Raw genomic sequence first — 72,089 nt, 5'->3', positions numbered from 1 at the left:
CTGGTTTTTAGTTTTTAAAAATTTAATTATAGTGTAGTTAACACACAGTGTTATGTCAGTTTCAGGCATACAATACAGTGATTCAACAGTTCCATGTATACCTTAGTGCTCCTCATGAAAGTGTAGTCGTAATTCCCTTCACTTATTTCCCCCAGTCCCCCACCCACCTCCCCTCTGGTGACCATCTGTTTCTTCTCTACAGTTAAGAGTCTATATTTTGTTTTCTTTCTCTCTCTTTTTTTTCCCTTTGTTCGATTGTTGTGTTTCTTAAATTCCACATATGAGTGAAATCATATGGTATTTATCTTTCTCGGACAGGTTTATTTCACTTAGCATTATACTCTAGCTCTATCCATGTTGTTGCAAGTGGCAAGATTTCATTCTTTTTTATGGCTGCATTATACACACACACACACACACACACACACACACACTTACATACCACATCTCTTTATTAATCAGTGGACATTTGGACTGTTTCCATAATTTAGCTATTATAAATAATGCTGCAATAAACATAGAGGTGCATATATCCCTTCAAATTAGTGTTTTTGTATTCTTTGGGCAAATATCCTGTAGTGAAATTCCTGGATTGTAGTGTAGTCTATTTTTGAGGGACCTTTATACTGTTTTCCACAGTGGCTGCACCAGTTTGCATTCCCACCAACAGTGCACAAGGGTTCCTTTCTTTCCACATCCTCACCAACATTTTCTGTTTACTGAGTTTTTGATTTTAGCCCTTCTGACCGGTGTGCGGTGATATCTCATTGTGGTTTCGATTTGCATTTGATTTGCCTGGTAAGTGATAATGAACATCTTCTCATATGTCTGTTGGCCATCTAGATGTCTTCATTAGAGAAATGTCTGTTCATGTCTTCTGCCTATTTTATAGATTATTTTTGTGTGTCTTTTTGGTGTTGAGTTGTATGAAGTCTTTATATATTTTGGATACTAATTTGGATACTAACCCTTTACCAGTTATGTCATTTGCTAATATCTTCTGCCATTCAGTAGGTCTTTTTTTTTTTTTAAACTTTGTTGGTTGCTTCCTTTGCTGTACAAAAGCTTCTTATTTTGGGGTAGTCCCAATAGTTTATTTTTGCTTTTGTTTCCCTTGCCTCAGAAGACACATGTAGAAAGATGTTGCTATGACCACTGACAGAGAGATTACTACCTGTGCTCTCTTCCTAGATTTTTATGGTTTCAGGTCTCACATTTAGGTCTTTAATCCATTTTGAGTTTTTTTGTGTGTGTATGGTATGAGAAAGTGGTCCATGTTCACTCTTTTGTATGTGGTTGTTGAGTTTTCGCACCGCCATTTGTTGAAGACACTGTTGTTTTCCCATCGGATATTCTTGCCTTCTTTGTGGAAGATTAATTGACCATATAACTGTGGGTTCATTTCTGGATTTTCTATTCTTTTCTATTAATCTATATGTCTATTTTTGTGACAGTACCATACTGTTTTGATTACTACAGTTTGTAGTATATCTTGATATCTGGGATTGTGACACTTATGCTTTTGTTCTTTCTCAAGACTACTTTGACTATTCGGGGTCTTTTGTGGTTCCAGTTTTAGGATTGTTTGTTCCAGTTCTGTGAAAAATGCTGTTGGTATTTTGACAGGGATTGCATCAAATCTGTAGATTGCTTTGGGCAGTATATACATTTTAACAATATTTGTTCTTCCAATCTATGAACATGGAGTGTCTTTCCATTTCTTTGTGCTGTCTTCAATTTCTTTCATCAATGTTTTATAGCTTTTGGGTACAGGTCTTTCACTTCTTTGGTTAAGTTTATTCCTAGATATTTTATTACTTTTGGTGCAGTTGTAAATGGGATTGTTTCCTTCATTTCTCTTTCTGCTGTTCCATTATTAGTATATAGAAAAGCAACAGATTTCTGTATATTGATTTTGTATCCTGCAATCTTACTGAATTCATTTATCAGTTCTAGTAGTTTTTTGGTAGCATCTTTAGGGTTTTCTGCATAGAGTATCATGTCATCTGCAAATAGTGAGAGTTTTACTTCCTTCTTACCAATTTGGGTTCCTTTTATTTCTTTTTGTTGTCTAATCGCTGTTGCTAGGATTTTGAGTACTATGTTGTATAAATGGACATCTTTGTGTTATTCCCAACCTTAAAAGAAAAGATCTCAGTTTTTCCCCATTGAGTATGATGTTGGCAGTGGGGTTTTCATATAAGGCCTTTATTTTGTTGAGATATATTCCCTGTAGATCTACTTTGCAGAAGTTTTTTTTAAGTCATGAATGGTTGTTGTACTTTGTCATATGCTTTTTCTGCATCTGTTGAAATAATAATCATGTAGTTTTATCCTTTCTCTTGTTGATGAGATGTATCCCCTTGATTAATTTGCAAATATTGAGACACCCTTTCAATCAGGGAACAAATCCCATTTGATTGTGGTGAATGATTTTTTTTTGTAATGCATTGTTAGATTTGGTTTGCTAATTTTTTAGGGATTTTTGCATCTAATGTTCATCAGATATATTGGTCTATAGTTCTTTTTTGTTGTGGTGTCTTTATTGAGTTTTGGTATTAGGGTAATGCTTGTCTCATGGAATAAATTTGGAAGTTTTCCTTCCTTTTGGATTTTTTTGGAATAATTTGAGAAGAATGGGTATTAACTCTTCTTTAAATGTTTGGTAGAATTTTCCTGTGAAGTCATCTGGCCCTGGACTTTTATTTGTTGGGACTTTTTCGATTACTGATCAATTTCATGGCTGGTGATTGGTCTGCTCACATTTTCTCTTTCTTCTTGCTTCAGTTTTAGGAAGATATTTGTTTCTAGGATTTTAATCTATTCTTCTAAGTTGTCCAATTTGTTGGCATATAATTTTCACAATATTCTCTTACAGTCACTAATATTTCTGTGATGTTGGTTATTTATCCTCTGTCATTTCTGATTTTATTTGAGTCCTCTTTTTTTTCTTTTTCTTTTTTTTTATAAGTCTGGCTAGAGGTTTATCAATTTTGTTGATCTTTTCAAAGAACCAGCTCCTGGTTTCATTAATCTGTTCTAATGTTTTATAAGTTTCTAATAATTTATTTCTGATTTAATCTTTATTATTTCCTTCCTTCTACTGGTTTATTTGTTCTTTTTTTCCTACCTCCTTTAGGTATAAGGTTAGGTTGTTTATTTGAGATTTTTGTTGCTTCTTGAGGTGAGCCTGCATTGTATAATCTTCCCTCTTATATCAGCTTTTGTTGAATTCCAGAGATTTTGGACCCTTGTATTTTCATTTCATTTGTCTCAATTTAAGTTTTGGTTTATTCTTTGATTTTTTGGTTGACCCATTCATTGTTTAGTAGCATGTTATTTAACCTCCATGTATTTGTGCTGTTTCCAGATTTTTTCTTGTGGTTGATTTTGTTTCATAGCATTGTGGTCAGAAAACATGCATAGTATGATCGTTTTGAATTTCTTGAGATTTGTTTTGTATCCTAATATGTAATCTACTCTGGAGAATGTTCCATGTGCACTTGAAAAGAATGTGCATTCTGCTGTTTTATGATGGAATATTCTGAATGTACCTGTTAAGTCCATCTGGTCTATTGTGTCATTCAAAGCCATTCTTTTCTTGTTGATTTTCTGTTTGGGTGATTTGTCCATTAATGTAAGTGGGATGTTAAAGTCCCCTCCTATTACTGTATTCCTATCAATTTGTTTGTTTATGTTTGTTATTAACTATTTCATGTATTTGGGTTTCCTCATGTTGGGGGCATAAATATTTACAATTGTTATATCTTGTTGGATTTTTCCCTTCATTAAATAGTGACTTTCTTTGCCTGTTATAGTCTTGGTTTTAAAGTCTATTTTGTCTGATATAAATATTGCTACACTGGCTTTCTTTTAATATCCATTTGCATGATAAATGTTTCTCCATTCCTTCACTTTCAATCTGCATGTGTCTTTAGGTCTGAAATGAGTCTCTTGTAAGCAGCATATAGATGGGTCTTGTTTTTATATCCATTCTGTCACTCTATGTCTTTTGATTGGAGCATTTAGTCCATTTACATTCAAAGTAATTATTGATAGATATGTATTTATTGCCATTTTGTTACTTGTTTTGTGGTTGTTTTTATAGTTTTTCTCTGATCCTCCTCTTGCTCTCTTCCATGGTTTTCTGGCTTTCTTTAGTGATATGCTAGGATTCCTGTCTCTTTATTTTTTGCATACCTATTACTGGTTTTTGATTTGTGGTTACCATTAGGTATGTATATAACATCATCTTCACATAGAAGTGTGTATTAAGTTGATGGTTGCTTAAATTTGAGCCTGTTCTTTATCCCCCTCTATCCCATATTTCAGGTATATGATGTTATTTTACATTTGTGTGTATGTGTGTGTGTGTGAAACCTTGACTGATTTTTATACATATACTTATTTTTTACTGCTTTTGTGTTTCCTACTTTCCATACTCATACTTATGATCTTTCCTTTCCACTTGAAGAGTCTCTTCTAACATTTCTTGTAGGGCTGGATTAGTGGTCACGAACTCCTTTAGCTTTTGTTTGTCTGAGAAACCTTTTTTTAACGTTTACTTATTAGAGAGAGACAGACGGACAGACAGAGCATGAGCTGGGGAGGGGCAGAGAGAGAGGGAGACACAGAATTGAAGCAGGCTTCAGGCTCTGAGCTGTCAGCACAGAGCCCGACATGGGGCTCGAACTCACGGACCGTGAGATCATGGCCTGAGCCGAAGTCAGATGCTTAACTGACTGAGCTGCCTATGTGCCCCAGTTTGTCTGAGAAACTCTTTATCTCTCCTTCTATTATGAATGATAGTCTTTCTGGATAGAATATTCTTGGCTGCATATTTTTTCCTTTCGGCCCTATGATATATCATGCCACTCCCTTCTGGCCTGCAAAGTTTCTGCTGACAAATGTGCAGATAGCCGTATGGGGTTTCCCTTGTATGTAACTGTCTTCTTTTCTCTTGCTGCTTCAAAAATTCTCTCTTTATTACTACTTTTTTACCATTTTAATTATATGTGTCTTGGTGTGGACTTCCTTGGGTGGATTTTGTTGGGGAATCTCTGTGCCTCCTGGATCTGGATAGCTGTTTCCCTCCCCATATTAAGGAAATTTTCATATTAGTCCTTCAAATAAATTTTCTGCCCCCTTTTCTCTCTCTTCTTCTGGGATTCCTATAATGCAAATGTTATTTCTGTTGATGGAGTTGCTGAGTTCCCTAAGTCTACTTTTATTTTGCATAATTTTTTCCTCTCACCTGTTCAGCCTGATTATTTTCCATTACTCTGTCTTCCAGGTTGCTAATTCAGTCCTCTGATTCCTCTAGCCTGCTATTTATCTTATCTGATATATTTTTAATTTCATTTATTGTGTTCCTCATCTCTGACTGGCTCTTTTTTTATCTCCTTGTTAAGGGTCTCACTGATGTCCTCCACTTTTTTATCAAGCCTAGTGAGTATCTTTATGATCATTATTGTAAATTCTCTATCCAGCATATTATTTACATCTGTTTCACTTAGGTCTCTCACTGTGGTATTGTCCTGTTCTTTCATTTGGGACATATTCCTCTGTCTCATTTTGTGTAACTAACTGTGTCTGTTTCTGTGTGTTACGAAAATCAGCTACATCTTCTGCTCTTGAAAGTAATGACCTTATAAAGAGGAGGTCCAATAGTGCCCAGCTGTGTTCCCTGTTCACCAGAACCTGGCACTTTAGGAGTGTCTCCTATGTGTGATGTGCATGCCTGCTATTTTTTCCTGGCTGCTTTTTCCTTCAGTCCGGTCATCTGCAGAGGCTCTCCCTGCCTTTTGTGGGCAGTGTTTGCTTCCTGGCCAAGTGAAGTTTGCAGTTTTAATAAGGTGCATGCTGGTCTGCTTGCAAAATGATACCCATTGACTCCTCCATGACCTGGGCCACACAGGCTGGGGTGCAGTCTTAACAAGGTGTACCTTTGGCTTCCACGATGCCCATTGGTCTCGCCACCGCTGCCACTGCTGGTACCAAGACCCTGCAAAACATAGGAGCTGGGAGATGCAGTATGGGCAAGATTTGCACTAGTTTTCTGGGGGAGTGGACCCGCTGCACCAGGACTAAGCCAAGCATGACCAGGAAAGATAGAGCTTCTGAAGTGCAGGGGGAAGACTTGGCATAAGCAAGTTAGGTAGTGAATGCCAGTGCCTTGCTGCTTGGCACAGGTGGCTGTATGTTTATGCTAGGGGCTAGGGGAGGCAGATGGCACCTGCCAGCCCCTTTATTCATGGAGGGGTCTTCCGTAGAGGCACACTCTGAGATGAGCACATAACTCTCCCTCCTGTATGCTCCCGGCACTTTCAAACCGCTGCTTCTATGCTGTATCTCCATGGGCTGTTTGTCATGCTGTCTCTCTAAGGGCGGGGACTCAGCTTCCTATTGCACTCCAGGCTCTCCTAGAACCCAGCCTGCTGACTTTTAAAATTCCAAGCTTTAAGTCCCTCTGGTTGTAAAACTTCACAAAATTCAGCTCCTCTTGCTTTTACTGCCAAATGTTGTGAAGATTCATCTTTCCCATATGGACTCGCCAGTATGATAGTCTGTTAATCGCCCTTTTCCATACCTGTGACTTCCTCCCACCCATGGATGGCTGTGGTCTGTTTTGATTCCCACTGTGTCTCTGCCCTTCCCACCTTCTTTGATGTGGCCTCTTCTATACCTTTAGTTGTGGACCTTGTTCTGCCAGTATTTAGGTCATTTTCTGGGTCATTTATGCTGACGTGTGTGTGTTATCTAGTTGTATCCATGGTAGGAGGTATGGTTAGGGTCCTCTTACTCTTTGATCTTCCCATAGTTCCTATATATATTTAAAAATATTTTAATATCTCTATTATCTATCTATCATCAATCATTCTATGTAACATTTTTTTTGTCCACTCACCCATCAATGTATACTTAAGTTGTTTCCATACCTTGGTTATTGTGAATAATGCTGCAATGAACATGTGAATGTAGATTGCTGTTAGAAATAGTAATTTCATTTCCTTTGAATATATACCCAGCAGTGGGATTGATGGATTATATGGTAGTTCTGTTTGTAATTTCTTAAGACACTTTCATACTGATTTCCATGTTGGCTCTACTAGTTGATATTCCCACCAATAGTATACAAGCCTTCCCTTGTCTCCAACTCCACATCAGCATTTATTGTTTACTGTCTTTGTGATAATAGACATCCTAGCAGGTATCAGATAATACCTCATTGTGGTTTTGACTTCCATTTCCCTGATGATTAGAGACATTTAGCACTTTTTTAGGTACCCGTGGGCTATTTGTAGGGCTTCTTTGGAAAAAAGCCTATTTGGATCCTTTGCCTATTATTTCTCAGTTGGGGTATTTGGGTTTTTTTTGCTATTGAGTTGTGTGAGTCTCTTGTATATTTTGGGTATTAACCCCCATCGAATATACTGTTTGTGAATATTGTCTTCCATCGTCTGTTTTTTCATTTTGTTGATGATTTCCTTTTGTTTGCAGAAGGTTTTGTTTGATGTGGTCCCATTTGTTTATTTTTGCTTTTGTTACTTTTGATTTGATCTTTGGGGTCAAATCCAAAAAATGATTGTCAGGACCAATGTCCAGGAGTTTTCCCCCTATTTTCTTCAGGTCTTATATTCAATTTTAATACGTTTTGAGTTGATTTTTGTGTATGGTGTAAGTTAGGAGTCCAATTTCATCCTTTTGCATATGTATACCAGTTTGCCCAGCACTATATATTAAAGAGACTATTCTTCCCCCATTGTATATTCTTAGAGACTTCATCAAAAATGAATTGACGATATATGTATGGAATTATTCCTGTTTTATTGTTTCTTTTTTCCTCCTTCTGGAGAAAGAAAAATTAAAATTGTGGAACAAGCATGTTAGACAATTTATGGCTTTTTCCCTTCACTTTGTCTCTAAGACTGAGTGGGTGAAAAGTACCCATCACATTTGGGAGGAAAAGCTCTATTGCATTCAACAAATATTGATTGAGTTCTTACATGTGTCAGGCAACGGCCTAGGTATTGGATATGAAGTTGTTTGTAGGGAAGATGGGAACATGAATGCTCTCCATGTGTTCCTGAATCCTCCTCTCCAAGATCTAACGACTCCTACATCCATGACCGCCAGACCCTCTCCTAGAAATCGACCCCTTTCTGACCTCTAGTTCCAGTTCTACCTCATCATTATTTGCCTCCTGCTTGCCAACACCCCTTGCTTCTCATTTAACAAGAGCTTACTGAGCACCCACTGGGAGTCAGTTACCCTTCAGGGTGCTTCAAATACATCAATGGAAAAAACAGAGAAAGATTCCATATATTCTACTGGTAATAGATTCTATCAGCTCATCTAGGCATCATTAAATACTCAAAGATTTTTGAATTTCCTCAAACCACCCAGGACATTTCTAACTCCTATCTTCTTCTCTGTAAATACTTCCAGTCCTGTGTCTCTCTGATACACACCTAATGATCTTCCAAGATTCATTTAAGTGTCTTTTCCTCTGTAAAGTCATTCCTGACTCCCTTCCTGAAAACAAAGCTAATGCCCCTTTTCTTTGTACTCCTGTCATATAATCACATTTTCCTGTCAATTTTCCACTTTAGATGATGATTTCCATGTGGAAAGAGATGGTGGTGGTTGTTGTTGTACATATTGACCTACTTACTATAGACACTTGTTTGGACGTAACTAATGAAAGGGACAGAGAGAATGTCTAATATTCTAGGTATCTGGATAAGCCAATTTGTAACATAAACAATTTAAGAATATGCTGCCTTAAAACATTCCTGCTTATGTTTAACTTCATTCTATAAGTGCTTTCGAAAAATATTAATCATACTTAGACTCAGAGAGTCCCTGAAAAATGTGGGAATGTTGGCTAACTCTGACATTCTTCATTGGAAGTCTTTAAGAAACCGTAAGGGATTTGAATTTGTTGAACCTGAAACCAACGAATACAGACAGCAATCTAGAGGTAGATGATAGTGTTCAGATTTCTGCAGAAGGCATTCATCTGGTAACCATTTTGTCCGTATCGCTCCTAGATTACGCAGTGTCCTTATTCAGCATGTTCAGGACATTGTGTTATTTGTCACTACCGTGCCAGCACCTAGTATGGTGCTGGCACTCAGTGAGTGTTTGATGAATAAATGATACAATAGTCAAACAACAGGTTTAATAGGTATTTATTTAAACAGGCAGCTATTTGAACAAAATGACTGAATTACCACAAGGCTTTATTACCTAGGTACTAGCACAGACATCACAGACTGCTGTTGCAGACTCTAGTCAATTATTTAAGCTAATCTCAGGTGCCAAAGAAAATGAGCTGCCATAGAGGAAATATGCTTACTGCATGAAATATGAAATGGGAGAATAGGTTTTACTTTATGTTTAAGGAAACCTTGACTCTGATGAGGAGACATAATTTTTGTGGGACTAACCCTTTCAATATAAAAACAAAAACTTTATTGTCCAATAAAATATTTGGAAAAACAGCTTGATTTTGTATCAAATGGCAAATATACCACTGTAAAGTACAGTTTCCACTAACCAAGTCAATGCAGGCCAACAAATATTTTCTGAACACCTTTGTGTCAGCTCATGTGATGTAAAGATTAATATAATAGCTCTTTCCCTCTAAAAGTTTTAAAATAATGTGTTAGCCCTTGGGTGTGGTGTGGCTTAATGAGAGATAACTGAATGAGTAATTGATAGACCCAGTTTTTAATTTTTAAAGCAGGTACGTCCTTGACCATGTCATTTAAGCCATGCTCCCAGCATACATATGACTGCTTATCTTGTGCCAGGCACTGGGTGAGCTCTAGTCTCAGAACTGGAACTTGGGAGATACTCAGTAAATACTTGCTGAATGTGTGAATGAATGACTGAAGTTAGAACATCAAACAGTTCTCTGTTCCTGCCTTGTTGATAGTCAGAATTTGGTGGCGGAAACATGATTAGGGAACAACTCATAAAGCATCCTTCTGCTTGAATGAAGGTTAAGGAAGACTTACAGTTTCAGCCCCAACTGTGTTTTTTTATTTTTAATTTTTTAAAGTTTACTTATTTATTTTGAGGAGGTGGGGCAGAGGGAGAAAGAGAAACCCAAGCAGGCTCCACTCCACACTCAGTGCAGAGCCTGACATGGGGCTCGACCTCACGAACTGTGACTGACACGGCGCTGGATCTCATGAATTGTGAGGTCTTTGACCTGAGCTGATAACAAGTGTTGGAGGCTTAACTGACTGAGCTACCCAGGCACCCCCAAACTGTGTTTTAGAAATACTAAGTTTTCCAGGGAGGTTGTCCATTTCAGGCAGAGGAAACAGAGGCCTAAATGTGAAAGGTACCACGGGGTTTGGGGGATGTGAAGATCTGGTGGTTTGGCTAGGTTTGGGGAAGGGTTGAGGAAGAGGGTGGAGTTGACCCAAGAGACAAGTAGAGCCATTAAGAAAAACCCATGACAATTTAATGTACGTACTCATTCAAAGATGCCCGTGAATGGTACAGCCACTCTGGAAGACAGTTTAACAGTTCATTATGAAGTTAAAGCTACATACACAGGTCGATCCATTCTTAAGCATGTACCCCCAGATAAATAAAAACTTATGTTCACACAAAACTTTATGCATGAAAGTTTATAGCAGCTGTATTCATAATTGGCCTAAGCTGTAAACAACCCAAATGTTCCTCAATGGTTTAATAGATCAGCAAACTGGGGTACATCCATGTGATGGAATACTATTTACCAATAACAAAAACAGTGATAGACACAACCGCTGGAAGGAATCCCACAGGTGAGTGAAAGAAGTCAGTTTCAAAAAAGTCATATAACTCATGATAGCATATGTATATTATTCCCAAAGAAAAAATTACTGTAGTGACAGAAAACACATCAGTTGGTTGTTAGGGGTCAGGTGTGGGGAAAGGGGGTAACTACAAGGGAATAGCCTATGGAGTTGTTGAGAGGAATGAAACCGTTCTGTATCCTGACTGGCGTGGCGACCGCACAAATCTGTCTGTATGCTTACTATGCACGTGTCACAGTGCAGAGAACCATACTCACACAAAAAGTGAATTTGGCTCTATGTTAATTTAAAACTTTAAAAAAGGTGATTGCAAATGAGATGAAGCCTGTTAAAGGGCTTAACATTCAAACTTCTACATATTATATTTTGTATTATATATAGAATATGACCTATTCTATTTCTGATGTGATTCATTTAGACCACTCACATCTCCCTTTACTTTTGTCCCTAAAAAGGATACAAATTATATCTTGTACTTCTCATTTATAAATTTGACGCTTTTATTTTTTTTATTTTTAAAAAAAAATTTTTTTTTTCAGCGTTTATTTATTTTTGGGACAGAGAGAGACAGAGCATGAACGGGGGAGGGGCAGAGAGAGAGGGAGACACAGAATCGGAAACTGGCTCCAGGCTCTGAGCCGTCAGCCCAGAGCCCGACGCGGGGCTCGAACTCCCAGACCGCGAGATCGTGACCTGGCTGAAGTCGGACGCTTAACCGACTGCGCCACCCAGGCGCCCCTAAATTTGACGCTTTTAAAAAACCTTTTTGTAAAGTGTTTGTGGAGGTACAAAATGTTCCATTTTGGTGGGAAATGTTAGACTTGAGATATGCAAATATTAACTTCTGAAAAAGCCCCTTTTATGTACTTAGATAGGATGAGGATTCCTAGGAAAACAGCCTGGGAATGAGACTGTAATTTCCCCTCAAGGATCCTCTGGCCCTTGGCTGGGTTGGGAAGGCCACTGACAATAACCTCTTTCTGTGAACCTTGACTCTCCAGTCCAGAGATGCTATGTCCTGCTGTGCCTTGGTGTAATCTCATCTACTTTATGCAGGTTCTTAATTTAATACTTGCGAAAGGGTAGAGCAGCAAGGAACATGGGAGCTCGTCTTTTTACAGAGGAGGAAACCAAAGCCTAGAGAGGCCATGGTTCTTGCCCAAGGTTCCAGGAGACCAGGATTGAAACCCAGTTTATTCGGATGGCTGGTGGAGTTCTCTGTTTCATATTCTGCTGCATAAAGCTTGAACTGTTTGCTTGGCGTTTGGGAGAAACTATCCCATGACTCTGCGGGTAGTCCTTTTGCCTTCGTAAAATAGATTTAAAAACTGATAGGAAGTACGCAATTCATTAACCCCATGCTTCATAAAGGAAAATAAATCTAAGTAGGCTTCTTTCCTTTCCGTGGGTGTTTGTGAGTTTCTTAATGAGAAAGTTCACATGTGAGGGAGAAAGGGACCCTTGAAAAGCAGCCTGACCTCAAGCTGATAATCACTATTTTTTTTTTTTTTTTTTTTTTGAAGAGAAAATGCTTTTGCCTCTTTTAAAGGGACAAGCCCAGGCTCTGACTTGCTTTTCAAAAAGTGGAGATGATTTGTATTGAGTCATGCACACTCCCTTGCCTAGTTCTATTTATCACATTGTGTGTGTGGCAGGGGGGAGGGGCATTTTCCGCATGTCTTGGTGGAGTTGTGATCAGTGGGGGATTGAGCCCGATTTCAACCTTCGAAGAAGCAGCTGACCAAGTGTCGAGCTGATCTCTGACACAAGGTAGCTTAGCACATTGAAAGTGCGGTAGCCCAGGCGGCTAGCAACTAGATTTGGATGGTGACTTCGCCACTAGATTCGAGTAAGTTATTGCCCTTTGTCAGGCCTCACTGTTCCTGTGTGCAAGACACAAGATTTGGATTATATCAAGAAGTGTACCTACCTGGCCTATGGGCTACTCTCCCAGTCTTGGGACCATGTGGGCGTCACTAGATGACCAGAGACTAGACCCTACTTCTCTGATTCCCAGAATCTTTGTCTGTGGTAATCGTGCTCTAAGTATTAATGGAAATTACTCACTGATGCATCATCATTAACCTATGTTTGATGCCAAAACATTTGTTTGTTGTTGAATGGAAGACTAAACAGATTAATTCATATTTGCGCTAGAACTAAGGTCACTCTCTGACCTGTGGCCTACCTTCCACACCTGGAGCTGCCTGAATCCTGTCTGCTGTGGCCTTACCTGGAACCATGACACCATCCGCCACCCACTGACCATCTCCCTGCCAAGCTCCCCTTTCATTTAGCTTCTCTGAGAGTTGTACCTACCGGAAGGAATTCACAGTTTTTCATGGCTCTGTAGACAAAGCCCTTTGGATACTTAAGTGAATAAAACAGACTGTTAACAGCGTGAAATGATGTTCTGCACAGGATGTGCCTCAAACAGGAACTGGCACATGGTTAATAGCCCTATTATCATCATTATTATTACTCCAATTGTTATCTTTATTAATAATTTAGAAAAAAGGCTTCTGCTTATCTATAAGAGATTATCATTAAATATGTATTCTTCTGCTTCCCTATCTTCGCGACAACAACCAAAATCTATTGTAGCTTCCAGATCTGAATATTCATTCCCTGCTCTCTGAGGACGGCTAAGCCAAGCCCAATTTCACCAGGACTATGATTTTATTATTTCTGGACTCTGCTCACAGGAAGTAGTAAGTGAAGCCTTATCATCTAAGATTTCTTTCAAATGGGAAGTTTGCATGTTTTCTCTTTTATAACTAAAAAGAAAAGGAGAGAGAAAGAGAGAGAGAGAGAGAATACTCACTTTGCCTTACTAGAAAGTCAGTTCTTTGTTCCTAAAGAATCCAGAGGCTTTTTCTAGTCCCCATCCCAGTCTACAATAGACCTTTCTATACTTTTTTCATAGCTTCATATACACTTCTTTCATGGATACAATGCATTAATCAGTGTGAGATGTTTTCCAACATTGAGGTGTAATCTATATGAAAGCAGGGACTCTCATCTTCTTGTCTTCTTTGCTTGCCACTACCTGGTACAAAGTAGATACTTAATAAATACTGGTTAAACCAATGATTTTTCATGTGAGGTGAGAGGAGGAAGTCCTTTGAAGAAGCCCTGTCTCCTGTCTCCCTGAGTGAGGATGAGTTGACCTCACCTCCAGAAGCAGAGTACAGGTGCTTACACAAGTCCCTGACTCTTCACAGATGCCTGGCCTAAGCCTTTGGTGACTTTGATGGCTAATTTTATGTGTCAACTGGGCCAACCAATGCCAAATAGCTGGTTAGACATTATTATTAGGTGTGTGTGCGTGTGTGTGTGTGTGTGATGGTGTTTCTGGAAGTGATTAGCATTTAAATTATGAGCCGAGTAGAGCAGGTGGCCCTCCCCAGCGTGGGTGGGCATCACCCAGTCCACTGAGGGCCTGAACAGAGAACAAAAAGGTGAAGGTTGGATTCACTTCACTGTTGAAGCTGGGACATTAATCTCCTGTCCTCATGCTCCTGGCTCTCAGGTCTTCAGACCCAGTCTAGAACTGATAGCATCATCTCTCTACATCTTGGGCCTCTGAGCTGTGTCACAGACTCTGCTAGCCTCCTGGATGGCACATCAAGGGACTTTTTAGTTTCTATAATCTCATGAGCCAGTACCTTATGATAAATTTTGTACACACACACACACACACACTCACACACATTTCCTATTGGTTCTGACTCTGGAGAACCCTAACTAATACGGGGACAGACCTTCAAAAATAATTACTGTTGGTGTGCCTGGGTGGCTCAGTCGGTTGAGTGTCTGACTTCAGCTCAGGTCATGATCTTGTGGTTCGTGAGTTCAAGCCCCACATTGGGCTCACTGCTGTCAGCACAGATCCTGCTTTGGATCCTCTGTCCCCCTTTCTTCCCCTCCCCCCACTCGTGTGCCTGTGCGCACATGCTCTCACTCTCTCTCGAAAATACACATTAAAAATTTTTTAAAAATGATTACTATTTATTTGATCCTATTTCTTTATAAATGTTATATCCTTTTCTTTTTCCACTCAGAATATAACTAGGCTTTCAGATAGAGCTACAAAATAACCTCTGTTGAAGGTGAGTGATGCTGAGCAAAGTAACCATATCATTTGGTCAAACCATCAGCAAAGTTTGCATTTCCAAGTATTGCTTTTGGTATCTATCTATCTATCGTCTATCTATCATCTATAATTTTTTCTCTTTTTAGAAAAAAATGCAACAGTGTGGGGACACCTGGCCGGCTCAGTTGTTTAGGCATCTGACTCTTGATCTCAGCTCAGGTCTTGATCTCAGGGTTTGTGAGTTCGAGCCCCACATTGGGTTCCACACTGGGCATGAAGCCTACTTAAAAGAAATGCAACAATATGCTGTTATTAGGCCCAAGGAGCAGAGCAGGACTTTTTCATGGAGACTTAAGCACACCATGGTTACTTCTGCCACACTCTGTGTTGCCATATTATCTTGGACCCTGACCTTGACCCCATGTGCTAGGTCTTGCTCCCATTTTGCACATAACAAATCTGAGGACTAGGAAAGATAAGCAGTGTGCCCTAGGTTCTAAGTTTAGCCTTTGCTGCCTCCTAAAGACACATGTTATTGGAAGTGGGAAAGACGGTAGAATTTTTTTTTTTTTTAAAGTTGAAGAATCACAAGCAGCAAGGTACGAGGATAGGAAAGAACATGGTGTGTCCGGGGAACCCAGAGTCGTCGAGGTTACATGGAGTGTATCAGGAAACAGGGTGGCATCCTGTGGGTCTGTGCACTGGTTTGTAGGTCTGAGCAGCAAAACAGTGATGGCAGACTGGTAGCTGTTAACACCACACTGCTCTCCCTGGGAACTGGAGGGCAAAGCCTGCTTATTCCTAAGAAAATACGGCCTTTCCTTTCAACCTTCAGCTGTGTAATTGATGATAGAAATAATTATCAAAGGGTTTAGAACTGGCTAAGATTCATAGAAGTCTCTCTAAAGAAAAAAAAAAAATTCCACGGTAATCCAGGTTACATCCAATCCCCGAGTGGATGTGATGCCAATTACTGCCACCTGCCCCATCTTGTCTCGGTTATGACACCCCAGGGAGAGCTGCACTTAAGGCCCTGTCAAAAATGTCAGCTCTGCTTCTGGGGCCAGATGCAATAACTTCCCTTGAAGACTGCCGGGGCTGCATCCCACGTGAAAAGCAACATTAAATCTTCCCTCAGGCTAAACAGTGACTGCCAATCTAGCACTGTGTTTTCAGCATACACAGGGAGACCGAACCCTTCCTCGGGAAAGAATGTGCCAGATGTTGCGCCAGATGCTCTAGGTAGGTTGTCATTTAATACCTGACACCTGAAAGCCTATTTATCCTCATTCCCAGTTCACACCTGAGAATATTGAGGCTCCAAGGTCACGTGCTTTATGTGGATAAACAAGGATTTTAGCACATCATTCTCAACCCCTACATATATTCTCCATCTCTTCTATTATAATTGGCAAGAACTTTGCTTAGATTTCTTTTGTATTCTTTAATTGGGATCCCTTGATAGCTTTCTCCCCACTGTCTTCAAAATTCTTAGTTTCCATCCCCAGTGCCCACCAAGAATCTAACTTCAATTCGGACTGACTGGAAACATACACCGCCATCTTGGTTTTTTACAGTGGAACCCATGGAAACAATATCAACACTAAGGAGAGTCTCTGTTGTGAGGGCCCCAGTGACAAATATAAAAATGAGAAAGTTATTGGCCATATTTTCAAGTTTTAGCCAGAAAAGCTGTTAAAACGAATGGAAATGATTGTTACCCGTTTCCGAAAGTGATGGAATTCTTCCTCTCTAGGAGCTCGTATACTTGACGAGTACCTATCAATTTCAAGTTACTTTTACAGGCAATACACCATGAGATGTTCACAATAGCCCTGCCACGCAAATAAGTTAGGAAATACAGCTGTCCATCTGCAAAATCCCTTGGTCAGTGTCTCAAAGCTGTAGGTACTGGACCCCAAATTCAGTGTTAAGTATTCTGATTACAGACAGGGCTGTTTCCCAAGCTATACAGTTGCCTCCCAAAATGTGCCTAATGCTTAACTATTTCATATTCATTCACTTGTTTATTCTTCCACATATTCTTTCAATAATATTAGTCTTTTTTTTCCCCATTGGACAGACATGCTGTGTGAGAACATAAAAAAGCTTTATCAAATAGCTCACAATCTACTGCTACTAATCACAATTCAGTAAAATAGACACAACCACCAAAGATTGAGATCATCATAGCTACAAAGAAGAGATGGAGTTTTGTTTCAATGCCTCACAGAAGTTGCTTGATGTGGCTTTGACAGATAAGGTTTTACCAGGTGGCTAAACATGTGAAAACCTTGTCATGTGAATTTTGCCTGAAAGTCTATTATATTTAATTAAAAGAACAGTGGTTTCAACAATATACAATGATACCCATGTGTTAACAAGACAGGCTTTTGCTTTTCTTTATCTCAGGATAACATTTAATTACATTGGGCTTTCCTTCAATCTAGATGCTTTTCCAGTTGTTGGGTATAGCCTATACACCGTGTTTTAATTAAAAGATTTTTCTCTTTGTTAATACGGTGTTTCTTTTCGGATTGTTAGTATTAGGAAGCATGAGTGTTCTTTGCACATTGTGGGAGTATTTGAATTTCCCCCCAGGGAACTGGGTAGTTCACATACAATTTCTTGCATCAATCACATCGATTGAAAGAGAAGCCCTCCTGAAGGGCTTTGATTTATGTTTCGAAATAAAAGACTAAACACAATTATGAATGGAAACATAAACACACATGATGGTTGTTCAATGCTCGCTGCATGCATGAGCCATAGTTCAGCCATCCACTTTGACACGGTTATAATTGAGTATGTAGCCATAAAAAAAACAAAAAACATAAAAAAAAAAAAAAAAACCGTTGGAGAGGATGTGAAGATTAGGTATCATTCTTCCCAACGCTCCAGATGAGCGTTCAAAACAAATGCCAACCAGGGCCAGGCAGATAACTGGGATGAAACAGGCCCTCAACACAGAGAAAGCAATGTCCCATCTAATCGTGTAGCTTCAAGTCCGCTATAGTGAATTCTCACCATGAAGAAACATGGACTGTGGTTGCCAGTTCTTCTGATTTTTTTACAAGAAATTGAAAAATGAGATAGTTCATCAAAATCTCTCAATGTTTACATTTTAGTATTCATTCATTGTGAATTCATTTAAACTATGAAGAGCTAAGCAAAGTGCATCAGAGGGCTGGTTGTGGTCTACCATTAGTCTAGGCCTTCGGCTCTCGCATGGGAGTCAGTCTTCGGCTGTCCATAGGGCAGGACCACCACTGACCATCCGGATTGTATTTCTGATTGCTCACTCTAGTATTACTTTTATCTAGGTGGGGTCAAACTGGATAGTTTCTGGGGGTGGGTTTATATAGCAATGACCCTACAGATAGCCACTGCACCTGACAAATTGTTAGTGCTGTGGGGCAGGATGGCTGAGAGGGAACTGGGAGCTAGTCTCATTGCTACACCTGCCAGGCATCCTCTGACTTCCCAGCTAGATAACACGGAGATGATTTCAACAAGCTCTGAGGTTTTATCTAAAGGATGCGTTAAAAAATTTTTAAAAAAAGATAAAGCCTTGTGAAATGGCCAAATAATTATATTCAGAGTCCCAGAGAAGTATGAATAACCAAAAATCCTGCTCGTGTTCATTTTGGAGTAAATGGAGCAGAAAAACAACCAAATCGACAGGATGATATATTGTTAAACTGGCTAGGCATGCATAGCTTATTTAAACCAATAAAAAATGGTATCATAACTCCTTCATCTGAACTCCTGCATTATGTTTGCCTTAAAAACCATAAAATCAGTCACCTGTTCTGCGATCGTTTTCACTTTTCTGTGTTCTCTTCTGGGTTAGTCTGTGTGTTCTAGGAGAAGAGCTATCAATGTTAAATTATCCTAGGTCAGAGTTGTGGTCTCTTTCCATCGTTCCGGTAAATTCAAGGTAGAATGGATTTAATACTCAATGGCACAAACTCTGGAGTCCGGCTGCCTAAGTTTGAATCTATCTTCACTATTTTGTAGCCAAGAGTTTGGGGCAATTTCCTTAATAGCTCTGGGTCCCAGTTTCCTAAGATGCAAAATAAGATGTTGTGAGAGTTGTTGTGCGGATGAAATAAGTAAAAATGGTTAAAACAGTGTCTGGCACATAAGCGTTCAAGAAATGTCACCTACCGTGATTCTGTTTCTTATTGCTTAGATGCCCAGGTGATATCCAACTGATGGATTTTCTCATGACCCACCAGTGGTTTCCAGCAAGTACTGGTACAGAAGGAGGGGTGTTCTGTCAGAGAGACCCAAAGCATGTTTCTTCCATGAAAGAATAAAAAATGCTTCGTGGTTGGGAAACTGATGGAATCGATGAATGAAAGTGTAAATGAAAACAGGGATGAATTATACAAATTGTTGGCACCACGTTCAAATTATATTTTCCCCTTTGTTTTCCCAGTTTAGAACAATGGTTGGCCTAATCTTTAAAAAATTGTCAAATTCTGTTGAAAGCAAGAAATGCTATTTTCAATCTTTACATTATCAATCTTTTTCTGCCCAATACCAGGTCTTAAATATGTTTACCTTTAGTACTTGTTACACATTTTATAATTCCATCATTTTTGCTTAAGCATTTGATATATCTAAAATTTACTGTGGTCTGTGATTGGAGTTAGAAAATATATTTTTTATATTTTTAGTAAAATAAAAGACAAATTATATTTAATACTTAACATGATGTCTCTTATAAAGAAAAAACCGTTTTGCTTCAAAATTTGCCCCCATTGATGTTTTAGAAATTTTTAGCCATGGGGCACCTGTGTGGCTCAGTCAGTTAAGTGCCATACTACTTAGTGGCAAATGGTATATGGTAATACGTATATCAGAAAAAATTATTCTGCATATATAAAGTATACCTACAAGTTAATAAGAAAAAAGTGAGAATAACAAAAGAAAATTGAGTACTGTTGAGCATCTTTTCATGTGTCTGTTGGCCATTTGTCTGTCTTCTTAGGAAAAATGTCTTTTCAGGTCCTCAGCCCCTTATTTATTTTTTTGTTTCCCCAATATTGAAATAAAATTTTCCTAACATGCGGCAAAGATGCAAGAATTTATAATGAACACCCACATACCCATGACCTAGATTCTACTGTTAACATTATAGTATGCTTGCTTTTTCATGTATCTATTTATCTACCCATTTGCCATTGTATTTTTGATGCATTTCATAGTCAATTGCAGACATTAATATACTTCCCCTAAATTTCAGCATGTATAGTAACTAAAGTTCAATATTTATTTACAGATTTTTTTCTCTCGAAATAAAATTTGTGTACAGTGAAATGTACACATTCTAAGTGTATGTTTGTTGAGGTTTTTAAAAATCATTTTTATTTTTCACCATGAAAAGTGTACTCTTTAATCCCCACCTCCCCACCCACCTCCCCTCTGATAACCATCAGTGTGTTCTCCATAGTTAAGGGTCTGTTTCTTGATTGGTCTCTTTTTATTCTTTGCTCATTTGTTTCTTAAATTCCACATAGGAGTGACATCATGATATTTGTCTTTCTCTGACTTACTTTTATTTTGCTTAGCATTATACTCTCTAGATCCGTCCATGTTGTTGCAAATGGCAAGATTTCATTCTTTTTTTTATGGCTAATATTCCATTGTCTGTGTGTGTGTGTGTGTGTGTGTGTGTGTGTGTACCAATATCTTCTTTTTTCATTCATCTATTGATGGACACTTGGCCTGCTGCTATAGTTTGGCTATTGTAAATAATGCTGCAGTAAACATATGGGTGCACGTATCCCTTTGAATTAGTGTTTTGGTAGTTTAGGGGTAAATACCCAGCAGTGCAATTCCCGGATTGTAGAGTAGTTCTATTTTTATTTTTTTTTTTAATTTTTTTTTTCAACGTTTATTTATTTTTGGGACAGAGAGAGACAGAGCATGAACGGGGGAGGGGCAGAGAGAGAGGGAGACACAGAATCGGAAACAGGCTCCAGGCTCTGAGCCATCAGCCCAGAGCCTGACGCGGGGCTCGAACTCACGGACTGCGAGATCGTGACCTGGCTGAAGTCGGCGCTTAACCGACTACGCCACCCAGGCGCCCCTGTTTTAAATTTTTTAAGGAAACAGCATACTGTTTTCCACAATGGCTGCACCAGTTTGCATTCCTACCAACAGTGCATGAGGGTTCCTTTTTCTCCACATTCTCACTGATGCTTGTTGTTTATCGAGTTTTTGATTTTAGCCATTATTACAGGTATGATATGATAGCTCATTGTGGTTTTGATTTGCATTTCTCTGATGATGAGCGATGTTGAGTATCTTTTCATGTGTCTGCTGGTCATCTGGATATCTTTGGAGAAATGTTTGATCATGTCTGCTGCCCATTTTTAAATTAGATTATTTGTGTGGTTTTTTTTTTTTCGTGTTTTGTGATATAACATCTTTCTTTATGTACTTTGGATACCATCCCTTTATCAGGTATGTCATTTGCAAACATCTTCTCCCATTCAGTAGGTTGCCTTTTAAGTTTTGTTTGTTGTTTCCTTCGCTGTGAAGAACCTTTTTATTTTGAGGTAGTCTCAAAGTTTACCTTTGCTTTTACCTCCCTTGCCTCGGGAGACATATCTAGAAAAATGTTGCTATGGCCAATGTCAGAGAGATTACTGCCTCTGCTCTATTACAGGAATTTTATGATTTCAGGTCTAACATATAGGTCTTTAATCCATTTTCTTAATGTTCATTTATTTTGAAAGAGAGAGAGACAGGGGCGCCTGGGTGGCTTGGTCGGTTAAGCGTCTGACTTCAGCTCAGGTCATGATCTCACGGTCTGTGAGTTCGAGCCCCGCGTCGGGCTCTGGGCTGATGGCTCAGAGCCTGGAGCCTGTTTCCTATTCTGTGTCTCCCTCTCTCTCTGCTCCTCCCCTGTTCATGCTCTGTCTCTCTCTGTCTCAAAAATAAATAAACGTTAAAAAAAAAAATTAAAAAAAAAAAAAGAAAGAGAGACAGCGAGGGAGAGTATGAGCGGGGCAGGGGCAGAGAGTGACGAAGACACAGAATCTGAAGCAGAGGCTCCAGGCTCTGAGCCATTAGCATAGAGCTTGCCATGGGTTTCAAACCCACGAGTCCTGAGATCATGACCTGAGCTGAAGTTGGACGCTTAACAGACTGACCCCATAGGTGCCCCCGTCTTGAAAGCATTTTAAGTTATTTTTGTGCATGGTGAAAGAAAGTGGTCTAGTTTCATTCTTTTGCATGTAGCTGTCCAGTTTTCCCAACACCATTTGTTGAAGAGACTATCTTTTTCCCATTGCATATTCTTTCCTATTTTGTCAAAGATTAATTGACCATATAATTGAGGGTTTTTCTGGATTTTCTGTTCTACTCTCTTGATTTGTGTGTCTATTTTTATGTCAGTACCATACTGTTTTAATTACTACCACTTTGTAATACAGTTTGAAATCTGGAATTGTGATACCTCCCGTTTTTCCATTTTTAAGATTGCTTTGGCTATTCGAGGTCTTTTGTGGTTCCATACATATTTTAGGATTATTCATTCTAGTTCTGTGAAAAATGCTGTTGGCATTTTGATAGGGACTGCATTAAATGTGTAGATTGCTTTGAGTAGTATAGACATTTTAACAATATTTGTTCTGCCAACCCATGAACATGTAATGTCTTTCTTTCTTTCATCAAAGTTTTATAGTTTTCAGAGTACAGGACTCTCACCTTTTTGGTTCAGTTTATTCCTAGATATTTTTTTGGTGCAGTTGTGAATGGGGTTGTTTTCTTAGTTTTACTTTCTGCTGTGTCATTATTGATGTATAGGAATACGGCCGATTTCTGCATATTGGTTTTGTACCCTGCATCTTTACTGAATTCATTTATCAGTTCTAATAGTTTTGTTGAGGGAGTCTTTAGGGTATCCTACATGTAGTATCATGTTATCTGCAAATAGTGAGAGTTTCCTTCATTCTTACCAATTTGGATGCTTTTTATTTCTTTATGTTGTCTGATCGCTGTGGCTAGGACTTCTGGTATTACGTTGAATAAAAGTGGTGAGAGTAGACAACTTGTCTTATTCTTGACCTTAGGAGAAAAGCTCTCAGTTTTTCCCCATTGAGTATGATGTTGGCTGTGGGTGTTTCATGAGACCTTTATTATGTTGAGATATGTTTCCTCTAGACGTACTTTCCAGAGGGTTTGTATTATGAATGGTTGTTGTACTTTGTCAAATGCTTTTTCTACATCTTCTGAAATATTCCCATGTTTTTGGTTTTTTTTTTTCGTTTCTCCTATCGATGTGACATATTATGTTCATTGTTTTGTGAATATTAAACCACACTTGCATCCCAGGAATAAATCCCACTTGATTGTGAATGATTTTGAAAAATATATTGTTGGATTTGGCTTACTAATATTTTTTTTTTCTGGTGTTCTTTATCTGCTTTTGGTATCAGGGTGATACCGGCCTTATACAATGAATTTGGAAGTTTTCCTTCCTTATGGATATTTGGAAATAGTTTGAGAAGAACGGATATTTACTCTTCTTTAAATGTTTGGTGGAATTTGCCTGTGAAGCCCTCTGGGGCTGGACTTGTTTGTTGTGAGTTTTTTGATTACTTATCAGTTTCATTGCTGGTTATTTGGTCTGTTCAGATTTTCTATTTCTTCCTGTTTTTGTTTTGTTAGGTTATATATTTCTAAGAATTTATCCATTTCTTCTAAGCTGTCCAATATTTTGGTATACAGGTTTATCATAGTATTATGTTGTGATTGTATTTTTGTGGACTTCCTTGAGTTCTTCTTGTCTGGGGTTCTCTGGACTTCTTAGACCTGGATGTCTGTTTCCTTCTCCGTATTAGGGATGTTTTCATTTATTTCTTCAAGTAAGTTTCCTTCCCCTTTCTCTCTAGCTTTTACTTCTGAAACCCCAGTAATGCAAATACCTGATATTGTCCCAGAGATCCCTTAATCATTATTTTTAAAAATTCTTTTTTTCTTTTTGGTGTTGAGTTTGGGTGCTTTCCAATCGCCTGTGTTCAGATCACTGATACATTCTTCTGCATCCTCTAATCTTCTAGTGCGGATTTGACTTCACTATTTGTATTCTTCAGTTCTGATTAGTCCTTTTTTATATTTTCTCTCTCTTTGTTGAAGTTCTCATGGAGTTCAGTCTTCTGCCTGAGCATCTTTATGACCATTACTTGTAACCCTTTATCAGGTAGATTGCTTTTCTCCATTTTGTTTAGTTCTTTTTCTGGAGTTTTGTCTTGTTTTTCACTTGGAGTAAATGCTTTCTCCTTATTTTGTTTGACTTTCTGTGTTTCTACGAATTCGATAGAAGAGCTACTTCTCCTAGCTTTGTGGGAATGGCCTTGTGTATGAACATCCCCTGTATAGACCATGTACCTGGTGGCTTTGGCTGGCTGGGGCTGTAGCAAGCATGGGCTGGGGGTCCCGGGGTGTTCCATGTAGGGGGCTCCCCAGGGGATGGCAGGAACTGAAGCAGGCTAAGACCTGGTGGTCACCAGAGTTCTCCACACATGGGGAACCCTAGCAGGACAGAGCTGAGGTGGGCACAGGCTAGGAGATCTCAGGGCACTCCACACAGAGTGCGCCCTGGTGAGTCATCTGCGCTTGAAGCAGATATTGGCCTGGCATGTAGTGGGCTGCTTTGTACCTGTGTCACCTTAGCAAGACAGAGCTGTAATAGGTGCTATCTGTGGGTGTCCTGGAGCTGCCTTGTGATGGCTGGAAAGAGCAAATTTTGTTTTAAAATTATGGACTTGAATTATGGCTTCACTTCTCAGCTGTCTCACTTGGGCGCAGTTTCCAGAGTCCCTTGGAGTCTTAATTTTCTGATTAGTAACAAAGGTGTCTAATATGTACCTTTTAGGTTTGCTGTGAGGTTGAATAAGCTAATTAGAGAATCTGGTAAGGTTTCCAGTGCTCAAGAAATGATCATCACTCCATAAAATGAAACCTTTAGAGACAAGAGCCAGTTAGCTTGACATTGAGAAACTGTGTAGTCAATATAAAGGTAGACCCACGTGTTACTATAACTTGAACAGAAGACTCTTCTATGGAAGTGTGAATCCACATGCTATGTGCATGATGGGTGCTTGAAGTTAGCTTCTTTGTCTACGGAAGGTGGGCCTATAATTTCCAGAGGTGGTGCTGCCTCTCTGATTCCTTGCTACCCTCTCACCCTTGCATGAGCATCTTTGGCCAATCTTCCGCTTGATGCGTTTGCTTCATTATTTACAACATTGGGCTACCCCTGGGCTAGGGGTAAGGCTAATGTCAGCTCCTAGTTTTGCACCAACAGTTCTGCTGACAGAGGGCAGAAGGAAGAAAACAGACACAGGGAAGAGAAGCTTCAACGACTGCTTGCCAAATCCCTGCTCGTAAACTTTCTGAGTGAAGAAAAGCTTTCTAAAGCCACACTCACATTTTGTTTCTTTTTCAAAATTGAGTCTGACCTTATTCTTTATCACATTACCCTCTCTGAACGATCTCCAAATACTCGGAGCCACTCAGGGCTTTGCCGTATCTAACATACATGCCCTAATCCCCTCCTTTCTGGGGAGTTTTTCTTAGATGTGCATGATGAATGTGGAGAGATTTGCTAGCAGGTGAGGCAAGGATCATCCCCAGGCTCTGTGGGGGACGGTGTGGCAAACGAAGGCAGTGGACCTAGGATTCACTGCCCTGCTTGTGAGGATGGGGGACAGGGCCAACAGGGGCCATTCAACACAGTATTCCCAGCATGTGGCCTAGAAAAGGTGTTCAGAAAATATTTGCCAGTCTAAAGGTGAGCCTTGCCTGGGAAACCTGTTAGTCTGTGTGCTTATTGTCAATAATCTAACAAGATGCTATGCCCTCAAAGAGTTTGTAAATCTCATCCCTCCACCCCAGTCAAGTAATATCTTTGGTAGGGTTCCTATACCCTTCCTTGAATACCCCCAGGGCAACCCCACAGAAATCAACAGGAGATGGGAGACTAATTTTGGATACAGACTGAGCTGGGTTCAAGCTGTCCAAAAAATCAGTTTAATAATATAAAATACTAGGGATATGGGAGGCCAAGAAAGGACTACTAATTCTCGGGGTCTCCTAGCAGCTCTATTGCAGCCTCTTTGGGGAAGCCACCCCTTTGTCTTGGTCACCCCTTCGTGGCACACTTAACCTTGCTCAGGTTAAGTCGGTCCTGTTGGGAGAGGAATGACTGAACATAAGTTAACGTAAATTGAACACGGTTTAACACCCACGCATGTGTGCATTCCTTCATTCCCTTTACCTATTTTGCCCCCTCTCCCCACGTCTCAGATACAGGCTCCCTTTCTACAGACGTCTATACCTTTGCCCCTGTTGCTAACTTAGATTTCCCTGTAATTTACTCATTCTGGGCCTGGCCCAGAGCAAGTGTTCTAATGAACAAGTTTCTGGCTCAGGGGCCTAAGCACAAAATGTTGGTGGGTGATATGATTGTTCCTGGGACACACGTAGGTACCCAGTTGCCTTTACCACCCATGTATATTTTCTTTCCAGAGCTTGAAGGAGGATCCAGCCTGCTTCTCACACCACTGAACTTCCCTCTTCATCACCTTGGCTTTGCACTTCCCAGGATGGAACTGCTTGTTAACTCTCTGAACTAGCCCAAAGCAGGTAATATTCAAAGCAGTTCAATCCAAAGAGCTATTTTTACGAGTCTGCTGGGAGATAACATAGGGGATAAAGCAGATTCCAGAAATACTACTGATAAGATCCAGCTTTGGGGAGAGGAGAAGGGAGAGGCTGAGGGATGGATATGGGACTCCAGTGGTCCCCATCCTTCCTCCTTTTTTTTAAATTTTAATTTTAATTAATTTATTTTTTTTATTTTAGAGACCGCATGAGCAGGGGAGAGGGGCAGAGGAGAGGAGAGGGAGAGAGTGAGAAAGAGAGACAGAGAGAGAGAGAGAGAAAATCTTAAGCAGACCCCATGCTTAGTGTGGAGACATGGGCTCAATCCCACCACCCTGGGATCATAACCTGAGCCGAAATCAAGCATTGGATGCTCAACGGAGTGAGCCACCCAGGTGTCCTCCCCCTCCTTATTCCTTCTATGCAGTTTCATTCCTAAAGCAAAACAATCCCTGGGGACTTGGGGGTGGGGTGGCGGCGGGAGCTAATTCTGGGAGGTGGAATAGGGAGAGAAACATGAACAGCCGCAGCCAGCAATCTGTTCAAATGTCAATAGGAAGAGAGAGAAGCCTTGATCACACTTCCACAATGTTCAGGTTAAGTCCAGTCCTGCTGGGAGAGTAATAATAACCATGACAACAGTAACAGTTAACCTACCGAACCACTGTAAACATTGTTTAGTTTAATACACACATGGACGCACATACACAAAGGAAACGCTATTCTTACTCTGTTTACTAGTAAGGAACCTGGAACTAGGAGCAGTTAAGGAAGTTGTCTGAGATTCTGCAGTTGGGAAGTGGTAGCATCTCATGTGAACCTAAGTAGTCTGGCTGCAGAGATTCTCTCTTCCACCCTTACAACCTATATTTCAGGACTCTTGCTTCAGGTTTTTCAAAAAATGTATGTACATACAAATATGCACACTTAAAACATAAACTCTTTTTATTATTAAAAAGGAGTCACACACATCCCTCATTTAATATTTTGGGAACAATGGTGGGGACTGAGTTATTCTATGTCCCTGCCAGTTACTTTATAACAAATTTATTGAGATCTATTTCATTTTCCATAAAACTTAACCTTTTAAAGGATGTATCTCAGTGCTTTTTGGTATATTCACAGGGTTGTGCAACAATCCCTACCTAATTTTGGAACATTTTCATCCTTCAGGAACAATCCCATTGCCTCTTTTCCCCAGAATCTGGTAACCACTAATCTACTTCCTGTCTCTACTGAAATGCCTATTCTGGGCACATCATATAAATGGGCTCATAGAACATGTGGCCTTTTGTAACTTGTTTCTTTCACTTAGCATGTTTTCAAGGTTCATCCAAGTGGTGGCAGGTGTCAGTACTTACTATGTTTGATTATTATTCCATTGTATGGATAGAACATAATTTGTTCATCAATTCATCTACCGTTTCACTTGTTTCTACCTTTTGGCTATCATGAAGAATGGTATAGTGAACATTCATTTGCAAGTTTATGCAGACACTACGTTTTCATTTTGGGGTGTTTGCCTAGGAGTAGAATTGCTGGATCACATGGTAACTCTATGTTTAGCTTTGTGAGGAACTGGCAGACTGCTTTCCCAGCACTGTCAGTGCAGAGCCCGATGAGGGACTCGAACTCACAAACTGTGAGATCACGACTTGAGTCAAAATCAAGAGTCAGATGCTCAACCAACTGAGCCACCCAGGCACCCCATAAATAACGTTCCAATAAACATGGGGGTGCATATATCATTTTGAATTCGTGTTTTCATTTTCTTTGGGTAAATACCCAGTGGTGGAATTTACTGGATCATGGGGTCGTTCTATTTTTAATTTTTTTGTGGAACCTCCATACTGTTTTCCACAGTGGGGGTACCAATTTACATTCTTATGAACAGTGTTTAAGGGTTCCCTTTCTTCCAAATCTTTGACAACACTTATTTCTTGTTTTGATAATAGCCACTCTGATTAGAGTAAGGTGATATCTTATGGTTTTGATTTGCATTTCCCTAATGATCAGTGATGTTGAGCATCTTTTCATGTGTGTACTTACCATCTGTAGGACTTCTTTGGGGAAATGTCTAATTGGGTTCTCTGCTCATTTTTTAAATCAGTTTTTTTGTGCGTTGTTATATGTACTATATTTTGACTATTAGTCTCTTACCAGATATATCATTTGAAAATATATTCTCCCATTCTCCCTGACTTGTTGATGGTTTCCTTTGCAAAAACTTTTCATTTTGGTGTAGTCCCAATAGCTTATTTCTGCTTTTATTTTTCTTGCCTGAGAAGACATAGCCATAAGTATATTGCTAAGGCAAATTTCCAAGAGATTACTGCCTGTGTTTTCTTTTAGGGGTTTTATAGTTTCAAATTTCACAGTTAGGTCTTTAATACATTTTTACTTTATTTTTGTGTATGGTATAAAAGTGGTCCAGTTTTCCCAATGCCATTTATTGAAAAGACAGTCTTTTCCTCATTGTATATTCTTGCCTCCTTTGTTGAATATTAATTGACCATATAAGCATGGTTCTATTTCTGGTGTCTCCATCCTGTTCTATTAATCTGTGTTTATTCTGTGCCAGTACCATACTGTTTTCATTAATAGCTTTATAGTATATATAGTAATAGCTTTATAGTATATAGTATTGTTTATATATAGTATATATACTATAGTATAGTATAGCTTTATAGAAATCTGGGATTGTGATGCCTCCAGCTTTGTTCTTCTTAAGATTGATTTGGCTATTTGAGATATTTTGTGGTTCCATAGAAGTTTTAGGATTATTTGTTCTAGTTCTGTGGAAAATGCTGTTGGTATTTTGATAGGGATTGCATTGAAAATGTAAACTGCTGGGGCACCTGGGCGGCTCAGTCAGTGAAGCGTCTGACTTCATCTCAGACCATGATCTCATGGTTTGCATGTTTGAGCCCCACATCAGGTTCTCTGCTATCAGCACAGAGCCCACTCTGTCCCCCTCTCTCTCTGCCCCACCCCCTGCTTGCACCCTCTCTCTCAAACTAAAAAAATGTAAATTACTTTGGGTAAGGATAGACATTTTAAGGATATTAATTCTTCCAATTCATGAACATGGTATACCTTTCCATTTGTTTGTGTCATCTTCAATTTCACTTCAGAATATAGGTCTTCCACCTCCTTGGTTAAATTTATTCCTAAATACTTTATTCTCTTTGGTGCAATTGTAAATAAGATTATTTAAAAATTTCTCTTTCTGGTAGTTATTAGTGTATTGAAATGGAACAGGTATCTGTATATTAATTTTGTGTCCTGCAACCTTACTGAATTCATTTCTTCGTTCTAGTAGTTTTTTGGTGGAGTCTTTAGGGTTTTGTGTATATAGTAACAGGTCATATGCAAATAGTGTCAGTTTTACTTACCAATTTGGATGCCTTTTCTTTTTCCTGTATGACTGCTGTGGCTAGGCTTCCTGTACTATGTTATATAAATGTGGCAAGAGTAAATATCCTGGTCTTTGCCTGATTTTAGAAGAAAAGCTTTCAGTTTTTCACCACTGAGGATGATGTTAGCTGTGGGTTTTCGATATATGGCCTTTATTATGTTGAGGTGTATTCCCTCTAAGCTCATTTTAGAGGCATTTTTATCATGAATGGATGTTGTATTTTGTCAAATGCGTTTTCTGCATTTGAGATCATCATGTGGTGTTCATTCTTCCTTTTGGTAATTTGTTACATTGATTTGTGAATATTGAATCACGTGCATCCCTGAAATAAGTCCTACTTGATTGTACTAAATGATCCTTTTAATATATTGTTGACTTCTGTTTGTTAATATTTTGTTGAGGGTTTTTACATCTATGTTCATCAGGGATATTGGTCTATAGCAGGTTTTTTTTGTTTTTTGTTTTTTTTTGGTAGTGTCTTTGGTATAAAGGTAATGTTGGTGTTGTAGAATGAATTTGGAAGCTTTCTTTCCTCTATTTTTGGAATCATTTAAGAATAGGTATTAACTGTGTTTTAAATGTTACAATGCACCTGTGAATTCATCCAGTCCTGGACTTTTGTTTGTTGGGGGGGGTTTTGATTACTGATTCAGTTTCAAGATTGTATGTTTCCAGGAATTTACCCATTTCCTCTAGGTTGTTCCATTTGTTGGGATATAATTTTTCAATCAATTCTTTAATAATTTTTTTATTTCTGTGTTGCCTGTTCTTTCATTTTTTTTAATAAAAAGAAATATTTAAATTCAACTTAGTTAGCATACAGTGTAGGATTTGGTTTCAGGAGTAGAACCCAGTGATTCATCACTTGCATATAACACCCAGTGCTCATCCTAACAAGCACCCTCCTTAATGCCCATCACCCATTTAGCCCATTCCCCCACACAACACCCCACCAGCAACCCTGGTTTGTTCTGTGTATTTAAGAGATCATGGTTTGTCTTCCTCTGTTTTTATCTTATTTTTCCTTCCCTTCCCCTGTGATCATCTGTTGTGTTTCTTAAATTCCACATATGAGTGAAAACGTATTTGTCTTTCTCTGACTTGTTTCACTAAGCATAATACACTCTAGTTCCATCCACGTTGTTGCAAATGGCAAGATGTCATTCTTTTTGACTGCCAAGTAGTAGTCCATTGTGTGTATATAAATACCACATCGTCTTTATCCAATCATCAGTCAGTGGACATTTGGGCTCTTTCCATTATTTGGCTATTGTTGATAATGCTGCTATAAACATTGGGGTGCATGTGCCTCTTCGAAGCAGCATTGGTATCCTTTGAATAAATACCTAGTAGTGCAATTGCTAAGTTGTAGCATAGTTCCATTTCTTTAATTTTTTGAGGAAACTCCAGAGTGGCTGCACCAGTTTGCATTCCCTCCAACAGTGCAAACGGCTCCTTTGCCAACATCTTTCTCGGCATCCTTGCCAACATCTGTTGTTTCCTGAGTTGTTAATGTTAGCCATTCTGACACATGTGAGGTGGTATCTTATTGTGGTTTTGATTTGTACTTCTCTCATGATGAGTGATGTTGAGCATCTTTTCATGTGCCTGTTAGCCATCTGGTTGTCTTCATTGGAAAAGTGTCTATTCATGTCTTCTGGCCATTTCTTCGCCAGATTATTTGTTTTTTGTGTATTGAATTTAATAAGTTCTTTATAGATTTTGGATACTAGCCCTTTATCAGGTATTTGCAAATATCTTCTCCCATTCTGTAGGTTGCCTTTTAGTTTTGCTGATTTGTTTCGTTTGCTGAGCATAAGTTTATTATCTTGATGAGGTCCCAATAGTTCATTTCTGCTTTTATTTCCCTTGCCTCTGGAGACATGTGGAGTAAGAGGTTGCTGACTTTTTCTTCTCTAGGATTTTGATGGTTTCCTTTCTCACAGTTAAGTCTTACAACATACAGAAAATAAATTCAAAACAAAGCCAGTGGTCCAGTATCATGTTGCTGTCCAGTTTTCCCAGTACCATTCACTGAAGAGACTTTTTTCCATTGGATACTCATTCCCGCTTTGTCAAAGATTAGTTGGCCATACATTTTTAGGTCCATTTCTGAGTTTTCTATTTTGTTCTGTTGATCTATTTTCTGTTTTTATACAAGTACCATACTGTTTTGATGATTATAGCTTTGTAATACAGCTTAAAGCCCAGAATTGTGACGCCTCCAGCTTTGGTTTTCTTTTTCAACATTACTTTGGCTATTCCAGGTCTTTAATGGTTCCACACAAATTTTAGGACTGTTTGTTCTAGCTCTGTGAAGAATGCTTGTGTTATTTTGATAGGGATTGCACTGAATGTGTAGATTGCTTTGGGTAGTATTGACATTTTAACAATATTTGTTCTTCCAATCCACGAGCATAGAATGTTTTCCCATTTCTTTGTGACTTCTTCAATTTCTTTTATAAGATTTCTATAGTTTTCAGCACACAGCTGTTTTACCTCTTTGGTGAATTCATGGATCAGTTCTAGCAGTTTTTTGATGGAGTCTTTTGGGTTTTCCATGTAGAGTATCATGTAGCCCGTGAAGAGTGAACATTTGACTTCTTCTTTGCCAATTTGCCTTTTATTTCTTCCTGTGGTCTGACTGCTGAGGCTAGGATTTCCAGTACTATGTTGAATAACAGTGGTGAGAGTGGACATTCCCGTTGTTTTCCTGACCTTAGGGGAAAAGATCTCAGTTTTTCCCCATTGAGATGAAATTAGCTGTGGGCCTTTCATATATGGCTTTGTATGATGTTGAGCATGTTCCTTCTATTCCCTATTACTTTTATTCCTTCTATTTTCTATTCTCAATTTCATTTTATTCTGATCTTTTTATTAACTGTGGGATTTTTTTACCCTCATTCCTTCAGGAGTTTGGTTAGATGGAGATTTTCTTGTTTCTTGAGGTAGGCCTGTAGGTGATTAATCTACTACCTTTACTATAGGCTTGCTTTCACTAATGAAATTTCTCTTCTACATTTTTCTTACCCCCAGTTATGGCCTTTTTATTCCACTTAAAGAATTCTCTAACATTTTTTGTAAGTCTTTGCCCATTTTTGAAATGATTCTCAGAGAGGAAAGAAAATGCAAATGTAAAGTCCTTTACGTATTCTGGATACAAGTGCTTTAGTGGATAGGATTTCCAAGAATATTTTCCCATTTGGTAGGTTGTAGTTTTAGTTTCTGGATGTTTAAATATATATATATATTTACTTTCAGTGGAGTCTTTTCCCCCCCATTGCTGGTGCTTTTGGTGTCATGTAGAAGAAACCATTGCCTAACCCAAGGTCATGAGGTTCTTCCAAGAGTTTACGGTTTTCATCATTTAAATGTAGGCCTGGTATCCATGTAAGTTAATTTTTGTGTATGGGGTGAAGTGAAGGTAGTTCTAGCGCTATTCTTTTGCATGAAGATATCCAGTTGTCCCAGCACCATGTTGAAAATCCACCAGTTAATTTTTTAATCATAGCACATTATTTTATAACCATGGTACTTAGCCTGAGTATATTTTTATTTTTTTCACTTAATCTTCCCTCAACGAAAGCCAGAACTTTTCAGTTTTATTTACCACTGTATTCACTGTGCCAAGGAGAGTGCCAGACATCCTTATACAGTCAATAAACCTTTAATATCTGAGCTTTTACATTATGTGGAGTTGCTAATATGCATTCTTTCCCAGGTGCCTCTTGGGTCTCCTACACTGTGACTCGTCACCAATTGGCATCTCAGAAGGCAGCCGTTAGAAAGTAAAAGGCTCAGGGAGCTTGGGTAGCTCAGTCAGTTAAGCATCCAACTTTGGTTCAGGTCATGATCTTGAGGTTTGTGGGTTCAAGCCCCGCATTAGGCTCTGTGCTGACAATTCAGAGACTGCCTCGGATTCTGTGTCTCCCTTTCTCTCTCTCTGCCCCTCCCCTGCTTGTGCTCTCTCAAAAATAAACAAACGTTAAAAAATTATTTAAAAACACAGAAGGTTCTGCATTATCAGATGCTAAGATTTCCTCATATAGGAGCCCACACTTAATCTTCTGCTAACTATACTCATCTGTCACTTCTTAAAAACAGCAACAAAATTAAGATGTGTACAGCATGTTGACTACAATTAATACTAATGTATTTTATATTTGCAAGTTGCTAAGAGTGACTCTTAAAAGTTCTCATCACAAGAAAAATTTGTACTTTGTAAGGTGACAGATGTTAACTGGACTTCTTATGATCATTTTGCAATGTATAAAATATGGAGTCATTATGTTATACACCTGAAAAATATAAGATTACATGTGAAATATCAATTAAAAATAGATTAATTCTAAAATAAGCAACAAAGATGTTTTCCACCACATTTAGAACGAAAAGAATGAGTATAGGAATTCCAGGGGGAAAGTGGAATAAAAATATACATTAATAGGTTCATGTTCTTTTGAGGTTTCAAACCAGGGCCTGTATTTTTGGGTTGTCTCAAGAATGCCAGTAGCATTTTTGTTGAGGAATATTAGTGCAGCAAAAAAGCACGTGAATCAAATTTTAGGTCTTGGATCTTTTGCAATTATGACTTGGCCAATGTTGCCTTTATTTCCTCCTCTGACAAACGGGACAAAAATGGCCTCTGAATAGGATGGTTTTAAAAATTAAGATATTGTCTTAGTCTGCTCCTGCTGCTATAATACCATGAACGGTATAAATTATAAAGAATAGAAATTTCTCAAAGTTCGGGAGGACGGCCACTCCACAATCCAGGTGCCAGCAGATTTGGTGTCTGGTGAGGACATACTTTGATTCACAGATGATGCCCTCTCTGTGGGTCCTCAAGGGGGAGAAAGGGCAAGGGAGCTCTCCAGTGTCTCTTTCAAAAAAGTACAAATACCATTCATGAGAGCTCTACTGTCATGACCTAATTAGTTCCCAAAGGCCTCACCTCCTCATGCCACCACTTTGGATATTAAGTTTTCATGGTCCAGAGTGCTAACTATGACACCATGGAACCCCGTGTTGGATATCAGCTTTTCAGCTTATGGATTTGGCGGGGGGTGGGGGGGGCACAAAAATTCAATCTATAGCAGATACCATATACTACAAAATCCTACTGTCAATAAGATAAATATTTTCTACTTTCTCTAGTTATTCTCAGAACTGAGAGCAGTGAAAAAGAGAATTAGAAATGAGAATGAAAAGTCTTTTGCAAATGGCTATGGTTTTATACATTGATGATCAGTTCGTTTCTCTGCTGTACAAAGAAAGAATTCTATTGGTCATAACAGTTTTCTAAATTGCTCTTTATTTTGTATTTTCCCCTATAGCCAGGCACCAGACAGAGACATCTCTGATAACTTGCTCAGCTTTTTAACAGTGGATTGAGTTCAAATCTCTTTGTACAGGTAATGGACTTCTAAATTCTTTGCATGTGTAAGCATTAGTATAGTGTGTTGGGAACAAACCTGAATTTGAATCCTGTATTTTCTACTTACTAGCTGTGTTACCTCTAACAAGTTACTTTGTCAGTTATAAGTGCCTTTTCAGTTGAATGTGCGTGAATCACAACATTTAAGGAAACACTTAAAGAATCAGAACCTGAAAAAGGATGGGACCAGCATAGCTCCAGGAATATGTTAGGAGCGACTGAACTTTGTTTTTTCAAGGCTCCAACACAGGCATCGTTAGTTCTCTTTCTCTAGCTCCATACCAGTTAAGATTCAAAGTCTGAGGCCCAGCTTAGATCACTCAGTGTCCGCCCAATGTCACTCTGACAATCTCACTAAGACTTCCACAAATGACAGAGGACGAGGTGACTCTGTGGAGAGAAAACTGCTTGATAGGGCTTGACCACTAAAAAAGGGACTCAACCAACCCAAGGGGACCTGGCAGAAAGAGGACTGGACTAATACGTAGCTTGACTTTACTCCTTTCTAGCCCTTTGTGTCTCTCACTAGTGCCTCCAACCAGCCAAAGCCAACTGGCAGCTCAATGGCAAGGGAGCCCATTGATACAATTTGTGTGACGTTAGCCTCTTCGATACGGTGGCGCCATAGACAAGGGTGGATGCTAGTATATAGAACATCTCTAAAATATTCATCGTATTGAATGCTTTCTTCCCTCTTATTTAGAAAAAAGGCCCATGACTTCTCTTATCCCAGATGGAAAAGTTACGCATATAAGCCCCGGTTCAGGAAATTCCTAATAATTTGGAAGTGGCCAAAGACGTGAGTCGGCGGGTTTTCCTCTTCTTCCCTGGTGCAGCCTGCTCTCAGCAAGGCCAGACCCAGCTGTGAGGTACCCCCTCCTTGAGGAGCCTCATGGAGTCTGTGGGTGGTAGTTCCTCCTCTGTGGGTGGTTCTGTGCTCCTGCCAAGGCTGAAGGAATCCACTTCAAAAGATGCCACCACCACCACTGATAAATGGAATCAGAAGGGCACTGTTTCAGCTCAGACTGTTTCTAAGCACTTTCACCAGGCCCCGTTCTTGAGGGGTATTCCTCTTCTCAGCGGCCTTGGGTAATGAGGGGGGTGGGGGTCCCTACCAGGCAGCCATTTCTCTGTCAACTACCAACTTACCCTCAGTGTTAGAAAGGCAGGGGAGAGGAGGGGCTCAGCTGTGGCCTTTGTGTTCCCTCTTGTTTCCATGTGCTAAATAAGGTTGGAATACTTCACAGTTTACTCTACAAGGGTAATCTCTTCATGCATTAAAAATAGACTAAGTTAGATTTACACGTCTCTTCCATACTTTTCAAATGAATTTGATTGCTATGGTTCCCTGGCTTAGGAAAAGAGACGAAAATAGATACTTGTAGGAAAGGAGTATTTTGTTTTTAGAAAGGCAGCGTTGAAATGGGGCTCCCAAACCTGGATATGGGGATCAGCTGACCTTGGTAAAGTCGTTCTCCTCTGTGGGCCTTCATTTCAACATTTGCAGTAAGATTTGTGTAGGTAAGAAAGATTGAAATATTCACTATGACCCAATATACCTAGAAGAATGTCCCCTAGTAGATGTGCTGATAAGGAATTATACCTCTAGAAGGTATAATTTACCCCTTTCTCCTGTTCCCCAACCCCTGCCTCTTTTAGCCACCAATCCGTTCTCCGTATCTATGACTTACCTTTTGAATATCTTGACTTGTAGATTCCAAACGTTTATGTTTCCATTTTTCTTTATTATGAAAATACTAAGACATGAAAAGGCACAAAGAAAGAAGGATGAGATTGTTTTTATAAAGCACAGTTTTGCTTTTGATCTCTGTGCTGGGAAAGTAGTGTGCAGTAATATAAGGAAAACGTAGGATTTTGGACTTAGGCTCAAATCTCAAAGCTGCCACTGAGGTGCTGGTACTGAGGCCACTCAGCTACAAAAAATAATATTTACAGCCTAAGATGTAAAGGTGCCTTTTATTTAGAAGTACTTTACACGTACTGGTCATTCGTTAATGGGGGCTCTCTATGTTCACATTTGTTTACATTTGTCTAAAGCATAAGAGACTCTTAAAAACTGAGAACAAGCTGAGGGTTGATGGGGGGTGGGAGGGAGGGGAGGTGATGGACATTGAAGAGGGCATCTTTTGGGATGAGCACTGGGTGTTGTATGGAAACCAATTTGACAATAAACTTCATATATTTTTACAAAAGCCACTAAAAGATCTTGGGGAGAACACTAGGCCGCACTCTCTTGATCTTAGTTGACTAGTAACCCTGCACTGGCTGTTTCTTCTCTAGGACAATATTAATATTGAATGTGCACCTTGATGAAAGGAGCATTGTGCAAACCACTTAGTTTCCACAAGGTGGTCTGAGAAATGTAGTAGCCATACCAGGATCTTCTAAAAAGTCAAGTTAAATGGATTCCTGCCCCACTTTTCCCTTGGAAATTTGTTTCCATCAGGAGGTGGAACTAAGTCAGCAAGGGGCTTCTAAGCCAACTTTGTGACAAGATTCCCTTCTCTTAGTGGACAGCATAGAGTACTGGTACCAGTGTAGACTCTAGATCCAGATAGTCCAAGTTCGACATTTGACTTTCTATCTCCTGACTTCAGACAACTGAAGTCTTCCTCAGTATCTTGACTTGAAAGAAAGGTCAATAATTGTACCAAATTTAAAGGTTTGTTCGGCCAATTCTATGTATCAATGTGTTTAAAGTACCTAGAACGGTACTTAACCACATAGTAAATGATACACAAATGTTAATAAAAGAGGTGGTCAGGTGGTAAAATCTCTGATTCAGGAAATTCCTAACAATTTGGAAGTGGCCAAAGGCATGAGTCAGTAGTTTTTTTCTCCTCTGTGTTTTTAATATAGAAACTTCATTATTCATGGGCTTAGCTGTCAACTTCCTTACTATTAATTATTATTAATGAACCTAGATGTCACTGGGAGTCTCTTTGCCCATAGAGATATTAGTGGCTTTGGCTTAAAGCCCTAGGCTTCAATGATCAGGATAAATGTAGAGTCCTCTCCTTGACTTTGAATATGTCTGACATTGTCATAGGGACTGAAAATTATGGCTAAAGTGTATTTCTCTGTCATGTCAAAGGGAATCTGAAGGTAAATGTCCCCACGCAAGATTGTGACTATCCTGTAAAAGCAAGAACCTGGATTCCTTCTGTCATTCAGATCTACCTCATCACTTCATTCCCAAAGTCACTTTATCCTCCTACACAGCTGTTGCTGGAACTCCAGCCATCACATCCCAGTTGCAGGCCAGAAGGAAATTTTTTAAAATGTGAAGAAAAAAAATGACATTGACATTCATTTATTCTATTTTTAAGCAATCTCTACACCCAACGTGGGACTCAAACTTACAACCCCGAGATCAAGAGTGGCATGCTCTACTGACTGAACCAACCAGGTCCCCCATATTGACTCTCTTTAAAGGATCCTTGACAGAAATTCTAGAAAATAATTATGCCTTTGTCTCTGTGGCTAGAATGTAATCACTTGGCCTTACCTACCTACCAGAGAGGATCAACAATAGCCCTTTAAATGAGTACACGATCAAGGGATAGACAGGAGTAGGTAAAATGACCCTCTTTGCCATATGGTTCCCTGTCCCTAAACATGCTCAGATCCATGTGCAGACCTAGGTATATACTCTGCCACTCACCAGCTTTAAGAAATCTATCCCATCGTATTTTCACAGTCTTTTTGAAAATCATCATGGAGTTAGAGGTGTAGGGATCACAGGTGAGTTATTTGGCTATTTAAGCTTATATCAGTGTCCCCCAAAACTTATTCTAAGACTCCTTTCTGTCCATCCAAAAACTGTTTTCGTGAAGCCAGAGCTCCAAACCTGTGACTTTTCCTGAAGCACATAGACCCCTGGAACATATACTTTAGCTCCTGCCCCGTTTCCCCTCAGCTCTTTGAGGGACTCAAGTGATCAGCCAGGTAGTCAGCTGAGGAATGATAATAAGGATAGAAACCATCTGCCCAGTGCCCCAAGTACCATAACTGTAATCTTGATAATTTATTGTGGAGACTGTCGTCATCTCATTACCACCACTGAGGGAATTCAGGCTTAAGAGGTGTTAGTAAACCCCACAATTTTATTTAAACAGTGCTTAATTTTGGGTGAGTTATGTATCACTCATGTATGTGTTCATTTAATATTTCCGCTATGTTTTCACGGAGGCTCAAGGAGACATCAATGATTAAGTTAGTATTATAATCCTGGTCAAATAAGCTCCATGTTTTATATGATTTTCCATCTAATATTCGTCTCTAGTCTCGTCTTCTCCAGGGCACACAAACTCACTGCCTTCAACTTTCGGAAACCACAATAGCTTCGAGATCCCTTATCATAAAAGTCTCCTCTCAACACATTTTGGTTTGTCAATGCCATTCTTTCTTTTTTTTTTTTTTAAGTTTTGAGATACAGCATGAGTAGAGGAGAGGCAGAGAGAGGGAGACAGAGAATCTCAAGCAGGCTCCTCGCTGTCAGCACAGAGCCTGATGCGGGGTGCAAACTCATGAAACCGTGAGATCATGACCTGAGCCAAAACCAAGAGTCAGACGCTTAACTGACTGAGCCACCCTGGTGCCCCACCAACGCCATTCTCGAAATAAAACACTCAGACTTTAATTCCTAGTTGTGGGAAGTTCAGCAAAAATAAAACCAAAATAAGCCCTAATTCAGGACACCCCTACCCCCAACATGGGGCTCCAACTCACGACACTGATATCAAGAGGCATGTGCTTTACTAAGCCAGCCAGGTGTCCCTAATTCATGACGCTATTAAATATAGACAGTCAAAGAAGAAAACTAATTTTTAGAAAATAATTGTGTTACCATTGTGTTACTAGCACCAAGTGCTAAGTTGAGTATCGAGTTTTTGAAAGACCTTGGGTCGGACAGTTAAGTAATATTTAGTGGAATGTTAGAATGTCTATAGAGATTGGAAAGGTGGTCATGTGGCATTGAGATCAGAGTTGCCTTTACTGCTCACATGAACCTCTTAATAATGACTATTATTTATGGAGCAGTTTTCAAGTATCAGCTACTGTGCAAGGTATAGGACTGGAGATATCTTTTTATTCTATTTAGTAATTATTATTTCTATAAAACACAAAGGGCATCTCAGGTTCAGAAGGTCAAATAGCCTAATTAGAAACTCTCAGATAGTAAAGTAGCAACAACAAGAATCAAATCCATGGTTCTGCTGATGAAACCCAAAGCAAATTACTGAATTTTGGACCATTTTCATTTCTGCCCAAGGCCCCAGTTCCTCATCTGTAAAATCAGCAGTTTGAATCACAGCGTCTATATAAGTGATGGTGTGCTGGAGTGGACTGTGAGAGCTGATGGTTTTATTTTCCACCAAAAGGCTGCTAGAACTGATACATGAATTCAGCAAAGTCGCAGGATACAAAATTAATGTACAGAAATCAGTTGCATTCTTATATACTAATAATGACGCAACAGAAAGACAAACTGATCCCATTCACAACTGCACCAAAAATCATAAAATACCTAGGAATAAACCTAACCAAAGATGTAAAATATTTGTATGCTGCAAACTATAGAAAGCTTATGAAGGAAATTGAAGAAGATACAAAGAAATGGAAAAACATTCTGTGCTCATGGATTGGAAGAATAAATATTGTTAAAATGTCAATACTACCCAAAGCAATCTATACATTCAATGCAATCCCAATCAAAATTGCACCAGCATTCTTCTCAAAGCTAGAATAAGCAATCCTAAAATTTGTATGGAACCACAAAAGACCCCGAATAGCCAAATATTGAAGAAGAAAACCAAAGCAGGAGGCATCACAATCCCAGACTTTAGCCTCTACTAAAAGCTGTAATCATCAAGACAGCATGGTATTGGCACAAAAACAGACACGTAGACCAATGGAATCGAATAGAGACTCCAGAATTGGACCCACAAAAGTACGGCCAACTAATCTTTGACAAAGCAGGAAAGAATATCTAATGGAAGAAAGACAGTCCCTTTAACAAATGGTGCTGGGAGAACTTGACAGCAACATACAGAAGAATGAAACTAGACCACTTTCTTACACCATTCACAAAAATAAACTCAAAATGGATAAAGGACCTGGATGTGAGACAGGAAACCATCAAAACCCTGGAGGAGAAAGGGAAAAACCTCTCTGACCCCAGTCGCAGCAGTTTCTTACTTGACACATCTCCAAAGGCAAGGGAATTAAAAGCAAAAATGAACCATTGGGACCTCATCAAGATAAAAAGCTTCTGCACTGTGAAGGAAACAATCAATAAAACTAAAAGGCAACTGACAGAATGGGAAAAGATATTTGCAAATGACGTATCAGACAAAGGGCTAGTATCCAAAATCTATAAAGAACTCACCAAACTCCACACCCGAAAAACAAATAATCCAGTGAAGAAGTGGGCAGAAAACATGAATAGACACTTCTCTAAAGAAGACACCCAGATAGCCAACAGGCATATGAAAAGATGCTCAATGTCGCTCCTCATCAGGAAAATACAAATCAAAACCACACTGAGATACTACCTCACATCGGCCAGAGTGGCTAACATTAACAACTCAGGACACAAGAGATGTTGGAGAGGATATGGAGAAACGGAAACCCTCTTGCACTGTTGGTGGGAATGCAAACTGGGGCAGCCACTCTGGAAAACAGTGTGGAGGTTCCTCAAAAAATTAAAAATAGAACTACCCTATGAGCCAGCAATAGCACTGCTAGGAATTTACCCAAGAGATACAGGAGTACTGATGCATAGGGCCACGTGTACCCCAATGTTCATAGCAGCACTCTCAACAATAGCCAAATTATGGAAAGAGCCTAAATGTCCATCAACTGATGAATGGATAAAGAAATTGTGGTTTATATACACAATGGAATACTATGTGGCAATGAGAAAGAATGAAATCTGGCCTTTTGTAGCCACATGGATGGAACTGGAGAGTGTTAGGCTAAGTGAAATAAGTCATACAGAGAAAGATACCGTATGTTTTCACTCTTACATGGATCCTGAGAAAGTGTACAGAAGACCATAGGGGAGGGGAAGGAAAAAAAGTTACAGAGATGGAAGGAGGCAAACCATAAGAGACTCTTAAAAACTGAGAACAAACTGAGGGTTGGTGGGGGGTGGGTGATGGGTATTGAGGAGGGCACCTGTTGGGATGAGCACTGGGTGTTGTATGAAAACCAATTTGACAATAAATTTCATATGAAAAAAATTTGTGAGCTAGTTTTAAACAGAACCATCATTGACAAACTAGATAAACTTCACATTTACATTAAACATTTAAACGAACATTCATAACATTAAAATAAAAACTATTCAAAACTCACTAATTTTTTTTTTTTACTTCATTTGGCCTATCTGTGCTCTTGAGTCCATTTGTATTGTGTATCTCTATGGGAGAAAGAGTGTATATTGCTGTGCTGCCATTATTTCCTTGCTTTCAGTTCAGCGAGGCCCTATTGGTGGCTTGGTACCTACCAGGCAAGAGTATTTACGCAATGGAAATCAGCAAATGCTAAAAATCAAGGCTTGGTTTATTGTTTTGTTGGTTGTGTGGACTTATGAAATTGATAGAAAACAATTATATAAAGTAAAAAGTGTGTCATATCTATGGGTATTACATGTGAGTAGCACAAAAAAAAATGACAAAATACTCCTCTAATATTTGAAAACTATACAATTCAGAAAAGTTACTCAACCTCATTAATAAACGAGAAGTGCCAACATGTCTCTGTTGTTTTATCTCATTAACAGAAAGGAAAAAATATCAACCGACATGTTCAGGAAAGAGGGTAGAAGAGGAGGATTCTGGGCTCACCTCATCCCATGGACTCACTGACATAATAGCTCTATAGCTCGTTCTGTCTCTTCTCTTCTCTCTCTCTCTCTCTCTCTCTCTCTCTATATATATATATCATGTAATATATATACAATGAACTCTGAAAATGACCTGAGGACTGGCAGAATGGTCCTTCCATGGTTAATCATAGAAAGGCGGCCATATTAGAAAAGGGTAGGAGGGGCAGAGACATGGTTGGGAACCAAACCCCCAGTGAGACTAACCACAAACAGGAGTGACACCACCAGCATAGAGAAGAGGATTAAACCCCACACAAAGGACCCCTGACACTGGGGACCTAGGAAGATGAGTCCCCTTAACATCTGGCTTTGAAAACCAGTAGGGCTTAATGTCAGGAGCTTTTTAAAATCAGCAGGACTTAACTCAGAGAGCCTGAGGGCCGATAGGAAACTGAGGCCCCACCCTTTAAGAGCCAGCCTAATAAATAACTCACCCTGAGACAAAGCACAGAAGCAGCAATTTGAAAAGAGCCTGTGGTATACATGAAAGAGATTTATTTGCTAATCTCAGAACTTGTGCTGGAGGGGCAGGGATCTTCAGGAGATTTCTCTGGAAACCAAACTGTCGGCAAGTGTCATTTCTCTTCCCCCCAAACCCCAGCCTAGATGGGTGGACGCTTGTGGGAGCCCGTGCTAACACTCCTCCATCTACCTTGCTAAAAAACTGTGTGCCCTGCCCTTGTGTTTCCCTCTGTGGACCTGCCCCCATCCAACCTGCCCACCTCATGAGACCTCCCTTGAAAGTGGCTCCTGCCCCACGAGCAGCCCTATCATGGACTGGGACCCCTCCGAAGTGATTCCTGCCCTGGGGAGTGAGGGAAATCACCCTACACACCAGCACCTGCAGTTTCAGTGGCCTGCCCCTTAGCTGGCTGCTCAGGGAGCAACCCCCGACCATCGGTGTGCCTGCAGTTGTGGCTGAGAGGCTAATTGCAGACAGCTAGCCTGACTGCCAGCCCCACCTGCCAAAGAGCCTGTGGTGGCCTCAGGCCTCTCAACGGCGTGGGGATCAGCCCTGCCCAGTGCATCCACAGCAGGCGAAGCAGTCTCGGCAGCTGGCAGGGCTGAAGACAAACGCAGCTCTGCCACAAGAGTGGGGTGCATGCAGCACCCCCAGACACGCTGGGATGTCTGGTTCTTGGTGATCAGGAGGGATTGTGCTAGAGGGCACCACAGAACCTCTTCTACGCAAGGCCGCTACTTTCAAGACCAGGAGACATAGCTGACCTGATACACAGAAACAGATTAGACAAAAAGGATCCTGAGGTTCGGTCTTAAGTGTAGGATGAGACAAAATAAAAAGGCTAAGTGAAGAAACCAAGATAAGCAATATACCTGATGAATAATTCAAAGTCACGGTCATACACATGAAAAGATGCTGAACATTACTCATGATCAGGGAAATACAGATCAAAACCACATTGAGATACCACCTCACACCAGAGTGGCTAAAATGAACAAGTCGGGAAACAACAGATGCTGGCGAGGATATGGAGAAATGGGAGTCCTCTTGCACTGTTGGTGGGAATGCAAACTGGTGCAGCTGCTCTGGAAAACAGTGTGGAGGTTCCTCAAAAAATTAAAAGAGAACTACCCTATGACCCAGCAATAGCACTCCTAGGAATTTATCCCAATGATATGGGAGTGCTGATTCATATGGGCACATGTACCCCAATGTTTATAGGAGCACCTTCAACAATAGCCAAATTATGGAAACAACCTAAATATCCATCGACTGATGAATGGATAAAGAAGATGTAGTTTATATATTCAATGGAATACTACTTGGCAATGAAAAAGAATAATATCCTGCCATTTGCAGCAATGTGAATGGAACTGGAGGGCATTATGCCAAGTGAAATAAGTCAGAGAAAGATATCATGAGTTTCTCAAGTTCCACATATGAGTGAAAACATTACAGAAGACCATGGGGGAAGGGAATGGGAAAAATAGTTACAGAGAAGGAGGGAGGAAAATCATAAGAGACTCTTAAATACAGAGAACAAACTGAGGGTTGATTGCAGCAGGTGGGGGAAGGGGGGAAATGGGTGATGGGCATTGAGGAGGGCACTTGTTGGGATGAACACTGGGTGTTTGTTGTATGGAAGCGATAAGTCAGAGGAATCTACCCCCAAAATCAAGAGCACACTATACACTGTGTGTTAGCTAACTTGACAATAAATTATATTAAAACACACACACACACACACACACACACACACACAAAGTCATGGTCATAAAGATACTCACTGGACTTAAGAGTGAATGAACTCCATGAGAACTTCTACAAAGAGGTAGAAAAGATACACACATACACACACACACACACAAAGATGAATTTAATAACTGAAATTTAAAAAAATACACTAGAGGGAATCAACAGCAGATTAGGAGGCAGAAGATGGGATCAGCATTCCAGAAGACAGGGTAATGGAAAGCAACCAAGCTGAATGGCAAAAAGGAAAAAGAACAAAAATGAGAATTGGTTAAGGGAACTCTGTGACATCAATAAGTGTAAGAACATTCACATCATAGTGATCCCAGAAGGAGGAGAGACAGAAGGGGGTAGAAGATCTATTGGAAGAAATAATACCTGAAAACTTTCCCCGTCTGTAGAAGGAAACAGATATCCAAGTCCAGGAAACACAGAAAGCCCCTAACAAGATTAACCCTTGGAGGTCACATAATAATAAAAGACACATAATAATAAAAATGGCAAAAGTAACAACAAAAAGAATTTTAAAAGCAGCAAGAGAAAGAAAAAGTTACCTAAAAGGGAAACTCTGTAAGGCTTTAGCGGATTTTTTTTTTTAACAGAAACTTTGCAAGCCAGGGTCAGAAGCAGGATATTCACCATGCAGAAAGGAAAAAAACAAAACAAAAAAACAACTGAGAATACTCTACAAAGCAAGGTTATCATTCAGAATTGAAGAGATAAAGAATTTACCAAACAAAAGATAGGAGTTCACTGCCACTAAATCAGACAAGAAATGTTAAAGGGAATTCATTGTAAAGTAAAGGCCACACCTAGAAGAAAATTATGGGAAAAATTCATAGGTAAAATAAGCATTTAGTAAAGGTAATAGATTAATCACTTATAAAGCCAGTATGGAGGTTAAAACACCTAAGTAGTAAAATCAGCTATATCTACAAAAATCAGTCAAGAGTACTCAAAATAAAAAGTTGTAAACTATGACATCAAATACATAAAACATCAAGGAGGTAAAATTTTAGTACTTATACAATTTGTTTGACTTAAGCAAGCAGCAACTTAATATAGACTGCTATATACATAGGATGTTCTATATGAAACCAGTGGTAACCACACATCAATAACCTGTCATAGATACACAAGAAATAATAAGAAAGGAATCCAAGCATAAGACTAGAAGCCATCATACCACAAAGAAAGAAAGACAAAAAAGGAACAGAAGAACTATATAAACAACCAGAAAATCATTAACAAAATAACAGTAAGTACATACTTGTCAATAATTAATTTAAATGTAAATGGACTAGGTGCTCCCATCAAAAGACATAGGGTGACTGAATGGATTAAAAAACAAGACCCATCTATATACCGCCTGCAAGAGACTCACTTCAGATCTAAAGACAAATATAGACTGAAAGTAAAGGGATGGAAAAACACATACCATGCAAATGAATGTGGGGGGAAAAAAGCCAGGGTAGCAATACTTCTATCAGACAAAATGGACTTTAAAACAAAGACTGTAGCAGGAGACAAAGAAGGGTACTACATAGTAATAAAGGGATCAATCCAATAAGAGGATATAACAACTGTAAGTATCTATATACCCAAAGTAGGACCACCTAAATATATACGGCATGTACTAACAGACATAAAGGGAGAAATTGACAGTAAAGCAATAGCAGGGCACTTTAACACCCCATGTCCATCAGTGGATAGATCATCCAGCCTGAAAAATCAAGGAAACAGTGGCTTTGAATGACACATTAGACGAGATGGACCTAATAGATATATAAAGAGCATTATTCCAGACCCAGAAGAATATATATTCTTTTCAAGTGCATATGGGACATTCTCCAGGCTAGATTACATGTTAGGCCACACAAAAAAAGCCACAGTAAATTTGAGAAGACTGAAATCATACCAAGTGTCTTTTCTGACCACAACAGTATTAAACTAGGTATCAATTACAAGGAAAAAAAAATCTGGAAAGAACACAAATACATGGAGGCTAAATAACATGCTACTAAACAATAAATGGTCCACTCAGAAATCAACAATAAAAAAATACCTAGAGACAAGTGAAAATGAAAACACATTGGTCCAAAATCTTGGGATACGGCAAAAGCAGTTTTAAGAGGGAAGTTTATAGCAATACAGGTATACCTCAAGAAACAAGAAAAATCTGAAAAAAAAAAAGCTAACCTTACACCTAAGGGAGCTAGAAAGAGAAGAACAAACACATTAGTTCTACCAAGCATTTAAAGAAGAGTTAATACCTATTCTCAAACTATTCAAAAAAATAGAAGTAGAAGGAAAGCTTCCAAAAACATTCTACAAAATTAGTATTACCCTGATACCAAAACCAGACAAACACTACAAAAACAAAATGAAAAAACTACATGTCAATATGCCTAATGAACATTGAGCAAAATCTTCAACGAACCATTAACAAAGTGAATTTAGAAATACATTTAAAAAATTATTCACCACAATAAAGTGGGATTTATTTCAGGATATTAGCATTATTTAATATTATCAATCAACATGATACATTATATTAACAAGCAAAAGGATAAGAACCATATGATCTTCTCAATAGGTGTAGGAAAAGTATTTGACAAAATACAATGTCCATTCTTGATAAAAACTCAACAAAGGGAGTTTCAGAGAAAGCATACATCAACATAATAAAGGCCACATATGAGAAACCCACAGTTAACATCATATTCAATGGTGAAAAACTGAAAGTCTTTCCTCTAAAGGTCAAGAACAAGAAAGGATGCTTACGCTCACCACTTTACTTCAACATAGTATTAGAAGTCTTAGCTCCAGCAATGGGACGATAACAAGAAATAAAAGGCATCCAAATTGGCAAAAAGCAATACTATTACTATTTGTACATGACATACTATATAGAGAAAACTCTAAAAACTCCACCAAAAAAAATCTATAGGAATGGATAGAGGAATTCAGTAAAGTTGCAAGATATAGAATACACAGAAATCTGTTGCATGTCTATATACTAATAATGAAGTAGAAGAAAGAGAAATTAAGAAAACAACTCCATTTGCAATTGCACCATAAATAAAATACCTAAGAATAAATTTAACCAAGGAAGTAAAAGACCTGTATTTTGAAAACTATAACAACATTGATAAAAGAAATTGAAGACAAAAATGGAAATATACTTCATATTCATGGATTAGAAGAATTAATATTATTAAGAAGTCCATACTACCCAAAGTAACCCACAGATTGAACTAATATCTATCAAAATTCTGAAAGCCTTTTCACAGAACTGGGATAAATAATCCTAAAATTTGTATGTGACCACAAAAGATCCTAAACAGTCAAAACAATCTTGAGAAAGAACAAAGCACAATGCCAGTATCACAATCCCAGATTTCATGATATAACACAAGGCTATAGTGATCAAAACAGTATGATATTAGCACAAGAATAGACACAGATTCATCGAACAGGATAAAGAAACCAGAAATAAACCCACACCTATATGGTCAATTAATCTTCAACAAAAGGAGGCAAGAATATACAACAGGAAAAAGACAGTCTTTTCAATAAATGATGTTGATAACACCACTTTCTTACACCATACACAAAAATAAACTCAAAATGGATTAAAAGCCTAAATCTGAGACCTGAAACCATAGAACCCCTGAATGAAAACATAAGCAGTAATCTCTTGGACATCAGCCTTAGCAACATACTTATGGATATTTTTCCTCAGCAGAAATGAAAGCAAAAACAATTAATTGTGACTACACCAAAATAAAGTTTTTGCACAGAAGAGGAAACCATCAACAAAAAGGCAACCCAGTGAATAGAAGATATCTATAAATAATATAACTGATTAGTGTATGTAAATATTAATATAACTGACAAGGGATTAATATCCAAAATATATAAAGAACTTATACAACTCAACACCAAAAAAAAAAAAAACACACACACACACACAAAAACAAACAAACAAAAAACTAATCTGTTTAAAAAAAAATAGGCAGAGGACCAGAATAAACATTTTTCCAAAGGAGACCTATAGATGGCCAACAGACACATGGAAAGATGCTCAACATCACTAATCATCACGGAAATGCAAATCAAAATGACAATGAGATAACACTTCACACCAGTCAGGGTAGCTAGTATCAAAAAGACAAGAAATAGGGGCACCTGGGTGGCTCAGTCAGTTATGCATCCAACTCTTGATTTCAATTCTGGTCATGATCTTATAGCTCAAGAGATCGAGCCCTGAGTCGGGCTCTGTGCTGACACTGTGGAACTTACTTGCAATTTTCTCTCTCTCTCTCTCTCTGCCTCTCCTCTGCTCATGCTCTCACTCTAAATAAATAAATAAACTTAAAAAAAAAAGACAAGTAATAACAAGTGTTGGAGAGGATGTATAAAAATGGGAACTCTCCTATGTTATTGGTGAGGATGTAAATTGGTGTAACCACTGTGGAAAACAGTATGGGTCTTCTTCAAACAAATAAAAATGATAACAACATATGATCCAGTAATTCCACTACTAGGTATTTACCCCCCAAAACCAAAACCTCTAATTTGAAAAAAAAAATACAAGCACGTATAGTTTTATTGCAGCATTATTTACAATAGCTAAGATATGGAAGGAACCCAAGTGTCTATGAATAGACGAATGGATAAAGAAGTGGTACGTATACACAATGAAATATTACTCAGCCATAAAAAAGAATGAAACCTTGCCATTTGTGACAACATGGAGAATCTAGAAGGTTTTATGCTAAGTCAGAGAGAGACAAATATAAATACCATATGATTTCACTTACATGTGGAATCTAAAAAAAAAAAAAATCCCATACTCTTAAATACAGATAAAAAAATGGGTGGTTGCCAGATAGAAGACAAATAGAAGTACAATATAGGTAATATAGTCAATAATATTATAATAAAGTTGAATGGTGACAGTGAATATACTTACTGTGCTGAGCATGAAGTAATGTTAGAATTAATGTTTAGTGACCATCAGTTGGCTATATGAAATTTATAATTAAAAAGACTTTTTAATTTGTGTATTGCTTTCCTTATAGCAATATGTTTAAATATAAATATATGTGTACACAGATACATGTGTAAGACACTGGGGGTTGGTTGTTGAATGTCTATTAACACTTAGCTGCTTTGGGGTTTTTCTCATCTTCGATATTGTAGGAGCCTAACTAGGACCAGGTGGAGACCACAGGGCGCCAGGCACTATGAAGAACTGGTCCAATCATTGCAGGTGTTTGCAGTTGGAACAGGCTGCCTCAAGAGGTGGTGAGGTCCTGTTACTGCGCTGACACCAAGGCCACTCCACAGGGGAGAAGAGGGTGCAGATGATGTTGGATGTGCTTCCTTCTCAACCGGAAAGTTTCACACCCAATAGAGAAGAGGGAGTCAGAGTGAGAGGTGGGTATGGCACTCGTGAGGCAATGGCCAATGGCTCTTGCCTACTTTCAAGCTCAGAACGTATCAGTCAAGAGTCTCATCAACTTATTGATATCCCTTAATCAATGGAAACTCCCTGGGTGGCCAGAGTCAGAATACATTGCTCCTTGAGTTAATCCCCTCCACTACGGTGTATGCTTCCTCAGTTGCTGTGCATTTTAGGTGTTTGTGTGGTAGCTTCTCATCTGAGAATTTATGCCTTCTGTGGCTGAGGCTTGTGCCTCACCATAAATAAAAGAGTTGCTTAAGAAATCATTTTTTCTCTAAGTGTATTTTAAAGGAAATCAATATAAATCCAATTTGTCCTTTTTTTCTCCTGTTTTGGTTCCTCAAGCTCTAGAACCCCAGAGATGGTCAGAAAACCTTCCCTCATTGAATGCCCTCAGAGCCATCAACCCTCTCCACTGTCCTGTTGAGAATAACTTCATCAGTGGATAATATTCTGACATACGTCATCTGTGTATTATAAGGTTTAACTGGGATGGTTTTCTCAGAACTTCAAGACTGAGTTCAACTGAAGCAGATCAGTGAATATTTTTTTAAATTAATCTGGCATTAATACTGGTTTAACATCAGTGAAAAGGCAAGTAAAGGTTTTGAACGTAAGGAAGCTGGTTTCAGCCGAGTAACCTCTTTGATCCAGAATTGTACTAAACACATACACACTATCTGTTCTAATCTTCAACATTCTGTAAGAAGAAGAAACTGAGGCTAAGAGATTAAGATGGCTTGCCTGGTTGTGAACCAAATGCCTCACCTTGAAGGTGGCAGGACCACCATTTGAACCCCCCCATTCTAAATACCATTGTTTTTCATATAAATCTTATTGCCTCTTTATAGAAGGCTTCTATTTGAAAACAGATTTTTCCACATTAGTCTATAGGATAAACATCCTTCAACTGATGATTCCTAATTATCCACAGGAGGAGACTGTGATAGTGCCCAATGAGGGAGAAAAGAGCTATTTGAAAAATAATGTGGAGCTTGCTCTGGCTGTTTTTGATGGACGCAAAGGCATGAAAAATGGGAACCGAAAACAGAGGGGGGAAAAAGCCCATTCTGAAGCTCTGAAGCCCCATGACCCAGGTGTACATCATACAGTCAGCTGTCAAGAAAGACTCCATTGCCCCACTCACAGGGGTTCTCCCACCATGTGGCCACAGTCCCCTTGCACATGACGGAATCCTCTGTGTTCTCTAAGGGTCTCCTTCCCCTCTGGTTCTTCTCATGCTTCGTCTCTCCAGAGAACCTGGCAGCCGGTTCTAGCCCTCAACGCCCTCATGCCGGCCCCTGTGGCTTCATTCCTGGAAACATGATTTTCTCCACTTATTCCCACCTGTTGTCTCTAGACTGTCAGTACCATGAGGGGATGACGAGGACGCTCTACTAAAATCACATGAATCAGAACCTCGTGCAGCCCGCACAAGAACCTGAAAAAACTTCAGGCTTAACACCACTTGCCAGCATGGGGCAGTTCTCCACACCCTCAGAACGGCCTTACGTATAGCCTCCCACTGACTTCCCTCAAAGTAACCTTAGCTCTTAACATCTTGCAAAGTGATTTATGTGAGCCAATTACTAACTGAAGTATCCGGAAAACAGAAACTGAAAAAAACAAACAAACAAACACGTGTTGTCTGAAGTTGAGAAAAAAGATCCCAGAACTGCTGAGATGACTTTACACACACACACACACACACACACACACACACACACACACTCCCTCTCTCCCCCTTCTCATTATCTCCCCCCCTCCCCTCCTCACTCCTCCCCCTCCTCACTCTTCTTTTCTCTCTTCTACTGGCTCCTCTCTCTTCCTTCTCCTCTCTCTCTCCCTCTCCCCTCCTCTCTCCCTCAGGAATTGTTAATGAAATAAACATATTTTGATCTAGTTAACAGTCTCAAAATAACCTTCTATACATTGCTCTCGTGTCAACCATAAAAGCATCCTAAACCTGTATTTTGGCAATACTCCACATGCACAGGTTTCAGAACGTGTGCCCCAGGAGTCCAGAAACCAGGGGCTATCTTCAGGAGAGTGGCAACATTTGATTTATGCTTTGTGTTTATAAATGTTGAGGCAGCATAATTTTGAGGAATATTCAGAAAGTATGTACCTACCAAGCTGTAAAAAATGACTGACTGCAAGTTAGCTGGTGAGTTTTCCTAGACTTCAAGTTGGTTTTTTTTTTTTTTGAGAGACACACAAAAACATCGACATAGGAAAGAAAATCTTATAATTACTTTGTTCTCCTCCTTGTGCATTTCAAAGCAACCATCCAAAGCTAGTGCTTTGTAACATACAAACCAGGACTCTGCAACTAGCCCAACTATCAATTTATGTTCTTTTTTGGAAAGAACTTGACTCATCTCCTAGTCCACGTTCCCTTTTCATTACTACAGGAATGACTTAGAATAATGTTTGTCTAAACTGGGAGGCTGTTTTCTCATTACTCAACGCATAGCTTATCGTTTTGTTACCAGCCTATGGCATTCCATGGCAGGTATGGGGTATCTTCACAGGCCAGCCTGTCTGGAAAGGGCGTGATGGGATTACTACTGACTATGCTTTGCCCCTCCGTCTTCATAAAGTGGCCACATCCTTGATTTCCTTATTTGCCAAGCTAGGAAAACGTTGCCTTCTCTGGGTGGATGCTAGGAGCAAATGAAATCGCTCTTGGCACTAATGATTACTAATCCTTTCCTTTTCTTAAAGGACCTTTCCTCTACCGCTTCACAGCCGTGACTTCTGTCAGAAAACACAGGACCTGCATGAGAAGGGCTTGTTCCCATCCCCGTGCTGATAATCAACGTCTGGGCCTATTTCCTCAGTTGTGAATAAAGGGTCGTGTTAATGGATCTCTGAGCTATGACCCAGCGTGATTATCTTAGTATCGTTTGTGGGCTTATGTAGTCTAACTTTTGATAATTTTCTATGTACCAAACACTGATCTAAACAATTTACAAATGTTTTGTTTCACATAAATCTATTTAAGGTAATATTTTCAATTTTAAGAATTAAGGTATTATCCCCACTGGCAGGTGAGGTGATGCACGCACTCAGTGAGCACCCAGTTTTCCTGAGGTTTCACAGCTATTAAGGGGGAAACCAATCAGATTTTAGACTACAAGGCTTTTTTTTTTTAACATTTATTCGTTTTTGAAAGACAGAGCATGCCCAAGCAGGGGTGGGGCAGAGAGAGAGAGGGAGACACAGAATCCAAAGCGGGCTCCAGGCTCTGAGCTGTCAGCACAGAGCCCGACGCAGGGCTCAAACTCAAGAATCATGAGATCATGACCTGAGCCGAAGTTGGACACTTAACCGACTGAGCCACCCAGGCCCCCAAGACTACAAGGCTTAATTAAAATCTTCCTCTGTCACCTATGCAAACCACTGAAGTGGCTTCTTGGGCCCCATCGTTACCAGCATCAGTTGTCCTGACTCAGTGGCGTCGACCACCGAGCACCAACCCTACAGCCATTAAAGTCCTTTCTATGGTCACTATGTGGACCACATCATGGTCCATGCTCACTCACTTCAGGCACTGATTTCCTGCTCTTCTTCCCTTCCTCTTTATTCCCTTCTGTTGGTTCTCTTTTCCCCCCTTGACAAAAACTTAGAGTCTGTTGTGTCCCAGGATTGAGGATTCAGAAAAGGTAAGAGATTATTGCCAGTCTGAGACATCACACAATGTAACTGAGTGTGAGGACAAAGATAAAGATTTACACAGAAAAAGTATAATGTCCTACATCATATTCCCTTGAAAGAAGGAACAAGGGACGTGGATAGGGGAGAGAGGGGCTGAGAGAGGGAGTCAGAACATGCCCTGAGAGAGCTACACAGCCAAGCAGGGGCAGAGAGAGAGAGGAGACACGGTGGACAGAGCCTATAACTCTCCCTGGGGAGCCTTGGGGAAGTTTTCACAGCAGGGTTTGTATTTGAGATGAATCTTGAGGAAGAGTAGAAGTTTGGTGTGAAAATAGAAGACATTACAGGCAAAGATGAAGGAAATAGCCCTGTTTTGCCTCAGTAATGGAGCATTCCATGGGACTGGCTTCAGGGAAGCAGGGATGGAAGTTTGAATGGGTGCCTTGTAGGCAGCACCCAAAGGGTTTGCGTCAATATTTAAGATATTGAGATCTTACCTAGTAGTAGGGAGACACTGGGGGAGGGGTTGACTCATGATCAGATTGACCTCGGGGGCGCTCTGGAGGAGACACTGGAGTAAATGGGAAAGGGCTGAAAACAGAAGGTTTTGTTAAGAAAGGACGTGGGTGTGAGCCATGGGTGAGATGTGGACGGTGAGGAAGGGGCAGATGGAGATTGGCTGATACAGAACAGGCGGGACTGAGTGACAGAGAAGGAAAGGGGGGATGTGGCACCAGGATTTCAAAGTCAGAGAAGACAGACTCGTCACTCCCGCTATTTTCTTTGTCAGCCTCTGACACGAGTCTCATCCAACCTAACCACATCCCTCCCTGACTTCTTGCCACCTGCCCTCAGGAAACTTGGAAGGCAGTGGCCCCTGTGGCCAATAGAAGCCCTGAGTCAGATCTATCCCAGTCACCTCCTTGCCTGCAGCCCCTTCCCAGGGGTCCTCCAGCCCAAATAGCTGCGGGCCGAGCTACCGGGCTCTGGGCTTACACCTCCTCATCCTCCAGTTCGGCCCCCACCAGCTTTAGAAATGACCCCCTCTTGGGGCGCCTGGGTGGCTCGGTCGGATGAGCATCCGACTTCGGCTCAGGTCACGATCTCACAGTTCGTAGGTTCGAGCCCCGCATCAGGCTCTGTGCTGACCGCTGGCTCAGAGCCTGGAGCCTGCTTCAGATTCTGTGTCTCCTTCTCTCTCTGTCCCTCCCCCGCTCACGCTTTGTCTTACTCTGTTTCTCAAAAACAAATAAATGTAAAAAAATAAATAAAAAAGAAATGTCCCCTTCTCTGTTCCACAAATCCCAACCACAGGTAGGCAGACTCTCCTTCCCAAATCACTGTCTTCTGTGAAATGGAAACGGATACTTGCTTCGGATTATGCTGAAGTCAGAGCACCCTTCTACTTTTGGAAGCTAAAGCTAAAATGGAGAAGCATTCATTCATTCACAAACATACTCATTGAGCTGGCAGCCTGCCAGATGGATAAAATAGAAACATTGCCGCCAGGAATTCAGGGATGAGCCAGGTCCCTGCTGTCATGGGATGCACACTCTGGTGTCAGAGAGGCAGATCGAGACAGGTGGGCATGGCACACAACAACGGCAGGTGATTGATGGGACTGTTCAGGACACGGTGTTGGGGAATACGTAGGCAGGGATGGACCTGCTTGAAATAGATTCCTTAAGGAAGCCCTCTCTGAGGAAGTGGTATTTAAGACAGAAAGACAAATGAGAAAGTAGCCACAACATGCAAAAACATAGGTCTAAAATGCTATATAAATGATAAAGTGCAAGTCAATATTGACCAGGAATAAAGGCAAACACAGAGCCACTCTTTCCAAACCCCTATAGAATGCCAGCCAGGAAGTCATGGGATCTGGAGGTGTTCTGTTTTTGTCATGCTCATGTGAAAGGGACCCTCCAGTTTTAAGAAACTCACATTCATCTTGCATATAAAGACACGAATGGGCCTACGAGAGACACGCTATCTCAGGGGTTGGCAAAAACTTTCACGAAGAGGAAGATAAATTATCTTAGGCTGCGTGGGCCATACGCTCTCTGTTGTAGCCACTCAATCCACCAGAAGAGCCTGGAAGCCACGGACAATGTATAAATGAGTGAGCGCTCCTCTGTTCGGTCATTTTATTTATGGATGCTGAAAACAACAATTTTCACAGGTCACAAAACATTTATTTTTGCAGACATGTGAAACCCTAAAATCTTTTCTTCATTCATGGGCTTACAAACACGGGCAGTGGGCTGTATTTGGTTCTTGGGACCTGGTCTGGCCATCCCTGCTCTGCAGCAAGGTGGTTGAGAGAGCAAACTCTTGAGCAGACTGCCTCGGTTCGTTTCCAGATGACTCCATCCGCCAGGGGTGCACTCACACGTCCAGGCCAAAGAAAATTTACTTTGATCCTGTTTTGTTCTCTTATCTTTCTGTCCCTCTTTTCTTAGTCAAACTTCTTAGAACAATAATCTATACTCCCTCCCCGGGGCAAACTGTGTTTTACAAAAACGACTTCGACATACTTCCAGCCTCTGATGCTCTTCCAGAATCATGTCCCACCCTTAACCCCTCTAAGAGGTGGTATTGAGGTTCCCTCCCCTTAAAACTGGGCAGGCCTTTGTGAGTACTCCAGTTGAGCCCTACAGAAGAGATGCTCGAAGACTCAGGAGCTGGGTCGTAAAAGGCAAGACAGCTTCTGCCTGCCTTTCAGGGCGCACGTGCCTACGGACCCTAGAGCTGCCACATAAAGAAGGGTGTGATGACTGTTACTTCCTTTTAGAGGCTTTCGTTGGATTTCTCCGCAGTGGATCTGGTCCTAGGCAAAGAAAGAAAGCAGTGCGTGTACGTGATGTGCCTGGAGTATAAGGCGTACGGGGCCGAGAATTGGGAGCTTTGGCCAGTGATGCCTGCAGATGGCATTTCCTGGAAGGCTTTAATGGTGCGGTGGATGAGCTTGGAAGGGATCTTGAGAGTAACAGGTGGCCCCTGGAGAGATTTGAGGCCTAAGAGTAGAATGGACAGGTCTCTCTCTCAGGGGAACTCCTCTAGTTGTAACAGAAGAAGCCGTGAGGAGACCCCTGGCTGGAAGCCTGCGACACGGTCTGGGTGATGCGGAGGAGGGCGGTGCCGATGGCCATGGACAGAGTGGAGAGATTCCTGAGACTACCCCGCAAGGAGAGCGCCGTCCGCCCAGCTGATGGACAGACATCACCACAACGCCTGTTCTTGTACCTCCTACTACGGTCTTGTCAGAATAGATCCCTCTCTCGCATGGCTACGCCTCCTCGCCTGCTCGCTCTTTCACGATTTTTCTTTTTTGCCTGGTCAATATGCAACACGGTTCCCACATGGGTGGTTCCTCTCCCTTCTCTTCAGCAGACACTGGGGAACCGTTCCTTGAAAGCAAGATGCCACAGATAAGCTCACAGCTGGCCGAATACTGGTGAAAGGGTTCCTCTGTGCCCCCCGCCCCGTGAAACACCTGCCTCTGTCGGCCACAGACCGGTCCCCTGAAAAATACCCTGGGAACCCTGTCCCAGAGCCCCCTCCCAGCTGTTATCTTGACACAATCACTGTGCTCTGGGTTTTTAATCTGGGAGATTAAATCTATACATGCCTGAGTGGAAAGATCACATCCTTGTAATGTTTCACCTATAAAATTTCTCAGCTGCCTTCGTTTAACCTGTTGTATTTATGGCCCAACTGTAATTTAGGAGAATACTCAGAAAATGCCAATTTCAAAGGGCCGCTCTCTCAAATTGCCACTCAGCACGGCTTTCTGCAGGAGTGTAGTGAACTGTGGTAAAACTGATCATTTCAGTCAATTAGATTTTTAGGCCAGTCACTTTTTACTGTTCTGAAAGAGAGCAAGAGAGCATTTGAAAGCCAGAATCAATCAATTACAGTCTAAATGTAGAACAAGGAGGAAGATACACAAGAAACCATATGTATACTTTTTTTTTTTTTTACAGGGATGAACCTTGTAGAGGTCACTTGAGTTCTATTATAGAATGTTCATTTTGCATAAAGTAGAAGTTACCGCTTTAAAAGGCATGCCTACCCAGACCCTTTGGATAGAAATTGGGGTCAAAGAATGAAAAGGCTGACAGGGAGAATGCAAGTGCCTTAGCTGGGGAAGAAGGGGCTTGCCGAGACGAGCATATAAGCAGAATGATCAGGTAGGCTTTTCTTGTAAAGACCATAGCAACCTTTGACTCAGAAAGTTCTAACACAGTTAAAATTGTAACAGGTCGAAGGCCACAAGTTCAGAAAACATATAGATCTTTTGTGATCGTTCATTTCCTTTATTTAACCCAAGACTGGATTATGAGGTCTAGAGATTCTAGAAAGTCAAAGATTATGGGCCTTCCTTAGGCAACTGAAAATAAAAACATCACTAACAGTAGAGCAGGATTAAAGAACATAAAATAAATCTTCTCCTAATAGACCCTTCACAATTTCAAATTCAAAAATATTTCAAAATACCTTCTTATGTTAAGAAAAGGCTCCTGGGGTGGGGAGGGGCGCCTGGGTGGCTCAGTCTGTTAAACATCTGACTTTGGCTCGGGTCACGATCTCGTGGTTCATGAGCTCCAGCCCCTCGTTGGACTCTGTGCTAACAGCTCAGGGCCTGGAACCTGCTTTGTATTCTGTGTCTCCCCCTCTCTCTCTGCCCCTCCCCTGTTCACTCTCTGTCTCTCTCAAAAATGAATTAACTTTAAAAAAAATTAGAAAGAAAAGAAAAGGTTCCTAGGGATGGTAACAAGAGAAACTTTGACATCTGTTATCAGATTCCCCTTTGAGACAGGATTGAAAGGACACCTTTTCCACACAGCCATCTGTGACTGCTTCAGACCATTACAAGCAATCACTTTATGCCCTTGACTTTCCATTCCAATTGTTTCCACCATTTACTTAGTGCCCCCTCTTACACACCAACACGTTTTGCAGGATCTAGAGAAGGAGCACCAGGTTTCCACCAGCAGGTCTGGATTCCGTTCCTTGTGTCACCATCTGGACCCAAGCACAGTTGGGTAAGGATATCAGCCAGCAGAAATTTGGGAAAACAGAATCCACACTAGGAAGATAAACAGAGGTGATTGACTAGGAAGAGATGGAGAGAGCAGTTAAGAGGAAAGAGATGATGGTTGGACATCTAAAGAGTAGCCAACAGCAGGAAGCCACTTGGCAAGAAGGGACTTGGAGGGAACACAGGGAGAAGGTATAGCAGAGCACAGAAGATGACCACTCAGGCAGGAGCTACCATGTGGGAGATCGGACCAGAGATTGGCAGGGACCATCTGGAAAGGATTTGGAACCAACTTCAGACGAGATGTAGCCACTGTCAGAGATCCTGCCTGGAATTCTCTGGCTCCTTCCCTCTTCCACTTTCCGTTTTGCCACCAGTGCCATCCAATGGCCAAGTCTACCTGGGAGCCAACTGACAAGGGCACCTCAGAAATCTAGTCCCAGTGTTGCACAGCACGGGGTGGTCAGGGGATGGAGAGGGCAACACGCAGACCATTGGCATGGTTAAGTGATTCATCTTCTGAACAGCTGCCCGCCCCCATCAAATCTTTTTTTTTGTTAGTTTATTTATTTGAGAGAGAGAGGGAAAGAGAGAGAATCCCAAGCAGGCTCTGCACCATCAGCGCAGAAGCCAATGCGGGGCTCAAACCCACGAACTGTGAGATCATGATCTGAGCTGAGGTCAAGAGCCGGACGCTTAACTGACTGAGCCACCCGGGTGCCCCATCCCCTTCCGTCAAATCTTAATGCTTTTCTAACACACTTCTTGAGAATATCACATGAGATTATTTTAATGTGTTGAGGGAGATTAAAAAGTGAGACTGTGAGGACACTTAGGAAAATGTTTTAAGGATTTTAAACATTAGATACTGCCCATTGTACTTCTAGGAAAAGAGAAAGTCCTAAACATATCTACAGATAGAGGCTAACAAAAATTTGTATCTCGATAATACTGAAAGTTGGAAGCAACCTAAAATACATGCGACATATTCAGGGCTAAAAAACAAACACCCCCCCCCCCCAATTTCTGCCTTTAACGATATCCTACTCATGAAAATCAGATAAAGTGCTATGGGGACCCAGGGGTGGGAGAGGACAGTGAGTAGTCGCCCCATCCTTCTAGAGGATGGTGCACGGTATATTATGTGGCACATGAAAATGCTAGGAGGAATTTGATATTTATACTGAACACCCGAGTTAGGAGGTTGGATGCCGAGGTAGAGTAGCAAGAGGGGACGGGAGCATAACTAGAATACCAGGGACCTGTGAGTTCATCCTGGGTCTGGTTCTGATGCTGGTGGTGGCCTTGTTCAGGCCTCTACTCTGGCTTTCTGGAACAAATAACAGAAACTGGGGAACAGCGCGACTGCCCCACCGCTGAACACTGCAAAGCAAAGAATTGCCTCCTGGGGTCTGAGGCCATAAGTAGGATTCACTCCAGGGCCTGGCGGGTCCACGCTTTTTGTGCTCACGCCACTGACACAGGCCGCCAGCGTCCGATTGCAATTATGGTTCAAACTGGCCCCCCAAATTAAAGCTGGATGCTTAGCTTTGCATTTCACACCCATCCCTCTGTCCACCTGGAAGTAACCTACAAGCTTTATCCTCCAGAGCCCAAAACGCATTGTTCTTAAAAAAGGTCAGAACAAATTTTGAATTCCAGCTTCGAGACTTTGTAACTGTCTGAGCTTTGGCAATTAGCTTCAACTCCCGGGTTAAGTAACATGAAAGACACAAGGCAGAATCTTAGCAGAGGGGTTAGGTCACAGTAGGTATTGAATACATTTTCCTTGTGTTTTTGTTTTTGTTTTTTACCTTGCTACATTTCTTCCAATATGCCCCTGTATCGCTGGCCAAGAGGTACTGTTCACCCACCCTACAAAATATCTCCTTTGTTCACCCCTTCACGTCTTTGTTAATATTGCTTTCAGCCTCATTAGTAGGAATGAAAGAAGTGCCCGAAACAAAGGAAGGACTAGCTCAACTCCAGCCTCAAGCAGGAATGTTTGAGTCGATTTCCTTTTCTTGCTTAGCAAGCACTGAGCTTCCTGCTTCTGGTTTGGACCTGAAGTGGAGGGTCCCAAATACCAACAGGAAGGTCATACTTGTGGTCTCCCTCCCTCGCTGAGACCTCGTGGAAACCCGAGGCCCTGGAATTTCATGTGGGTGTCCTTTCTCAAGAGATTTCCAGCTGCAATTCCCAGACCGGAGGTAGGCACTCCATTCTCCAGATCCACAACCATTCTTTCTGTTAGCTTTTCCAAGATTCCGATATTATCTTGCCAAGTGTGGGTAAAATAATTAAAAAGAGTTCCCGTGGAGAGGGGTAGGATTTTACAACATAGGATAAAATCTCCTTAATTTGAGTTGTGTTAGTAGGTTTCTACATTCAGGCAAGGGAAAGGACAAGATTCACCCATCCATTCATTCATACATTCATAAATATCGAGTACCCAATGATATACCAGTCACTGTTCTCAAACAAGGGTCTTTTCCAACATTACCTCTGAGAAGCCACTTCTATGAACTGTGGGGTGTCAACTCACCCTGCACAGATTCAGATGGACAAATAAGATTATTACAGGAATTTATTAGTTCTATCCACATTTATGAAATCCTCATAGATGCCAAGAAACCATGGTAGTCACCAATGATGTAGAGGAGTACTTTACTTGTTCAGTGCTAACCATACTCTAGATGCTTTTGTGTATGGATCTTAATGTCCACAACAATCTCATAGACAGAATTGCCTCTGTTTATAGTTAACAAAACTAAAGTTTTGAGAGGTTTTTCAACTTTCACAGGAAACAATCAGAGCCAACATTCAGCCCATCGTTTGAACATTTATCTACTGAGGGGCATTTGGATGGCTTCCAATTTGGAGCTATTACAAAAAGTGATGTGATCATTCCGGCTTTTGTCTTTTCTGTACACAGGTAACATTCCTATTTTGTAAATACTTAGGAGTAAAATTGCTGGGTCATAGGATATGCATATGTTCAACCGTAGCATACATTGTCAGTCAATAGTTTTTTCTGACATTGTTTTTATCATTTGAATTAATTGATGTGGCAAATTCTATTCCCCAAAAATGGCCACAACGATACCTTCTGTCCCACATGCTTTTCTTATACTGTAACCTTGACACTTCCTCCAGCAGCTGATAAAGTCTAGGTCCTTTCTCCCTGAACTTGAGTGGACTTTTGTGACTTCCTAGATGAAGGCTGTTTAACAGAACATTCTGCAATGATGGAAATGTTCTCTTCGTATTGTCTAATACAGTAGTCACTAGCCACATTGAGCGCTAAAATGTAGCGAGGATGATTGTAGAACTGAATTTAATTTGAATCCACACGGTGGAATAGCCACTAGACACACGTTCCTATGCACTGGACGATGCAAGCTTAGATCAATGGAATATGGTGGAATTAGTGTTTTGTGATTTATGAAGATAGATCATTGGAATGCCATACACCTGGCTTTGTTCTCTTAGAAATAGCCGCTATGTTGTAAGGAAGCCCAAGCAGGCCGCGGCAAGTCTCATAGAGAAAAATCTAGGACTATGGATCACAGACACAGCGGACCTCCCAGGCAGCAACAAAACCCAGCTCACCAGCCATGTGAGTGACCCATCTTGAAAGTGGAATCTGTAACTCCCACTTGAGCTGTTCTAGCTGATGCTGAAGGAATACAAACAAGCCATCCCTACTGGCCCCTGCCCAAATTGCTTAAGTAGCAACATAACAGTAAAAACACAGAAGTGCTCCCATTAAATTCAGACATGAAACAAGGATGCTGATTATTACTCCTATTGCCTAAAATGCTGTGGGAATTTCCTTCTAATGAATTGAGGCAAGACAATAGAAGGTATAAAAACTCTAAAAGATGAGGCAAGTTTTTCAATTTAAAAATACCTGGATAATTTCAGAAGCCTGGAAAACCCAAAAGAGTCAACTGAGAGAACAGTTATAAAGGGAGAATTTCAAAATTAATATCTAAAACCCTGTTGGTTTTACTATGTTCACATAAGATATACATACTTATGTCACTTGAAGAAAAATCCATTAAGCAAAAGCCTCAAAGAAATCAATGCCCAGAAATAGAAGAGTGTTATGATTTATATGAATAAACTTTAAGATGCTCTATTAGAGCATAGAAGGAACCATGAAAAACTTTAAAGTGACCCACGGAACATAAAGTACAATTTGAATTGATGGGAACTAATGTCCAGTTCTAGTGAAGATAATGTGATATTGTAAAGATGCCCATTTCACCTATGTTAATCGTGATTCCGATAACATTACCAACAGGACTGTCTGTATGAAACCAGACATTGCTAAATCTACATTCCAGGGGAAGATCAGGCAGAAACGATTTCAGAAAGACAGATAAGGGAACAGACTACATGATGAAATATTATTATGAACCCAGGATAGCTTTTCTACTGGTGCATGAATAGAAATATCAAAGGAAAAGAGAATATTGGAGGAGACTCAAGTATATGGATATTTACATTATGATAACATCAGCATTCCAATTCAGTGTGTCAAAGGTAGAATATTCAAAACTGGTGTTGGGACAACCTACTGAGAAAAAAAAAATAAGGTGAGTCCCTAATGTATCACTTATTCAAAAAATTTGATCTATATGGATGAACATTCAAAATTGGGATGAAAATGAGTTGTTCTTGTAACCTTACAGCAGTAAGTTTTTTCTAAGCAAGATACAGAATTTAGAATTTTCAAAAGCCTGATAACAATAACCTCCTAAGTTTTAAAAATTTCTACTTGTCACATACTAGAAACAAAATCAGTATATAACCAATCTGGGAAATATCTGCAGTGTATATGATAAGGCAAAAGGAATAAGGTCCTTACAATTTTCTTACAATTAACCTAAGGCACTAGCTCAATACAGATATGGACAAAGGGCACAAATAACGTTCTATAGAAAAAAATACAAATGATTTTGTAAACATAAAAATGTTTAACTTCCCTCAGAATTAGAGAAATATAATAAAACAAAAGAATATTTATAGAGGGACAGGAGGAAACGTTTTTAGTGCTGGGGAGACAGGAACATCCATTCTCCTTTCCACAAAGTTAGTGGGAGAATTCAATGGTATAATCCTATGGAAGGGCAATTGACAGTATCCATCAATATTCTAAACCCGAGGTTTCTTTTCAAGTGTGTAACCTAACAACTTCACTTTCGTCCTGTAGGCAACTAGCACATGTGCAATTCAATACCACGACTTTTGGGGCCATATTGGTTGCAAGAGCAAACATTTAGAAAGTAGGTGACTGACCGCATGCCAACAGGAATGGATGAAGCACATGATAGCACATCTATCACAGGGACCACTTTGTAAGACTTACTGCGAATAGTTCTGAACAATCAAAAGATGCAGTGCAGTGTTTCAAAGGATACAACAACAAAAGTGTAAATCTTCAGGTTACAATTGAACAGGATCCTTCTTGACAGACACAAAAACTATGTTTTACTGATTTCTAAGATTGCTTTAGAATGGGGGTGAAGGCTTAGCTAAAAAGTTTGTCATCACTCTATAGCCATTTTTACTGCTTGTCATATTTACCATATATGTGTCCTAGTTTTTCCTCTTAAAAACAAAAATGAGGTAGGAAAAAAAAAAAAAAAGAGCTACCTCCTCAAAAATATCTCCCAGCTTGGACTGGCATACCACCAGAAATTCTTTTTATGAATCAGCCTTTGGGGAAATTCCAGTCCCTACTTCAAAGGCAACATTAGAAAAATCCATGAAATCCCAGGCTCTGCACCTACTGACGACTTCACATAGTAGCTGCCTGTTTTTCCTCCAGCTGTGTCTGAAACTGACCAGGTCTTTCAGAAACACAGCCCATATAGAGCCTATTCTGTGTTTCCTTTCATGGGGCTTACCCCTTCCTACTTGTTCTAAAGATGCTTTGTGAGTCTCTGATTGGCTTCATATCTGATGTATTTCTCTAGCCTCCATGAACTATCTGTGAATGTTCTTTTAGATCTTTATTACAAAAATTCAATAAATATTTCTTAATTGAAACAATGAAGGTTTTATTTATTTTTTTATTTTCTTAACGTTTGTTTATTTCTGAGAGAGACAGAGACAGAATGCGAGTGGGTTGGGGCAGAGAGAGAGGGAGGTACAGAATCTGAAGCAGGCTCCAGGCTCTGAGCTGTCAGCACAGAGCCTGACGCGGGGGTCGAGCTCTCGAGCTGTGAGATCATGACCTAAGCCGAAGTCAGACGCTCAACTGACTGAACCGCCCGGGCACCCCATGAAAGTTTTGTTTTTAAAATCAAATTCAATGTGGGGAAGTAAAATTATCCTTGTAGCACTGCCATAGGATTTACCACAAGCTAGGCAGTGTTCCAAACACACACATGTATGAATAACAATATGTTACATACAGTTATGTCTATACTTTATATATAACCTATATATACTTACCCAGCTAGAATAGGTTGAGATGAGCTTTGAATGCATAAAGTCTTGCTTCAGTGTATACAATGAGTGTTCTCAACTATGAGGCTCCGTTTTCCCACTGTCCATCTCCCTTCTTGTCCTCACTCCCTCCTTGACTGGCCTGAACTCTGTGACCCACCATTGTGTTCCTTCTTTCACAAAATGCCTCCTCTCTCTGGCCCTCATGGTTCTCTCTCTGGGCAAAACTCCAACCCAGTCAAGTCCAAAATGCTGTCTCTTCAGGCTGACGGGGCTGGCCAAATGCACACAGCCCTGCTCATGGGTTATACTTTCCACATACAACTCAACCTCCAAGAGGACCCTCAGTCCCCTGTCACACTCCTGCTATACCCTTCTGGATCCGGTTATTCTTCTAGATGACTGTATAGACCATTTTGCTCTTCAATCCAACACCACCTTCTCCCCCAGCCTCCCAGGTGACTGATGACTTGGCCTTGTATTTCTCGAAGAAAATGTCCACAGGGGCCAGGTAGCTAACATAAACCACTGAACTAAAAGCATCGCCTATGGAATGGTAAGGACCAAAGTTGCCTCCCAAGTGCAAAACCCGTGTAAATGGTCTTCCTGCTACTCAGCTCGTTTATCATGGCCGTGAAGTAGGCCAGCCTGGGCAGCCAGAAAGTGGAATCTTTTCAAGAGAATTTGAAGGTTCAGATTTTGCTGCAGAATTTCCCAATTTTAAATACTTTGGCGGGGGGGTGGGGGGTGGATATTTCCACAAGTTGGAATATACCCTGTAGGTACCCCATTTCTAACTCTGTAGAGAAATGTGAATCAAGAGGAGCCATTTATTATTTTAATAGAACTTCAAAGAAGGCCACCAGATTTCTAAGAAAGAGTTTCAACTCGAGCTACCATGGATTCTCAAGCATTTTCTCTTTAGACTGCTGGGATCAGTTTAGAATCCCAGAAGGAATTTAGGATTATTTGAGATGTTAATAAAGAGATGGTTTTTCATGCTGTGGGTGTAGAGAAACCGTGTACCCTGGAGCTAATAACAGGATTGTGCTTGCCCTAAGAGGGACACCGATTAGGTACATGACAGAACATCCATAAATTTGTAGTTCTGTGAGCGAATATTTTTTTCCAGCAGACGCAGCCAGTCCTGAAATCTAGGTGTAAACTCAGAGAATCAACATTCCTACCTCATTTTCCACCGACGCCTATCCCTTCCCTGGCAAAACCCAACTGGAGTCCAGAGGACAGGACATACACCACTACGTTGGTCCGTAGGTGTTCACTTGCCAAACAGGGAGTGGGTTTGGGGAGGAAAATGAAAGACCAAGCAGAAAACCACCATCCGGCTTATAAAATAGGGACTGAAACTATTCTCTTTCTGTAGTTGAGAAAACAGAGACAGGTTTATTAACTTAGTCACTGTCACAAACACTAACTGATGCAGCAGCCTGGTCATCCTAAGTCCACAGCATGAAAACACTTTTCTATATGGTCCCTTCACCATGAAATTCTATAGTATATGTAAAATTTATTTGGAAAAAAAAAATCACTTAGAGAATTCAATATGTTCTACGTGCTAAACTAATTACTTCATTCAGAGGAACTGATTTACCAGAAAGCTACACATTTATACGTTCAACCCATATTTACTGAGTGTCTGTGGTGCTGTGCTCAGGGGTGAACAGCAGAGACAATAGCCCTGCTTTCACGGGGACAGAGCCTAGATGTTAGTACCAGACGGTAGAGAGACAATACAAATACATACGCAGACGCTTTTCAATAACAAGATCTAGAAGAAAACAAACGAAAAGAGAGTAATGCTGTAGACCAAGGGGTCAGACTGCAGTCTACTGGCCAAATCCAGCCCACTGCCTGGTTTGGTATGGTCTGTAAACAAAGAGTGGTTTTTACAGTATTTTCAGTTGTTGGAAAGATATGAAAAGTAGAGTAATATTTGGTCACACCTGAAAACGATAGGGAATTCAAATTTCAGTGTCTGTAAATAAAGTTTTATTAGAACAGAGCCCCGCTTACCTGTTTTCATATTATCTATGACTTCTTTCATGCTACAATGGCAGGGCTCAGTAGTTACAACAGAGACCATATGGCCCGCAAAGCTTAAAATATTTACTATCTGGCCCTTGACAAAAAGTGACTCCTGGGGGTATGAAGGACTTTAAATTGGGTGGTCAGGAAAAACCTCTCAAAAGAAGTATGCATTACGACATGAAGTCAGAGAAGAGGGCTTTATGTTACTTTAAATTGGGTTGTCCTACAAAATTTTCTTTAAGAAATAGTCTAACAACCGTTCTGACTGTTCTAGTACCCACCCGCCCCCCCAAGGAAAATAAATGGCATACTTCAGCCATCATCCACCCATAGGCCAAGTTTCCAAAATATAGAAATTTTGGCTCCAACAGGAATATTTCCAAAAGGTTATATATGAAAACAAGGAGAGGAATTATTGTTATAACACCACGGGTGAGCTTTTTCAGCCAAAGATTGCATATGTTATTTTGATTTTAGACCATCGGATAGATTAATCAGAACCCTCCTTAGAAGCATTTGAACCAAAGGAAACTTGTCTTTTCTGCCAAAAGTCCACTGAGTCATTAACAGAATATAATAAAGATTTGAGGCTTTAGTTTTGGAAAAGTTGTCATAAATTCTCCCTGGGAGGAACGTTCATCTAGGAACTTTTGCAAATTCCACCCATATTTTAGGTGGAGACTGGATCAGGCTGATGTGCGAGTTGAGGAGGCCTAAAGAAATCTCCTCAATCATCCGACTCATGTGCCATTAAAGAATCACCCCCCAGACTAAGGCAAAGAGCAAAGAGAATGGGCCCAGTGGCTCATTAGGGACCGCCACTTTAGATACAGTTCTCATTTTCACATGAGAACACAATCTTTACAACATTTAATTTGTAGGACCATCATAGAGGTGTGAAAAATTAGGGGAGTAATTATCATCATCTCCCATTTTACAGAAGAAGCTTCATAAGTGAAGCTTATGAGGTTTAAATACCTTGCTGAAATACATAGGATCAATATGAATCCTCTGTGAAGGTTGGAACATGAATCCTGCATGAACAATCATTCCAGTATTTCTGTGGTGATTGTCATCTCTCAGCCTGTGCTCACTTGCGCACTTTCTAGGGTGCTCGCTTGTGCGCTCGTGCTCTCTCTCTCTCTCTCTCGCTCTCTCTCTCTCTCTCTCACACACACACACACACACACACACACACACACACACACAGCATACTGCTACTTTCTGTTTCTTGGCACGTAGGAAAACAAACTTATTATCTCCAACACAGGCTTTTTTGTCAATCAGGCCTAGATTAAAATCATGGCTAACTAACCAATGAGCAGGTTCATAGTGAGTTACTTACCTTTTAGCATCTTCACCGATAAAAACTATTTTTAGCACGATTTATCCACTCACCTTTATTGAACTACCTTTATCTGCTTTTTCATCATCTACCCTCGTTGAACATGTCCAAGATAATTTCCTTAAGAATATGTGTAGTGTGTAACAAATTAAAAGATCCACACACATCAGGAAAAAAAACAGGCAAAAGAGAAGATACAGTTCCCAGAAAAACAAACAAGTCGACTATACTAATTAGTATACTAGTATACTAATATACTAATGACATTGGTCATTAAAGAAATGCTAACTGATGCAAACAAAATGTGAGGTTTATCTGATGGGTAAAACTTTGCAGGATTAAGGGGCACCTGGGTGGCTCAGTCGGTTGAGCGCCCGACTTCGGCTCAGGTCATGATCTCGCAGTCCATGAGTTCGAACCCCACGTAGGGCTCTGTGCTGACAGTTCAGAGCCTGGAGCCTGCTTCCAAATCTGTGTGTCTCCCTCTCTCTCTGCCCCTCCCCTGCTCATGCTCTCTGTCTCAAAAATAAAGAAAAACATTAAAAACATTTTTTATAAAAGAACTTTGCAAGATTAAACCTAACAGGGTTGGAAAATTGGCAGGAAAAATTGGCACTGCTCATTAACAGTTGGTGACTGATACTGGTCTATTTCAAGCCAAGATTCCCATCTTGAGTTTCCTCCCATTTAACATTTAATTATTGAATGTCCAGCTCAAGAAAGCTGCCATTGGCAAAGTACTTATGTACTTTATGGGAGAGAATTCTATCCCATTGAATGATATCAATCCTATCAAGTGAACAATATATTCATTTATCATTTTAAAATTGGAAAAAGAGAAAAAAGCAGCTCAGTGAGGTTCAGCAACCTATCCAACTTCGTCTGGAAGTAGGAGACTCAGTGTTCACAAGACCCTACTGATTGATTAAATATCCCAAGGAAATGGTCTCTACCCGTTCTAAAATCTGTCCTGCTTTTCTATGCCTACATGATGTATTCTCACTGGGCATAAATGGTCTCACTGTGTCTCACCCTTGGTATCAAGCCCGCTTATTGCACATGAAGAATTTGTTGAATTAACATAGCTATTCTTATAGCAGCCTTCCCCGATCGGAGTTGAAAATTCTGAGGTTAAAGAAGCAACCCGTTTTTTTGGAACACTGACCTTTGCAAAGGCTCGTTGTTTGTCCTTTTGTTAATTCCTCTCATAAACGGAGCCATCAGAGTCGGCGTTAACCACCTCTTACAGTTTGGCAGGAAAGCATCCCGATATTACTTCCATCAAGATTTTCTTACCCTTAATAGTCGGGGAGAAATAAAACATGCTTTCAGATAAAAACCAAGAGAGCTTTTGGCCCCCAGATTATCACGGAAATAACCATTAGGTGATATTTCAGCTGGAAAAATATGAATTCAGAGGTAAATCACGGAATTCAAGAAACAATGCCCAAACTGGCAGTGTGTCAATAAATGTAATTAAAAATCGATCGCAGAGGCCACAGCTGTGACTCCTGGGCCTCGGGCTTCCCCCTGAAGCATAAGCCTGCTGGCTCCCAGCCACCTGCAGCTGCCAGGGCACCGCAGCACACGGCTTTAGAATCCCCTGCATCTGGCAGCAGGTGAATTGTGGGTGATCGCACCTGCTGGGACTTTACCATCGGTCTACCCGGACCTGGGGAGGAAGAACCAGCAGCGTGTCATCCCCTCCACCTCTACCAATATTTTTAGACTGCAGGGACTACTTTTGGGGTTCCCACTAAGTTCCAGGAAGAAGGCATGCCACTGTCTGAACCCAGCTCCAAGGCTGTCTTTCTTGCCAGTGTGATTCATCTCCCCAAACCCTGCTATACCTAGAGCTTTCCAGGAATAGCATAGAAGGGACCTAGAGCCAGTGAGGGACCTAGGTCAGCTAGGGAGTAGTCCCAGGAGACGGTGCTACTAGGAAAGGCCATGCCGGAGTGCAAACAGAATTGTACTGGAGCAGTACAACTGTTAACGAAGCTGAGAGAAATGGAAAGCGTTGCCAGAAGGAACTTCCTGGATCAGAGGTAGTTCACGTTCAGATTACCTATTGACAATATGTGCTAAAACATCAGCTGGACCGGCTAATCTGCAAATGTAATACCAAGGTGGGAAGTTCAGCTTGGACTTGAATCAGATGTGTCCGGTTCAAGTTTAAACAATTTAACAGCGTGATGCCTCTGCATTTACTACTATGTTCAGATGTGCAAGGATAAGCAGTTGGACTGGAGGCCCCTCAGAAGACACTGTTTACCTTTACCTGGTCCATCTGCTCTACACATCGACACCATCTCTGTCTTAGCTTGGGCTACAAAAATCGCACAGGCTAGGTGGCTTGAACAATGGGAACTTACTTTCTGGAAGTTCTGGAGGCTGGAAAGTTCAATATCAAGGTCTGGCAGAGTTCAGTTTCTGGTGAGAATGCTCTGGGTTGTAGCCACTTACCTGGTCC

The 72,089-nt window shown here is 40.3% G+C and overlaps 1 long non-coding RNA gene across 1 annotated transcript; it reads left to right on the top strand.

Moving 5' to 3' along the window:
• The first annotated feature begins 26,459 nt into the window (after window positions 1-26,459).
• Window positions 26,460-52,102, top strand: LOC122495811. Its single transcript, XR_006300606.1, has 4 exons — window positions 26,460-26,583; window positions 35,356-35,433; window positions 50,795-51,031; window positions 51,405-52,102. It is a non-coding gene; the product is annotated as an uncharacterized LOC122495811 (long non-coding RNA).
• Window positions 52,103-72,089: the final 19,987 nt, after the last annotated feature.

The sequence above is a fragment of the Prionailurus bengalensis genome, chromosome F2 (assembly GCF_016509475.1).
Source record: "Prionailurus bengalensis isolate Pbe53 chromosome F2, Fcat_Pben_1.1_paternal_pri, whole genome shotgun sequence".
Taxonomy (NCBI): domain Eukaryota; kingdom Metazoa; phylum Chordata; class Mammalia; order Carnivora; family Felidae; genus Prionailurus; species Prionailurus bengalensis.
The sequence above is the reverse complement of the archived record's forward strand: the minus strand, read 5'-3'. Positions and strand labels throughout refer to the sequence as shown.